This window comes from Artemia sp. Qi Xiang Cuo, chromosome 12 (genome assembly GCF_049724085.1).
Source record: "Artemia sp. Qi Xiang Cuo chromosome 12, ASM4972408v1, whole genome shotgun sequence".
NCBI classification, from domain to species: Eukaryota; Metazoa; Arthropoda; class Branchiopoda; order Anostraca; family Artemiidae; genus Artemia; species Artemia sp. Qi Xiang Cuo.
In genome coordinates, this window is record NC_142805.1 from 5,613,048 (window position 1) to 5,670,097 (window position 57,050).

General features: G+C 35.5%; 1 pseudogene across 1 annotated transcript; it reads right to left on the reverse strand.

Moving 5' to 3' along the window:
• Nucleotides 1–19,327: 19,327 nt before the first annotated feature.
• On the reverse strand, nucleotides 19,328–45,290 carry LOC148945691 (uncharacterized; annotated as a pseudogene). The gene is made up of 4 exons (XR_016142517.1): nucleotides 45,204–45,290; nucleotides 38,982–39,095; nucleotides 30,918–31,088; nucleotides 19,328–24,343 (listed from the first exon to the last, which is right to left on the reverse strand). The product of XR_016142517.1 is annotated as an uncharacterized LOC148945691 (transcript).
• Nucleotides 45,291–57,050: the final 11,760 nt, after the last annotated feature.

A 57,050-nucleotide genomic window follows, 5' to 3' on the forward strand; every position in this document is an offset into this window, starting at 1 on the left:
GATTTAATGTCCTGGGTAAAAGCCTGGACGCAATTTAATGTCCCAGGTAAAAGTCTGGACGAGATTTAATGTCCTTGGTAAAATTCTGGACGAAATTTAATATCCTTGGTATAAGCCTGGACGAGATTTAATGTCCTTGGTAAAAGCCTGGACGAGATTTAATGTCCTTGATAAAAACCTGGGAAGGAGATTTAATGTCCTTGGTGAAAGCCTGGGCGAGATTTAATGTCCTTGGTAAAAGCCTGGACGAGATCTAATGTCCTTGGTAAAACCCTGGACGAGATTGATGTCCTTGGTAAAAGCCTGGACGAGATGTAATGTCCTTGGTAAAAGTCTTGACGAGATTTAATGTTCTTGGTAAAAGCCTGGACGAGATTTAATGTCATTGGTAAAAGTCTGGACTAGATCTGATGTCCTTGATAAAATCGTGGACGAGATTTAATGTCCTTGGTAAAAGTCTTGAGGAGATTTAATGTCCTTGGTAAAAGCCTGGACGATATTTAATGTCCTTGGTAAAAGTCTGGACGAGATTTAATGTCCTTGGTAAAAGTCTGGACGACATTTAATGTCCTTGGTAAAAGTCGAGATGAGATTTATTGTCTTTGGTAAAAGTCTGGACGAGATTTAATGTCCTTGGTAAAAGCCTGGACGAGATTTAATGTCCTTGGTAAAAGCCTGGACGAATAAGCCTAAACTCATTAAAACACTAAATACAGTTACTAAATTTATCTGATCTTTTTCTTATCCCCCCCCCCCTATTTTCATGTTTTTGCAATCCATTTGTACTATACCTTGAATATTGTTATTTATTTACATGTTTTAAATGCAATTAATCAGGGTTTTAAGGTGCCGATATCTCAAATTATATCTCAGGTAGGGGCCGGGTATGATTTGAAAACAGCCAGAAGTTTTGTAAAAATAGATAGTAATTCTATTTATTTTAAGTTTTAAACTTGTTCCTTACTTTAGCTGAAAATGGCTTAAAGTTAACGAGTACAGCCGCAAGCATATTTCATGTCATTCGAAAAAAAGTTGGATGGTGGAGGGTAACCTAAAAGGCACCCCGAGGTAGCTTTTGTCCAAAGTTTTATGGTTTATCGAAATTACATAAGCAAGGTATTCCCTTAAGGTCAATTGTAGCATGTACGAAAGCCCCATGCTTTCCAATATTTGGAAAGTGTTTATGTACGGCCTTCAAACCTATGCTTTATTCCTAAAAATCGCACATATACCTAAAAAACCTCCAAGGAGCCCCCTCCCTTCCAACTTTTCTTGTCAAGCCCCTCTCCCACCCCCAATTCTCAATAAAGAGGCTCCATTAAGAGTTAAAAATGTGCAAGAAAAAAGTTATCAGAATGTCATTTCTGACCTAATCTTTCGGGACTTAGACAAGCTTATGCTTTGAACATCCAATTCTGATACTTTTTTCCTAACATTACCGAATATGTCGCTTAGAATGTTATTTTTTTTTTTAAGAAAGTCCCCCTGTGGCCTAAAATGTTTCCTCATTATGACTTCTCTATTTACTAACCTTAGCGCATCAGCTATTCATGCAAACATCCACCAACAAAAATCATACTAAAAGAAATTACTGCCCCTATAAAAATTAAGATATAACAAAAACATCTATTTTCATATACATTTTCTGATCGAGTATTTTAAAGGTGGATAGTTACAGTCTAAAAATCGTTCACGAAACATTGAATGTTTTTTGTCCCCTAATGTCTGTAATAAAATTTAGTTCATCTGTGATGTAAGAATCAGAGCAAATGTTTAGGGAACGATCGACAAGAGATGTAACAACACGTCCTTTAACTTGTGAGGGGGGGGGGGTGATTGGATTTAAAAGATAGATATCAATTATTTTGTGTGGGTTTTATGTAAATTTTAAAAACCAGTTTATCAATGTTACGAATAGATAATAAATCCAGAAACGGGGAAACAATTCATTCACTCAAAAACAAAACGAACCAGCAATTAAATAAGTTGGATAACTATGTCATCTGATTTCAGATTTTAATTATGTTTAAATCGGATTTAAATCATACTATTTTGTTTAATCAAGCTAGCCTAATTTCGTGTGACAAAGGTATTGTCCAGCACTACAGAGAAGCTGTTGAAATTTATAAATACCAACATTTAGGTCTAGCTTTAAACAGAGATTCCAGTGATTTAAGAATAAACGAGTCATATTTCGGTTTTCTCAAAAGAGAAGCCGATACTTTAGTAATCCCTGCAATAAACCTTGAACCACTTTCCCAGTCATATATTCAAAAACGTGAACAACCCCTAAGGTTTCAAAGGTTGTCTGCAAGAAATGCAATAAATAAAATCCGAAATCAGATGACATAGCTCTGCAACTTATTTAATTGCTGGTTTGTTTTGTTTTTGAGTGAATGAATTGTTTTCTTTTTTTTATTTCTCAGTTGTTCGCTAGTATCCGTCGATGGCAGTTCATAATTTTTTGGATTTTATGCGAATCGCGGATATTGGCAAATAACTCACTTTTATGGTTATAAGGTATTTGGTTTTAATTCTCATAATATTATTGAATTTTATTCATCTTCTAAGTTTTTGGTTTTTTCTTTGTTTTTTTGGGTCTTTTCACATTGACTTTCCGCGTTTTTTTTCTTCGGCACTTTCCTTGGATACATTATTTTGTTTCGCGCTGAAGAAGAGAGGCGTTTGTTCTCTAGAAATATTCGCTTTGTTGTGTTTTTTCCGAATTTTCATTTGGCCTTTGAAAACCCCATTTTTGCTCGTTATTCTTTCTTTAGGTGATGTCAGGCCAATGTGGTTTAAGAAATTATATTCGTCATGTTTATGGGGAGCATTCTACCAATGTTTTTACTACATTCATATCTCTTGTGTGAAAAAAAGCTAATTTGATTAATAAAGAGTATTTTCTTCATAATTGTAAAATAAACCGTATTTTACCCTTGTCAATACGACCTTCACTTCACTTAAATACACGTAACGAACGGCAATTTACAGAACGTATAGGGTTTGGTATTTTAAATCATGTTATTATTGATTGCAAAAGCAAGCGCCACCGGTTAAATCAGGATATTTTCAGGCTAGAGCGAGAAATATTATGTACGCTTTCTTGTGCTGATTTTCATCAAATTAAGGCTATTGCTGAAAAATCTTTTCAGCATGATTTTAGGATTTCCAGACAAAGACTTTCTGAGAAATTACACCGTTTAAAATTGGAAGAACTCTCTAATAGTCCACTTTTTGTCCCAAAAGTGTTTTCTGGTCCTGCTGTGATAAATCTCAGCTCCACGCCCCTTACAACAGAGCAAAATCAGGTTCTGTTGAAAGGACTGAAATTTTCGATATCCCCTTCGAAAATACCTTATAGTGAAATTATCGCGAACACAGAGGGATATTTCATGACTCTCGTGCAGAGACTGGAGAGATTGCTGAGGTTAGAGCACATTTTGTAGAAACCTTGTTGGATTCGCCTTCTGTTAATAATCCAAATTAAAAAAAAAATATGAACACTTGGTTTTAACGCACTGCATAAAGATCATTCCAGGATTATGACGAAATCTGATTAAGACAATACTATTGTTGTATTAGATTCAGATGATTACGGCAAAAAAGTCAGAGAAATTTTAAATGATTCGATACAGAGCAATATCATAACTAAAAAGTGTGTAAACACTGCATTAAAATGGTTTGCGAGCTTAGTACATGAGGCGAATCTTAGTTATTTTTTATTCTGGCCCAAAGTCCCCCCCAGTATCCCCAACCCTCCACCCCCTCCCTACACCCCCCTTTCGTCCTTTTACCACCCCCCCCACCACCACCCTCTCTATCTCCTTTTACCCCTCCCCCAAACTTTTTTTTACAGTTTTTTACAGTCAAACTTTTACCCAAACTTTTTTTTACAGTCTTAGAATGACATAAAACATACTTAAAACATAAAAATTCATATTTAATATTTTCCAAATTCAAAATGGGAATGATATAGATATGTAACATCCTTTTTTTTAATACCACCCCTTTTTTAAAATAACTGCAATCAAGTTAGGCTCATTTAGGTTCATTTAGGGGTGCCACGCTAAAACTTGTTGCATGTTGTTTTTTCTCTTCGTTAAAATTGTACATTGATTTTTTCCTCGTGAACGTAATTTTGATCATGGAACATGTTGAGTGCTGATTTTTTTTCTGGAACTTGCTGCCTGCTTAATTTCTGTCGTGAACTTGTTTCATGTTGTTTTTTCTCTTTGTGGAACTTTTACATTGGTATTTTTTTTTCTCCTCGCGAAGTCGATTTTGTTCATGGATCTTGTTCTGTGCGGATTTATGTTCGTCAAATTTTTTGAGTGCTGATTTTTTGTTCGTGAAACCTGCCGAGTGCTGATTTTTTGTTCGTGAAACTTGCTGCATGTTGATTTTGTTCTCTTCGCGAAACTTTTACACTGATTTTTCTCCTCGTGAAACTGATTTTGTTCAAGGAACTTGTTGTGTTCTGATTTTTGCTCATGGAACTTCTTGCGTAATGGTATTTTTTTGTTAAAATTTGTACATTAATTTCTTCCTCGTGAAACTGATTTCGTTAATGAACTTGTTGCGTGCTGTATGTTTGTTTGTTTATGGAACTTGTTGCATGCTATTTTTTACTCTTGAAACTTGTTGCATGTTGATTTTTTCTGTTTGTGAAACATGTGCATTGATTTTCTTTCTCCTCCTGAAACTAATTTTGTTCATGGAACATATTGAATGCATATTTTTTATCGTGGAATTTGTTGCGTTCTGATTTTTTTTTGTTCGTGAAACTTGTTGCATGTTGATTTTTTCTCATCGCGAAACTTCTACACTGATTTTTCTCCTCGTTAAACTGATTTTGTTCAAGGAACTTGTTACGTTCTGATTTTTGTTCATGGAACTATAGTTCCATGCATAATGGTTTTTTGTTGGTGAAATTTGTACATTGATTTCTTCCTCGTGAAACTGATTTCGTTAATGAACTTGTTGCGTGCTGTATGTTTGTTTGTTTGTGGAACTTGTTGCATGCTATTTCTTTTATTCGTGAAACTTGTTGCATGTTGATTTATTCTGTTTGTGAAACATGTGCATTGATTTTTTTCTCCTCCTGAAATTAATTTTGTCCATGGAACATACTGCATCCATATTTTTTATCGTGGAAATTGTTGTGTGCTGATTGTTTTTTTGTTCGTGAAACTTGGTTGCATGTTGATTTTTTTCTCATCCCGAAACTTCTACATTGATTTTTCTCCTCGTGAAACTGATTTTGTTGAAAGAACTTGTTGCGTGCTGATTTTCTCTTCGTGAAACTTCTTGCATGTTGATTTTTCTCTTCGTGAAATTTACTTTTAGCGTGCTGATGTTTTGCTCGTGAAACTTGTTTCATGTTGTTTTTTCTCTTCGTGAAACTTGTACATTGATTTTTTTTTCTCGTGAATATGATTTTAATCATGGAACATTTTGAGTGCTGATTTTTGTTTCTGAAACTTGTTGCCTGCTGATTTTTATTCGTAAGACTTGTTACATGTTGTTTTTTCTCTTCGTTGAACTTTTACATTGATTTTGTTTTTCATCCTTGCGAAGCCGATTTTGTTCATGGAACCTGTTCCGTACTGATATATGTTCGTGGAACTTGTTGAGTGCTGATTTTTTTTTGTGAAACTAGTTGTATGTTTATTTTTTCTCTTCGTGAAATATGTACATTGATTTTTTTTTCCACATAGTGAAATTAATTTTGTACATGAAACTTGTTGCATGCTGATTTATGTTTGTGGAACTTGTTGAGTGATGATATTTTTGTTTGTGAAACTTGTTACAGTCTGATTTTTTTTTTCTCTTCACGGAACTTGTTCATTGATTTTTTACCTCGTGAAACTGATTTTGTTCATGGAACTTGTTGTGTGCTGATTGTCTTTTAGTTCGTGGAACTTTTTGCATGCTGTTTTTTATTCGTGAAACTTGTTGCATGTTGAATTTTTTCTCTTCGTGAAACATGTACATTGATTTTTTTTCTCCCCCTAAAACTAATTTTGTCCATGGAACATACTGCATGCATATTTTTCAGATTTTGGAATTTGTTGCGTGCTGATTTTTGTTGTTCCTGAAACTTGTAGCATGTTGCTTTTTTTATCTCTTCACGAAACTTGTAGACTGATTTTTCTCCTCGTGAAACTGATTTTGTTCAAGGAACTTGTTACGTGCTGATTGTTGTTCATGGAACTTGCTGCATGATGGTTTTTTGTTCATGAAACTTGTTGCATGTTTATTTTTCTCTTCGTGAAACTTGCATATTGATTTTTTTCTTTTCTTGAAGCCAAATTTGTTCATGAAATTTGACCGTGCTGATTTATGTTTGTGGAACTTGTTTAGTGCTGATTTTTTTTCGTGAAACTTGTTGCTTGCTGATTTTTTATTCCTGAAACTTGTTGTATATATTTTTACTCTTCGTGAAACAAGTACATTGATTTTCTTCCACCTAGTGAAACTAATTTTGTTCATGGAACTTATTGCATGCATATTTCTTTGTTCCATGCATATTTCTTTGATCCATGTTAAATGTTGATTTTTCTCTTCATGAAACTTCTACAATGATTTTCCTCATTGAGAAAACTGGTTTTGTTCATGGAACTTTTTGCATACTGATTTATGTTCGTGGAACTTGTTGAGTGGTGATATTTTGTTCCTGAAACGTGTTGCAGTGTGATTTTGTTTATCCTCTTCTCGAAACTTGTACATTGATTTTTCTATTCGTGAAACTGATTTTGTTAATGGAAGTTTTTGCGTGCTGATTTTTTTGTTGTTCGTGGAACTTGTTGCATGCTGTTTTTTATTCGTGAAACTTGTTGCGGGTTGATTTTTCTCTTCGTGAAATATGTACATTGATTTTTTTCTCCTCCTGAAACTGATTTTGTTCATGGAACATACTGCATGCATATTTTTTGATCGTGTAACTTGTTCTGTGCTGACTTTTTTTGTTCGTGAAACTTGTTGCATGTTGATTTTTTCTCAACGCGAATCTTGTACACTGATTTTCTCCTCGTGAAACTGATTTAGTTCGAAGAACTTGTCGCGTGCTGATTTTGTTCATAGAACTTGTCGCATATTTTTTTTCGTGAATCTTGTTGCATGTTGACTTTTCTCATCGTGAAGCTTGCATATTGATTTTTCTCCCATATGAAGCTGATTTTCTCCATGCAACTTGTTGCGCGCTGAATTTTTTGTATGTGTAACCTGTTGCATGCTGGTTTTTCTTCATGAACCTTGTTACATGTTTATTTTTATCTTTGTGAAACTTATACATTGATTTTTTTTATAAATTGATTTTGTTCATGGAATTTGTTGCATGCTGATAAATTGGGTTTGTTCATGGAATTTTTTGCATGCTGATTTTTTTCTCTTCGTGAAACTTATTGCATGTTGACTTTTCTCATCGTGAAACTTGCACATTGATTTTTCTCTTCTTGAAGCTGATTTTCTCCATGGAACTTGTTGCACACTGATTTTTTGTATGTGTATCTTGTTGCATGCTAGTTTTTCTTCATGAATCTTGTAACATGCTGATTTTTATCTTTCTGAAACTAATACATTGATTTTTATTCAAATGAAACTGGTTTTGTTCATGGAACTTGTTGCATGCTATTTTTTTACTCGTGAAACTTATTGCATTTTGTTTTTCTTTCTTCGTGAAACCTGTACATTGATTTTTTTTCCTTGTGAAACTAATTTGTAGATGGAACATGTTGAGTGCTGATTTTTATTAATGGAACTTGTTGAGTGCTGATTTTTTGTTCATGAAACTTGTTACATGTTAATGTTTCTTATTGTGAAAATCGTACATTGATTTTTTCTCCTCGTGAAACGGATTTTTTTCATGGAACTTGTTGCGTTTTGTTTTATGTTTACAATACTTGCTTCGTGCTGTTTTTTTCTTTCGTGAAACGTGTTTCAAGTTGGTTTTTTCTCTTCGTGAAACATTTGGTGGTAAAAGGAGGAGGGTGGAGGGGTGTAGTGTTGGGAGATAGTGGGGGGTGATTTTGGGCCAGAAAAAAAATAAGTAAGATTTGCCTCATTTACTAAGCTCGCAAACCATTTAAATACAGTGTTTACGCACTTTTTAGTAATGATATTGTTCTTTACCGACCTCTGAAGATCCAGTTTCAAGAATATTTAAAAATACTGTAGGGGGACTGTATAAACCGTTCGATAAATTATATTAGAATTAATTTCTTTACCCGCCAAGAATACAAATAAATAACTTATTTCTTTCTTGTAGCTTTCATCAATATTCCTTTTGCTAGAATTCATGGTGTTATTTCAAATACCAATTTTTGAACTGAGAAAATAACTCGTCATCAGAGTTTTTAAACCCGTGTTCAAGGCGAAACATTAAAAAAAAAACACACCTAAAATTTTACTTAACAGACAGAATTTCGTAACCATCAACTTCATATAACCATACCAGGAAAAAAACCATCGGTGTATGAAAACAGCCATGACTTTAACAGAAACATGAAATTTAATACAGGTCAGATGCCAGGTCAGATGCCGGTAACTGGAGACCAATATCGATACTGCCTTTATTGTCAAAAATTTTGGAAAGTGATTCATCGCCGTTTATATGACCATCTCACGAAACGTAGTCTACTCAGTGATACTCAATTCGGGTTTCGAAATGGTCATTCCTCTAGTTATGCTGCCATTCATCTTGTAGATTTTGTAAATAATGGTTTAGTAAAAGGTGAAATCCCCCAAACAGTATTTTTTTGATTTTAGGAAAGCATTTGACACGGTAAATTTTAAAATTTTATTGCAAAGATTAGAATGCTTAGGTGTTAAAGGAGTGAGTTTGAAGTGGTTTGAAAGTTATTTGTGTGGGAGGTCTATTAAAGTGATGATTGATGATGCTTTTACTTCCCCTTATCAAGTGTCGTGTGGTGTGCCACAGGGATCGGTCCTTGGTCCACTTCTGTATCTGGTTTATGTGGATAGCATGAGGTTTTATCTTCCAGATTGTTGCTTAGCGTCAGTCACTGATGACACTGCAGTTACATTTTCTAGTCGCTGTTTGGATCGTCTTGTGTTGAAAGTGAATTGTGTTCTGAGAAATTTCCATGTTTTTACTAGTTTGAGTTTGTTATCAGTTAATGTTACTAAGACTAATTTTATTGTATATTCTAGAGTAGGCAAGCCCAGTGATATTGATGGTAGAATTCTGTTTAATATTAAGCCTGTAGTTCAACTTCAAGAAATCCGGTACTTTGGGTTTTACATTGATTGTAATTTTTCGTAGAAACGCCACAGTAATGTTGTTGCCGCAAAGGTTGCACGTGGCCTTGGAGCGATTCGTCGTTTTAAAAATTTCTTACCTCAGAGAGTTTTATTGCTTTTATACCATGCTTTGATCCACCCATATGCTTCGTATGGCTGTATGTTATGGGCAAGTAATTTTTATGTGAATTTTAAACGTTTTCAGACTCTTCAAAGAGAGCGATGCGTCTTATTGGTGGGTATGTTGAAGGTGTAAATAACACTTCAGCTTGCTTCAACAAGTTGCAAGTGTTGAATGTAGGACAGCTACGAGACTACCAAATAGGAATTTTCGCTTATCAATGCTGGAATGATGTTAGTCCAGAGGTTTTTCGTGATTATTTTAATGACAATAGGTCTTTGCACCATTATGAAACTCGTCATGCTAGTGATTTCATTGTTCCGAATAGAAGTGGAACCTGGGCCGGCTTCCATACTAGATTTTCAGGACCTAATGTGTGGAACTCTATTCCGGAGAGCATTCGGGCGGCTGAGCGCCTGGGGTTATTTAAAAATAAATTGAAAAAATATTTGTTAGGTCAAGGTTCATAGTTTTTTTTTTTGTTTTTTTTTCTTTATTATTATTATTTATCTTTATTATTATTATTATTAAATGAATTGATGAGAGATTAATTGATTTTTTTTTGTTTTGTAGTGTTTGTATGTAATTTGTGTGTGTTGTTTTTTAGTGTATGTACCCGCCCAGTCGCAAGTGCTTTTTGGTATCTTTCTTGGGGCGGGTATTGGCATATTTGTTAAATGTATTTTGATGTTAAATAAAATGAATTGAACTGAATTACAAAATCACTGTACTGTAAACACCACGGATTTTCATGGTATGTTGATTATAATAAAAACATAAAAAACCAACCGAAGATATGACGTTATAGGCGTGATGTTTTTTTTATATGATACATGTATAAAAGGTAATATGGATTTTTTAATGTCTAGAGTTTTATGGATGGAAAATTCCCCATAAGATTGACTATGTATCTGCTAGGAATGATTGCCCGCTTGTATGGTGGGAGTACTGTCCGCTCTCTTTCATTGACCCAATAAAGGGGTACCGCCCGCTCTCTTTCATTGACCCAATAAGGGGGTACTGCCCACTTGCATTTTGGGAGTACTGTCCGCTTCCTTAGATTGCATAATAAGAGAGTACTGTCCGCTCTCTTTCATTGACACAATTAAGGGGTATTGTCCGCTACCTTTCACTGACACAGTAATGTCGTACCTGCCTCGTACCTTAGATTGACACAGTAATTTCCTACATGCCCTCTTCCTTAGATTGACACAGTAGTTTCCTACCTACCCTCTTCCTTAGATTGATACAGTAATTTCCCACCTACCCTCTTCCTTTACTTGATACAGTAATGTCCCACCTGCCCTCTTTATTTAATTGATACAGTAATGTCCCACCTACCCTCTACCTTTAATTGATACAGAAATGTCCCACCTTCCCTCTTCCTTTAATTGACACAGTAATGTTCCACCTGCCCCGTACCTTTAATTGACACTGTAATGTCCCACCTGCCCTCCTTGAATGATTGACTACCTGCCCTCCTGGAGTGATTGGCTAACTGCCCCGTCGAAATGATTGGCTATCTGCCCCGTCGGAACTGTTACTACTACACTACTTAAAGACCCTGTCCCGATAGGTGAAAACTCCGATGTCTACAGTATTCCTTGTCCGTGTGGTCTTTGGTATATCGGAAGAAATGATCAGCGACTCACGGATAAATTAACTCAGCATTCTAATTCAATTAATAATACACTTAAAAAGCGCATAAAACCAGAAAAATTTGACTCTGCCCTTGCAGAGCACATTTTTGAAAAACCAGACCATACTATTTTGTTTAATCAAGCTAGCCTAGTTTCGCATGACAAAGATATTGTCCAGTACTACAGAGAAGCTGTTGAAATTTATATATACCAACATTTAGGTCTAGCCTTAAACAGAGATTCCGGTGATTTAAGAATAAACGAGTCATATTTCGGTTTTCTCAAAAGAGAAGCCGATACTTTAGTAATCCCTGAAATAAACCTTGAACCACTTTCCCAGTCATATAATCAAACACGTGAACAACACCTTAGGTCTCAAAGGGTGTCTGCAAGAAATACAATAATTAAAATCCGAAATCACATGACAGTTCTCCAGCTTATTTAATTGCTGGTTCGTTTTGTTTTTGAGTGATTGAATTGTTTTCTTTTCTTTTATTTCTCAGTTGTTCGGTAGTATCCGTCGATGGCAGTTCATAATTTTTTGGGGTTTGTGCAAATCGCAGATATTGGCGAATAACTCGTTTTTATGGTTGTTAGGTATTTGGTTTTAATTCTCATAATTTTTGGCTTTAATTGAATTTTATTCATCTTTTACGTTTTTGGTTTTTTCTTTGTTTTTTGGGTCTTTTCACATTGACTTTCCGCGTTTTTTTTCTTCGGCACTTTCCTTGGATACATTATTTTGTTTCGCACTGAAGAATAGAGGCGTCTGTCCTCTCTAAATATTGCTTTGTTGTGTTTTTTCAGTATTTTCATTTGGCCTTTAAAACCCAATTTTCGCTCGTTTTTCTTTCTTTATATGATGTCAGGCCAATGTGGTTTAAGAAATTATCTTCGTCATGCTTATGGAGAAAATTCTACCAATGTTGTTAATACATTCATATATTTTGTGAGAAAAAAAAATATAATTTGATTAATCAACAGTATTTTCTTCATAATTGTAAAATAAACCGTATTTTACCCATGTCAATGCGACCTTCACTTCATTTAAACACACGTAACGAACGGCAATTTACAGAACGTATAGGGTTTGGTATTTTAAATCATGTTCTTTGGTATATCGGAAGAACTGATCAGCGATTCAAGGATAGATTAATTCAGCATTCTAGTTCAATTAATAATATACTTAAAAAGCGGAAAAAGCAAGAAAATTTTGACTCTGCCCTGGCAGAGCACATTTTTGAAAATCCAAACCATACTATTTTGTTTAATCAAGCTAGCCCAATTTCGCATGAAAAAGGTATTGTCTAGCACTACAGAGAAGCTGTTGAAATTTATAAATACCAACATTTAGGTCTAGCTTTAAACAGAGATTCCGGTGATTTAAGAATAAACGAGTCATATTTCGGTTTTCTCAAAAGAGAGGCCTATACTTTAGTAATCCCTGAAATAAACCTTGGACCACTTTCCCTGTCATATAATCAAACACGTGAATAACCCCTTAGGTCTCAAAGGGTGTCTGCAAGAAATGTAATACTTAAAATCCAAAATCCGATGACATAGTTCAACTCATTTAATTCCTGGTTCGTTTTGTTTTTGAGTGAATGAATTGTTTTCTTTTCTTTTATTTCTCAGTTGTTCACTAACATCCGTCGATGTAGTTCCTAATTTTTTGGATTTTGTGCAAATCGCGGATATTGGCAAATAACTCCCTTTTATGGTTGTTAGGTATTTGGTTTTAATTCTTATAATTTTTGGCTTTTATTGAGTTTTATTCATGTTTTAAGTTTTTGGTTTTTTCTTTGTTTTTTTGGGTCTTTTCACATTGACTTTACGCGTTTTTTTTCTTCTGCACTTTCCTTGGATAAATTATTTCGTTTCGCGCTGAAAAAGAGAGGCGTTTGTCCTCTCGAAATACTCGCTTTGTTGTGTTTTTTCAGTATTTTTATTTGGGCTTTAAAATCCCCATTTTTGCTCGGTTTTCTTTCTTTATGTGATGTCAGGCCAATGTGATTTAAGAAATTATCTTCGTCATGCTTATGAGCATTCTACCAATGTTGTTAATACATTAATATCTCTTGTGAGAAAAAAAAGCTAATTTGATTAATCAATAGTATTTTCTTCATAATTGTAAAATAAACCATATTTTACCCAAGTCAATGCGACCTTCACTTCACTTAAACACACGTAACGAACGGCAATTTACAGAACGTATAGGGTTTGGTATTTTACATCATGGTTTTAGCGATTGCAAGAGCAAGCGCTACCGGTTAAATCAGGATATTTTCAGGCAAGAGCGAGAAATATTATGTACGCTTTCTTATGCTGATTTTCATCAAATTAAGGCTATTGCTGAAAATTCTTTTCAACATGGTTTTAAGATTTCTAGACAAAGACTTTCTGAGAAATTACACCGTTTAAAATTGGAAAAACTCTCTAATAGTCCACCTTCCTGGTCCTGGTCCTGAAGTGTTTCCTGGTCCTGCTGTGATAAATTTCAGCTCCACACCCCTTACAACAGAGCAAAATCAGGTTCTGTCGAAAGGATTTAAATTTTCAATAGTCCCTTCGAAAAAACCTTGTAGTGAAATTATCGCGAAAACACAGGGGGCATTTCATGACTCTCGTGTGGAGATTGGAGAGATTGCTGAGGTTAGAGCACATTTTGTTGAAACCTTGTAGGATTCGCCTTCTGTTAATAATCCAAATTAGAAAAAAAAAATTAGTAAAAATGAACACTTGGTCTTACACCAAGTAATTTAAATGAGTATTTTAAATGATTCTAACACATATGAACAATTAGCTACCGATCCCACAGAAAAATTTGTCCAGGAAGTTCGAAAAGAGCTTTCTTATCTAAAAGGAAAAGGTGACATCACAGATCAATTTTACAAAAGGTTTACCCTCGCGGGTGCACGTCTCCTCGCTTTTATAGTCTTCCTAAAGTTCATAAGCCCGGTAATCCACTTGGACCCATTGTTTCTTCTTTTAATTCTCCTACAGCAAAAATAGGGAAATTCTTATCAGTTGTATTTCACCCACTAATTCAGGCTCAAAAATCCTATAATAAATCCGCTGATTTTGTTTCCAAGGTAAACCAAGTTACGGTTAAACCAAATACAAGAATTGGCAGTTTTGATGCAGATTCAATGTACACCAATTGTGATCCTCAAAAGGCCGAACTGATTTTGGAGCATAAACTTGATTCTAATCCATCTATATCGGAAAAATCTACTCTTTCGATTAAGACACTTCTTTCACTTACAGCCCTTTGTAACAGAACTTCTTTTTACTTCCATTATAGAAGCATTTCTTATAGACAGAAATATGGGTTTTCCATGGGTGTCCCCCTTTCTCCAATACAGGCTGATATCTTCATGGAACACCTTGAAGAAGAGGCTATTTCGCAAAGTTTTGTAAACGTGAGCTTTGGGTTCGTTTTAAAGAGGATATTTTTTATTTGTGGGAGCATGGTGACGAGTCTGTGGGTTCTTTTCTACACTTTCTCAACTCCTTGGATCCAAAACTAAATTTACTCAGAAATCAGAGGTAGAGAGGCATCTTCCTTTCTTATATGTTCTGGTGCACCGAAATGATACATGTTTCGAGTTTGGTGTCTATAGGAAACCCTCACATAATGGCCGTTACTTAAATTATTCCTCTAATCATTTTCCTGCTGTGAAAAGAGGAAGTTGTCACTTCTCTAGTTGATAGAGCATTGAAAGTTTGTTCAACACGCTTCTTGGATTAGAGCTCAATCACCTTAGAGATATTTTATTTGGGAATGGTTATCCAATTAGTTTAATAAATTCTGTATTTGCAAAACGCATTAAAAGATTATCAGATAGTTACATAGAAAACACAAATCAAAGGGAAAATTCAGTTTATCTTGGTCTCCCATACGTTGAAGGGGTTTCAGACCATATTTCAAAAAATCTAAGAAAAAATACCATTTACACTTACTATAGACCTAGCAACACTATCAGGTCCCAAATTTATCAACGTAAAGACCCTGTCCCGATAGGTGAAAACTCCGGTGTCTACTGAATTCGTTGTTCGTGTGGTCTTTGGTATATCGGAAGAACTGATCAGCGACTCACGGATAGATTAACTCAGCACTCTAGTTCAATTATTAATACACTTAAAAGGCGGAAAAAACAGAAAATTTTGACTCTGCACATTTTTGAAAACTCAGACCATACTATTTTGTTTAATGGTATTGTCCATTACAAAGGTATTCTCCAGCACTACAGAGAAGCTGTTGAAATTTACAAATACCAACATTTAGGTCTAGCTTTAAACAGAGATTCCGGTGATTTAAGAATAAACGAGTCATATTTCGGTTTTCTCAAAAGAGAAGCCGATACTTTAGTAATCCCTGAAATAAACCTTGAACCACTTTCCCAGTCTTAAAATCAAACACTTGAACAACTCCTTCAGTCTCAAAGGGTGTCTGCAAGATATACTATAATTAGAATCTGAAATCAGATGACCCAGTTCTCCCACTTGTCTGATTGCCAGTTTGTTTTGTTTTTGAGTGAACGAATTGTTTTCCTTTATTTTATTCCTCAGTTGTTCACAAGTATCCGTCGATGGCAGTTGATAATTTTTTTAATTTTGTGCAAATCGCAGATATTGGCGAATAATTCGCTTTTATGGTTGTTAGGTATTTGGTTTTAATTCTCATAATTTTTGGCTTTTATTGAATTTTATTCATCTTTTAAGATTTTGGTTTTTTCTTTATTTTTTTGGGGTCTTCTCACATTGACTTTCCGCGTTTGTTATTTTTTCTTCTGCACTTTCCTTTGATACATTATTTCTTTTCGCGCTGAAGAAGAGAGGCGTTTGTCCTCTCGAAATATTCGCTTTGTAGTGTTTTTTCAGTAATTTCATCTGGCCTTTAAAAACCCCATTTTTGCTCGTTTTCTTTTTTTATGTGATGTCAGGCCAATGTGGTTTAAGAAATTATCTTTGAGTAAGTTACTACAATAAATGTTCAGCCCAACTCGAGAATCAACCATATTCTTTCTTAAACTCTGCATCAACAAATCAAACGTGATACAAACTTTCGAAAAAACATCATTGCACGTATTCTGGAAAAGATCCGGAGACGCCCTGTCCCAACCATTAGCATAAAATACAGATTGCTTTTTTGGAAGTCGGTTAGAAGAAGGGTCACAATCACTGACCAGAGCACTAAAAGACAAAGAAAAGGGATCTGACGTAAAATTGGAATCACTAAGAACAACGTCTGCGATGGTTACGGATGACGTATGAAAAACATGGTCAAGTTAGATGTACTACCCGAATTATGGACGCAAGTAAAACTCTGATTCTTCGGTGCAATTACATAATCATCATTAAATAGACCAAAAATAATACTCGGGTAATCTAGAATCACCACAAGAATTAAGTGGGTCGGTTAGGTCACAATTGAAGTCACCAGGCGCAATACAGTATAAGCCCTGTTCTTTTATTTTTAGCAAGCATTTAGATAAACGAGCGGCACTAATGGCAAAAAGTCTCTCGGATCGGTCGTCACAGTAGTTAGTGGGCAGATAAATGTTTAGCAAAACAAAATTATAGATTCCAATTGCCAAAGTCACTTTATGAATCAAAATTAGACGAAAGAAAACATAACTTCACAAAGGTTGCTAGACCACCACAAGGCCGGCCTTAAGACTGAGATCGGCGTTCAGCGACCGGGGAACACTTTATGATTGGTTGATAGTTCCAAAAGGCTCAGGTTCAAAGTAGTTGCGAGTGCTCCTGAATACACATTATGTCACATTTAGATAAAAAGTCCTTGAAAAAGACAGACCGATTTAGCAAATTTCCATTTAAATTCCATGACAAAGTCGCATAAGAGATGGAGGATCCTCGGTTCATTTCTTCATTGCACCTTGAGTGGGTGGGTTTTAGACTCATTTCGATAGGGGCTTAGTATTGTTTATCGCCTTATTAGCCGGATACTTTACACTGTAGCATGCATGGCCTTTCGTTTTTCCCAAAATGCAAAACTTATCTTTCGTGCACCTATTATCCTTCGAGGAGGTGTGGTCTGAAGCACCGCAACGACCACAAATAGGCGTCAGTACGCAGTCGGCCGCTATGTCACCATCTCAATGGCAGAAAAAACACTTCTTTGGGAGAAATTTGAATTCTTCCTCAGGCAGCTTTACATAGCCGACCCGAACTGATACCGCAAGAAAATCTTCAAGATCCTTCCTGGTCCCAAAAAACAGCCTAAACACGTTGGAATGCTCAAAGTTACCGATTTCTATTGCCCTTCATGCACTTTGAACAAGGGATTCTACATCAGTAGGAGTCATGTCAGGTGGAACCTGCTTCAGGACGGCAATAAACAGTTTCTCTTTGAGCATGGCCGCAACCTCAGGCTTACTAGCTTTCATTTTCTCAACAATTTTCTCAGCAGATAATTTAGATTTGACGTACAGCTTCTAGTCCTGTTTCAACTTCCTTAGCTCACATACTTCCGCTGAGTCGGGACAAACGCTGTCCAAAAACTGCTTACGAGCATCGGGGTTATGGAGAGATTTTGGCATTTTGAGAACAACGGCATAAGATGGCTGGGGATTGAAAGCTACGGGATGAGCAATGCCTGAGGCTCTGCTCGTCGAGGGACAGCATAGGCCCCACGCTTTAGCTGTAGACACAAAGTTCTTAAATTCTAGGCATAAATCATTTACCTTTCGGGTTAGCGTAGCGCTTGCCTCTTCAATAATTGTAGGGACTTCTTCTGGTTAATATATAACGTACTTTGATAGGGCCACTGAATTCCTATCACAATAGTCAAGAACTTTCAAAATGTCCGCAAAAGTGTCAGCAACTTTCTGCCTCTCGGTTTGCCGTGTAGCCTACCTTGCCATAGACCAAATAATTTTGTTGGCTTCGTTTACCATATCTTCTGCGAAAAATCGCAACCAGTTTTAATTATATCGGTATCGGTGTTGGCATTTCCTTTTGATTTCACCCTTACGACAAAATTCAGTACAGCATTCTGTACTGGTTCATCTGGTAGCATCCTGGGATGAACCTCATTAAACAAGGAAAGTGTCAGCCCCCGTTCCACCTGATCCCCGAAGTTTAAGGGATACTCTCCCGGCAGGTACTACAACACTTGCGACGGGGTACTGCCCCTCTTTTGCTTGTCAATTAGAGTTACGTAAAAAACGGCTTAGCACACTTCAATTGAAACCAGCACAAATCTATTTTTATAAAATATAAATAAATGTCCAGAAACTAGGTCAGTAGATAACAACATTTTTAATCCGTATAAAAATGTTTTGAAAGAATGGTCACACAATTAACACCATTAACTAAATTAATTTAAGATCCTACCGAGTTTCAAGTTGATGGTAAAACATTAGTCTCAAAACGTGCTTTTCTATTTCTTCTTTTGAAGTTTTCTGTTTCTTAGTGAGAAAGAAGTGGTACAGCCTTCGTCACTGTTTTTGTTGCTTTCTTGAGACAGCATTAACACGGAGGATTAGCCCCTCTTTTTGAAACTCCCTTGTTTCTGTTCTGCCAATAAATTGGGGATTTCTTCCACCATAAAAGTCAACTTTTCATTAAGGGAAGAAGGCCAAATTTATCTGACGGCTGGCATGTTTTAATCATCATGAGCATCATGAGAATGTCAAATAACTATAATTCCAGGTTTTATATATACCCCCCCCCCCCGCGTTAGGGATGGGGGTTATAAGTTATGCTAACTGCTCACTGTTAACATATAAGGTATTAAGTGTCACTAAAAAAGCTTAAGGCATTAAAGCAAAATTGTCAGGAAATGTTGAGAAGTATGTCGAACACAGTCAAAACAGTATATGAGCTTGATGTTTATCGAAAGGGAATTGAATATTTCAAGGTATGTTGAGGAGATGTTGAAGAAACATTTTAGGTCAATCAGACCCTCCCCCCTTTGCTCTTTTAGTTGCCTCCTCCCCTGTCAAACAGTGACCGAAGACGTTGTAGTGTCATTTTGTTAAAAATAATAAAAAGGTATTATATCTATACTTCCAGAAATTACAAGCCTCGTAGCCTCAGGGCAAGAATTTTAAACTACACCGTTTGTAAATGTTTTATATACAGGATTTATCATTAAGAAAAAAGACAATATCTGATTCGCATTGTATCCGTAAGGCTAATGACAATAAGGACAGAGGTCAGGACCCTCGGGGGAAAATTTATCCCTGGAGGCATAGTTACTAAACCTTTTGACCCAGGACCTGACCTACTTTACTTGATGATAAACAATTTACCAGAAGAATCCAAAAATTTAGAACTGACTTTATCTAACATATCTTTATAGAATTGACTTTATTTATTTAACACATAGTATGGTAGACAAACATTTAGTAGAAAAATAATGTAAGGAAAGTTATAATTAATTCTTGTATTATTATTGGAATCATTCATTGGTATTCATTCATTGTCCTTAGGATTTTTGACAGTACAATTAAGGGCACTATCATTTTTGCCTTCTAGAACCTTTGTAACCGGTAAGTCATCGTAATAAACTTATATCCTACTTGTTTATGTTGATATCTATATAGGATTATTGGCCCAAATTTCTATTTTTACCTCAAGGCCACAACCTACACTTAAGATAAACATAGCTTATACTTTTAGATTAACTGTTGTTACACACTTAACACATGAACAAACTAGGCTAAACAAAACCTAAGGTGAAATGTAACATGTAGCAAAGGCTAAGCATAACGCTCTTCTCTGCATTGTCCCTCTACAAATGAAACTTACAGATGCGGAAATTCAAAAAAATATGGAGGGGGTGTAATTTTCAAAATTTTGAGGCAATTTTTAACAATCCAATTTGGGATTATGAAAATACCAAAAAGCTTTTTTCAATGAAGACAAGTAATTTCTTGGGCCATACTGCTTTCCCATTTATAGAATTTAAGAGTCAAAAGTGATCAAAGGGCAACTAACCCCTCCCGCGACCTTTCTTTCACAAATGCATAAGATCAAAATTTTGAGATAGCCATTTTGTTAAAAGTCAAATAGCTATGCCTCCAGGGTAGCAAATCTCCCCCCAGAAGCCGTCCTTGCTAAGTGGTGGGCGCGCTGTGTTGGGAATCCTTTCTCCGAGGGGCACCAGTTTGATCCCTGGCGTGGCCGGTAATTTGGTTTGGGACGGGGGTCAGTGGTGTGACTCTGTAAGCTCAGCCAGAGTCGACCCAGCTCTAAATGGGTACCTGTAGAAATCTGGAGAAGATAAACAGGAAAGGTGTTCGAAAGAACTAGATGGCTGGCACTGTAGGCCTAATGCTTATTTTTTACTGCCATCTCCCCCCAGCCTCTAGGCAAGGGCTATAAGTTATGCCTTTGCCCATTGTTAACATATAAGGATATTTAGTAAGGAAAATGGCATGTTTGATCCTGGGTCTCTAAAATAGCTTAAGGTATTAAAGCGAAATTTTAAGGGAATGTTGAGAGGAATGTCGAAGACAATCAAAACACTATGCGCTTCCTGGTTGTGGAAAAGGGAATTTCAACAATATCTAAAGAGCGACTGAGGGCATTAAATTGAACATTTCAAGCTATATTGAAAAGATGTTGAAGAAAATTTTAGATGAACCAGACCCCCCCCCCCCCCTGCTCTTTTTATTTGCCATTTCTGCTAAACACTGATCGAAATCTTGGAATTAACATTTCGTCAAAACTAGTCAAAAGACCTTATAGGTATACTTCCAGGAATGCTATGCCTCATAGCCCCGGGCCAAGAATTGTAAATTATTAAATTTGCCCATTGTTTATATGCAGGATTTATCATTAGGAAAGGGGAAATGTTTGATTCTCGGTGTATTCGAAAAGGCTAAAGGCATTAAGGTGAAACCTTAGAGGATTTTAAGGGTATGTTATACTAAATCAAAAGGCATTAAGTGCAACCAGTTTATCTAGGATCTGCGACCAGTTTACAAGAGAATCTGCAATATTTTAAGAACCCCTGAAGGTATTGAGATGAAACTTTCAGTATATGCTGAAGGGGATAATGAATAATGGTTCGAGGCCCGCCAGCCTCCTTCCATGTTTTTTTTTTAATTGCAATCCTTTCAAAAATATTTTATACAAATTTTGAAAGACAATTTCTTCAAAATAGTCAAAAAATCGAATAACTATGTCGACGACATTGTCCCTTCAGCTTTGGGGAGGGATTCTGAGCATAATAAAATACACTGTGTGCATGTTGGAGGTCATAAAGACGTATCATCAATATCGAAGGGACGGCTGAGAGCATTAAGTTGAAAATTCCATGGGATGATGAAGAGGTATCGGAGAATAACTAGTCCCCCTTTCTCTTTTTAGATGCTTCCTTCTCTTACCACTGATTAAAAATTTAAAAAGAGAGGTACTTTCGCATTATCAGAGCCTCTTGGCTTAATTACTATAGAGAAGGCAATGATAAAACACGTTTTTGACATGATAACCGCTGTAGACTAGGCAATGATAGCTTGGTTTGCATTGCATATACGATATTAAACTGTGTTTTTTGAATTTTAGGGGGCGGGGGAGGTGGAGGCACCTAGGTTAGGTTACGTGTTTAATATATGCAATGCTTTGCCCCCACGCTCCCCCTCCCGCTAATGTGCAAATATATAGCCCAAATTTGTTTCTAAACTATTATATATTCATCCTATTTCATTTTGTTTCATTAGCATTAAACAAACTTGACTTTTCAGAGGCCCTGATAATGGGAAAGTACCAAAAGGGATTATGTTCAGTACATATGAAACTAAGAGAGGTCAGGAAATAATAAATGAAAAATAAAATAAAAAAAGGTGAGAAAACGAGGATTTCGCCAGCCAGTGGCAAAACACGAAGACGAAGAAAACAAGCAAATATTTCGACAAAGACTTCCGCCAAGTCGTCCTCAGTGCTAAACAAAAAGAAATCTAACCTTTCGAAGTTTACCCGACAAAATCAGAACAGACACTGAATAAAAACCAGGCAGGAATCAATGAAAAAAGATTTACCAAGATGATTGAGCAAGGATTTTTTGCCTTGCAATAATAGCTTTAGCTGGTCTATAATTTTGATTTTCATTAGATATGCAAATAGGTTCTCTTAAATTAGACTAGGCGAAAGTATTGATTGAGTCTTTTAATATTAAATTGTTATAAATTGGGCTTAATGAAATATCTCCTGTGTCTCTATTTATAGCTAAATTTCTGTTTATATATTTTTTTATCGCAATTACCTCTTTAAAAGATTGCGGTAGGCCATTTAAAGTAGATATTAAAGTTTCCTCCTCAAAAAGAACCAAATATGTAGGATTTTCAAAGATATGCAGTGCCAAGGTGGAATCAAAGTTGTCATTTTTATTTTCCAATCTCAGGGACTTATCTATTGAAATTTTGTGCTCATGCAAACGTTCACCAAGTTGTTGATGAGTCCTACCAATGTAAAATTTCCCACAAGAACACGGGTTTCTGTAGACACCACTACCCAGTACAGGGTCAGTTTTGTCTTTTCCTGAGTTGAAAAAATCTTCAACTTTTTGCTCAGTTTTGAAAGAAACAGAGAGATTCTGTTTTTATAAAATTTTCGAAGTTTATCGCTAAGTTCATGTGGGACATTTTACATTGGTAGGACCCAACAACAACTTTTCGGTGGCGAAAATAAGCTTTTCGCCACCAAAAAGAGAATCAGCATGGTTTCTGGGTCTACTGGTGAAGATTCAAGTCTCCAAAAGTCTTGCTTCCACAGCAAGACTCATGCTTCCACAGCAAGTTATTTGAATACTTTTCTACAGATTAGTTTAGTCCCATGTTTCATATTGTCCTGTTATTTAGATGTCGACCTTTTCTTCGTCACTGAAGAGACTTCCGAAAATCTATAATAAAGTAGGGACTATTATTTAGGAAAGCAAGCGTTCTCCATTTAAGCCCTTGCTTGATTTGGATCAATATATTTTCTGCTGCATGCTTCTTTCTATTTCTTTCAATTAAATGGCCGCCTTCATGCTTCATGCTTCAGAGAACATAGTTTATAGGCATGAGTGTTTGGACATCCTGTCAAATTCAATTCTTTGATGACGAGATAAATCGTAAATTAAGGACAAACCTGTCTTACATATATCATATTAGAAAGGTTTTTCTCTTGTATGCACTCTTATATGACGATTTAGATCATAACTTTAACCAGAGCACTTGTTATACATATCACAATCGAAAGATTTGCCACCAATATGAATTGTTTGATAATTACCTAAGCCGGATCTTGAAATAAAACATTTCCTGCATCGATCACATTCGAAAGGTTTTTTCCAGTGTTTTTTTTTATGATTGGAGAAATTTCCACTTGTAGTAAAAAGTTTCTTACAAATATCACATGCAAAAGGGTTTTATCCCGTACGAGTTCTTTGAAGAAAAGAAAAATCAGAACTTGAAGTAAAATGTTTCTTACAAATATCATATTCAAAAGCTTTTTCCTTTTGTATGAGTTCTCTGATGACGAGATAAACTAGCACTTGTAGTAAAACGTTTCACACATACATCACATTTGAAAGGTTTGTCTCCAGTATGAGTTATTTTATGATTAAATAAATTGGAACTTGTAGTAAAACGTTTCTTACAAATATTACATTCAAAAGGTTTTTCTCCAGTATGAGTTCTTTGATGAACAGATAAACTGCCATTTGAAATAAAACCTTTCTCACATATATCACATTTAAAAGGTTTTTCTCTAGTATGAGATCTCTGATGATAAGATAAACCGCTACTTGAAGTAAAACGTTTCTCACATACATCACATTTGAAAAGTGTTTCTCCAGTATGAGTTATTTTATGAACAGATAAACTGCCATTTGAAGCCAAACGTTTCTCACATACATCACATTTGAAAAGTTTTTCTCCTGTATGAGTTCTCTGATGAACAGATAAACTGCTATTTGAAACAAAACGTTTCTCACATATATCACATTTAAATGGTTTTTCTCCAGTATGAGTTCTCTGATGAATAAATAGATACTCTTTTCTTTTGAATGTTTTCTCACATACATCACATTCAAACGGTTTTTTTCCAGTATGAGTTCTTTGATGACGAGATAAACTAACACTTTTAGTAAATCGTTTATTACATATATCACCTTCGAAAGGTCTTTTTCCAGTATGAGATGCCTCCTTTTTTCCCGCATAATTTTCAGCAAATGCACAAATGTGACTTGGCATCTCATTTTGACATTTCAAATTCGTTTCTGTTTTTAGACATAAACTTGAAAGACCTGGCATACTAGGTAATCCACATTCTTGTTTGCTCATATCATTGCCAGAGGATGCTGCAAGAAAGAGAACTGAACTAATAAAAAAATCGCTAAAATTCCTAATACTTGTATTTTTTCTTTTACTTCTTCTTCAATTTAGCACACAAAATCAGCTTTTAACGTTTTTAGCCTAACACAGTTATCGTAAACATTACCTTTTTATTTATTTTATAAAAGTCAATTTGAGGCACTATTCTTATAACAGTTCGAAATTTTTATTTATCTCTTTATTCAATAATTCGGAACCGTTTGGTTCCATTAGTTGTTAGTTGTTAATTCGGTTGTTTATCAATTTATTTAATAGTGGGCTTGTCTAAAAAAAAACAAAATCAAAGTTGTACTGTAATATTCATGAACTACGTTGGCCCCCTACTTTTATAAATTAATGTAGGTTCTTCAAAATTAGGTTTTGATGGTCAACCAATTATTTTTTCGAAGCAAATAATAGAAAAAAAAGAAAGAAAGCTTAGAAAAAATGAACATAATGCCAAAATCCGTCATGAACAACCACAGAGTACGCAGATGAGTGGGATCTGGAAACCAGCTGGGTGCAGTTAAAATAATGGCAGAGCTGATGCAAAATTCAACAAAGGACATTTGTATATTTCAAGTAAGGAAAGGAGCACGACTCAAGAGCACAATTAATCAAATTGAGTCAGCAAAAAAAATATAATTAAATACCATTAGTCACAATCAACGTTGCAAATACAGCCTTGGAACTAATGTAGTAAATATTTCGAAGGTGGACATCATATGTAACATGTGGTAGATAAGAAAAGTGTGACTTCATCCCTCTGGTTACAAATGAATGAAATAGTTTTTTTTAAATAAAGGCGTTTCCGGTGGTCAAAAGGCAAACAAAATAAACTATACTTGTAGGTAAAAGAAAACATAAAGACGAATCAAGTCTCAATTTGCTTGATTGCTTGCTCAAATTGCTTCATTTGATTTTGCTTGACTTTTTACTTGAACACTCTATTAGAAAAGGCGTCCCCTAGGTAGCCATCCTTAGTCAACTTCTGTTTAATCTACATACCTCTGAGTTTCAATTACAACATGCATTATTCGGGTTTTAAGGTGGCTGAATTTTTTTACATCTTTTATAAAGCTTATTATTCTAAATAATTGACCTTTGTGTTTCAGGAGTCATTCTTAAATAATTGGAACGAAAAGTCCAACTTTAGCCTAAAAACCAAGGTACTGCAGAGGGAGCAACCTCCTCATATAATATAATATAATTTGAATTTTATAGATGATATAGATCTATATTTGAAACTAAAGATGATATAAATGTATAATTTAAAATAAAAGTGCTAAAAAAAGACAGAACTTTGATTAACTGTTTTACCGGGACTGTAAGTAACAAAACAATAAAACTATAAAATGTGAAAAGGCATTTTGATTCACCTTCAGTTATAGATTTGGAATATTTTTCAAGAACTGAAATCCCCGGCCCCACCGTATTCGAGGTGCCTTGGGCTCATATTTACGCTCCTGCTTCGAGTAACACAAGATTGTCATAATTTTGTTCAAATAACTTTGTATCTACTTTTAATGCTACTAAAGACTCGTTGCATTACCAAACCGGCTGTCTCTAGGGTGAGGATCAAGACGATTACTAAACCCCCATCCCAATTTCGGAATACAATTAAAAATTAGTACAATAATAGTTAGGCTAATGAACAATGCTAGAAAGATCAGCAAAACAATTTTGTTTTCCTGTTATACAGGGCCCAGTCCCAGTCCCAATCTCGCTGCCCCACCCCCGAAAAAAGGAGCAAAGCAGATACTTTTTTAGATATCTCGCTCATTTATTCACTTATGGCATACCACATGTAAGAACCTATATGTGATTTGGGATTTCATTAGAATATATGCAATAGAACATTGGATAAGCACTAGAATATTGTTCATTGGAATTCCATTAGAAAATAAAGACAGCTCTTTCAAAAGAACTGAAGTCTCTGCACTAATCTATGCAGCAGTTTTTTGCACCAGTTTGAATGTGACAGGCCCTCCGCATAAAAGAAGTTTAATAAATACATTAAGAAACACCTGAAAGGGGTTAAGCACTCTGAGAGGCGTGGGACCAATTAGTTTTTGGAGGAAAAATGAACAGTTTCTTGATGCTTTTGGGGGCTTTCTCGATATTACATTTGTGCTACCAGAGGGGACTCGGATAATCCATGTTAAATTCAAGGAATTGGAGGATATCGGAGCCATCAAAGGGATATCAAAGCTATTACTCGGAATAGATTTTAATATAATTTATTTTACCACCTTTCGATACATTACAAATGTGAATATTTTCCTACATCGGATTTAAAAAAGAGCCGATAGTCTTAACAAATATATCGAAAACATGGTATTTTTTTCCTAGTGTTTGAGTCCCAAAACCGGCTTACTGGCAAAATTTGTTACCAATTTGTGCTTTCTCAGTTATATAAAGCAGATTTCAAAACAAAATTACAAAAATATGCAGAAACGTATCTTTGCCAACCTAGTCTATATTTGTCAAATTACCCTTTAATTTTTGTGAGGTTACCATATTACCTCATTAGTAAAAATAACACTAGTTGCTTTGTTGCACATGTCACATTTTTAATGTTTTCACTTTAACTTTAATAAATAAAAAATTATTAAGACTAAAGAATAAATATCAGCAGATGTATATTATATGACAATGCAAATTCATTCTTTTTTTTTCTTTAGTAAGTGCAAATTATGTTCTGGCCTTTACAAGGCATAGGGGTTGTGGGCCTTACTCACGTTAATTTTTGCTGGTTTTGATTTTGACTCGGTTATTTATTGTAATAACTGTTCGTTTTGGATTTGCTTTAATTATTCATACAGATTTGTGATAGTTTTTCGCATAGTAAATTATTTTATTTTGCTCTTTCTGGTTTAATGGAATTCTTTACTTTAATCTGAAAAACTTATTTTGCGGAAAGTTTTTTAAATTAATTTTTGTTCGTTTTATATTGACATAGTTTTCTTCGTGAAAAAGAAAATATTAGTTTAAATCTTTTTTTTCTGTAAGCATTTATAGTTTAGCTTGCTATTTGTATGTTGGAGAAACCTTTTCAACAATTTTTAACAACATGCACCCTTTTGAAAGTCTTGACACAAATAGTATTGTTTTATTTTTATACCTCCTCTAGTTGACCTGAAAAATAGAACTTAAAACCATCCCCCCCCCAAAAAAAAAACTTTCCATGGTCTTCAGCAGCCTGGATACATTTACAATCATGTGATTTAGTTAAATTTTAAGAACAGAAACAGTAATAGAAGTAACCCAGAGAGTTTAAACTTAACACACTCAGTTGTTCTTGGGATATCACTGAGATGTCTTATTGGGAACCAGCACAAATACAGTGCGTTTTCATTTAATTTTAAAGCAAAATTTAGTTTTTTTTAAGCATAATGGGATTAGTTCGTTTGAAATTTCAACGATTTCTAGCAATGAAAGAGCAGTGCTGGCTATAAAATTGCTAAAATGCCCTTATAATACCTGCATTCATATAGTTGAGATATGAATTTGTAACCCTTTTGACAATCTACATGATCATAGTTTGTTTTCAAACATCGTTGCTGATACGTCTACTTGACAACCTATGGTGGTATAGTGTGTTTCGATTTAGTTTAATTCAGTTGCAATATTGCAAAAAATTTTCGCCTTTATACCCTTAGTTTTAGTAGCAGTGGTAGTAGTAGTAGCACAAGTAGTTAGTATTAGCAGTAGAATTTATAGTATTAGCCTTAGCTTTAGTAGTAGCAGTAATAATAATAGCAGCAGTAGTTGAAAGAGTAGAAGCAGGAGCATTATGATGCAAATATTTTCTTTTGGTTAGTTCAATATCCCCCAAAACAAACCTTGAAAAATTTAGCTTTACACATTACTGTTTCTCAGATCTTGCTGATGTACCGTTTTACAACCTTCATTCGCATGGCATATCGTACATCAGTTTACCCCCCCCCCTTCTAAATTCCCTGAAAACTTTACCTTCATACCCTTAGACATAGTTGTAATAGAGGGCACAGAAGTAGCATTAGTACTCAACTTAATATAATTAGCCATTGCTATGACATTGTCGATATGTCCTTTTGAAAACCTGTATATTCATATACTTCTTGAAATTTTTATCTTAATACTAATAGCCTAACAAGTCGTTCTCTTAAAAGTAGTAGCCTTACAAGCTTGATTTTAGCCCTTCTGGTAAATTTATAAGAATAACCGGGACAGAAAAAGATAGTTAGAGGAGCAGAAGGCCAATGAGGTGGGGCAGAAGGAATAGTGCTTGGAGTTTCTTGCTTTTCCACAAGATAGTTTAGCATTCCAACAGTGTCATTCAAAGGCTATTATAGTATTTGACTTATTAGGTATTAACAGCAAATCAGATTGATTAAGAATAGGAAATTTTGGCAAGCTTTCAAAGGTTCTTAATCAAATTAACTAAAAAAAACAAGTTTTTTTTAACTGAAAGTAAGGAGCGACATTAAAACTTAAAACGAAAAGAAATTATTTCGCATATGAAAGGGGCTGTCCCCTCCTCAACGCCTCGCTCTTTACGCAAAAGTTTTTTATTGTCTTAAAAAATAAAGTTGTGAGACAGAGTCAAACTTTAGCGTAAAGAGCGAGGCGTTGAGGAGGGGACAGCCCCTTTCATATACGGAATAATTTCTGTTCGTTTTAAGTTTTAATATCGCTCCTTACTTTCAGTTAAAAAAAACTACTTTTTTAGTTAATTTCTGAACGTTTTTGAATTAATGCAGCTTTGATTTTGGCTCACCGTACATGAATAATTAAAACGAAATTCGCCTATTAATTTTCCTTTTTTTGGCTAATTGGCTTTCTCGAAATTTTGTTCTGACGTAACTTACGAATTAGCTTACGTAACGAATTTCTATATTCGTATGTCTTTATTACGTATATTAGGGAGTTCGCTCCCTAGTGAATACCTTGCTCTTTAAGCTAAAGTTCGAATTTTGTTAAAATCACAAACCCCTGAATCACAAATGCCGGTTAATTAGAATAGATAGCTCTTTTGAAAGTACTAAAAAAACTTTAGCATAAAGAGCAAGGTATTGACAAGGGGGTGAACCCCCTCATATACGTAATAATTTCTGTTCGTTTTAAGTTTTAACTTTGCTCCTTACTTTCAGTTGAAAAAAACCTTGTTTTTTTACTTATTTTCTGATTGTTTTTTTAAATAATGAAATGTCCCTTCTCCCAAGGAAATATCCTCCATGGAAAGATCCTCCCCCGTAGCCCCTACTTTGACCCCGACACCCCACTAGAAAAAAATTCCACATGAAAACGGCTGTATACTTCCCAATAACCAATACTATTTGTAAACAATGGGCAAATTTTATAACTTGCAGCCCTCCCCCCGGGAACAGGGGGGGGGGAATAAGCCATCCTCAAAGACATATTAATTAGATTTTCGACTATGTTGAACAAAATGGCTATCTTAAAATTTTGATTGGGTAACATCGGGAAAAAAATGAGCGTGGAAGGGGGCCAAGTTACCCTCCAATTTTTTTGGTCACTTAAAAGGGGCACTAGAACTTTTAATTTCCGTTCCAAAGAGCCCTCTTACGATGTTCAAGTACTACTAGATGGATATGATCACCCCTGGGAAAATAAAAAATAAAACAAACAAATAAACACGCATCCATGATCTTTCTTCTGGCAAAAAATACAAAATTCCACAGTTTTGCACAGAAGAGCTTGAAACCCGAACAGTTGGGTTCTCAGATACGCTGAAACTGATGGTGTGATTTTCATTAAAGTTCTATGTTTCCTTTTTCAGGCGCGTAAATTCTGATGGGCAAGGTTAAACTTGATAAAACTTATATATTTGAAATCAGCATTATAAACTGATTCTTCTGATGTATCTATTGGTATCAAAATTCCGTTTTTTATGGTACTAAAAAGACACCATTATTACTAGAATAATGTTGATTGTTATCAGCTTACAGATATTTTTGGAAAATAGTTCAGATCCATCCAATAGTCATTGAAAATACCCCAGGAAATTCAAAGAGCTGAACGGATCCTTTTTTGGAATCTACAAACCTCGGGAACATAAAGAATAAGAAGATTTTGAAGTCAATCCTGAAGATTGAGCCCTATGTAAATTAACCACTTTTTCGGATACAATGTTACATTAAAATCAGGTGAAACTGAGGCGTTTCTAGATGAGAATGATTAAACTACAGAGTTTTTACAGTGGCATATTATTAAAGCATATATGCCATAAAAGACATATTATTTTTATTATGTATAGCTAAATCCACACTTTAAAAACTGTAAAAGACTTCTAATGAGTTCCAAAAGCCAGAAAAAAGTTTAAAATTAAATTAAATTTGTTTGTATCATTAATGAGTTTAACTGGGTTACAACATGTTATGCTTTAATAATCAAAACAATCTGGGATTATTATTTACTAAACATTTTTTTCGAAACTACTAAGATGCAATAAAGACCTATCTCTCACACACAACCCTAATTTCAATGGAAGTTTAAAATACACCTTCATATTTTGGACGCACAAAAATACAGAATATCCACATATCTGAAGCATACCTTCGTCCTCGTCAATGTTCGACTCCAGTTTAACATGGTCAGCATTATGTTGACAATCTCCAGAGATACCAGAAGAAACAGCAAAAAGTTTGGCTTCATGTTTCATTAATAGCGTAGGATGTGTGCTTCCAAAAATATCTTCATCCTCACTTGAAGATGTGTCTTCAGTTTCTACGAAATTTAGAGTAAAAATTAAATAGAATACTCAATAAAGAACAAGTTGATTAGTAATCAAATATTTAAAATGCCACAAATTTTTTATATAGCAACTCGTGGAGGAGTAAAGGTAAATTGATCTTCCTAGCATCTAGACACTTCGTAAATATATACAAAAGATAAACAGCAATGGATTTGGAAACAAAGCAATTATTACAAGAACAGTGCCCAACTATCTTAGGTTCTGTCAAAAAAAAATTTTCATGAAGGTTGAAGTCATAGCTGCTTCCTAGTAAGGAGCCAACTATCTCTAGTAACAGAAAGCTTAAGACTAATTTAGAGAGAAAAAAATTACTCCAATCAAACAAATATGTACTTCATACTGATTAGTGACTCAACACTCAGGTGACGATCATTGAGTGGAAAGAAAGTTGAAAATTATTGTGGGTTATGTTAATAGCAAAAGTTGATTAAGAAAATGAACTTACGGGAATTTTAAAACAGAGCTAGAATACCCAACAAATTGTCACTGAATGGGAAGAGCAACATTGTTATACAAACTGTCCCATTACTATCTATAAGGTTTGAAATCCTAAGGCCGAGGTTTACAATCTCCAGTCTTGAATATCAGATTCTTGTAGATGGTGAAAACTAAAATATGCGTTTTGAGAAAAACAGTCAGATAACAAAAATAGTAGTCCCAAAAAGGTGTTCCCATTGAAACAATCAATCTTGTGACAAGTCTGTTGCTTTAACTTAAACCAAACTGAAAAGATATTTATATCATTAGACTCATTAGTTTCAAATCCATCCATTCACTGAGGCGGAATATTACATAGCCGGTTCCTTGGGCAGGTTCTAGACTTTCTTTACTTCGAAGATCGGTAGATTTAAATATTAACCAGAAGATTATACCAGATTGTCATCTCACATTAAAATATTTAACAATAAGACAGCTATAAACGAACTTGTCGTTTGCATTCCGCCTTGATTTATCCCTCTCCCAGAAGCCTCAGTAGGCAACAACAAAACTATTTTTAAAAAAATCTGCCACAAAAAAAAAAAAATTATTCAAAGCTTTTCAAAAACAATATTTCCTATTATTCTATTTTTGTATATATAAATATTTCTTAGAAATTTCGAAAGAGGGCCTGAAACAGTGATAAGTCTTCTGTTTCTTTTCCAGTATAAAAAAGTGCACTGCAATTTTCTGGTACAAAAAGTGCAGTTCACTGAAAAATAAATAAACAGGTCAGTTATACTTTTACATGTAATCTAATTCATAGTGGATAGTTCAAGTTCAGTGGATACATGAAAGTATCAATTCACTGGCTATTGAAAGTTTTAAAGGAAAGTTGCAGTCATATGACCTAAGGTCCCTTTACAGGTCAAATTATTCAGACTATTAAGCATCGTCCACTGTATCACATAGTCGAAGAAAAGGTGGAAAAATCAAGTTCTTTTTTTTTTACCTCAGAGTAATCTTTACCCCAAAATTACTTAAGTATCAATCTGACAGTACTCCCTTTTCCTTTTAATATCATTGCAATAGCTGTCTTCCATTACTCGCTAATACAATATATTGATGCAAAACAGATTAATGCAGGAATTATAGGTAAGTGCTGATTTTGTAATCTCTAGGTATACCAATGCAGAAAATTTTTTCATTTGGCAATAGGAGTAACTTTTCAGGGTACTGGGTAACTTGGTAATAGGTAACTCTTCAATCCCCTGTAATGCTGGATTGTTTTTTTTAACAAAACTGTTACTTTTTACCAGTCGTAACTAGAGCAAATATCTTATATACTGAGAAAAATTTAGCTGTTTTGTTGTTCAAATTTTGGAAATAACAATAACAGTTCGTCAAATTTAGATGCAGAGTGATTTTTAAGGATTGAATTTAATTTGTTAAAAATTTTAAGAAGAGCCTAAAAAAAATTAACATCAAATAGAAATAAAACTACACAATTGAAATCATCATTGTCAAAAATCATATCCTAGAGACTTGCCGTCCCTCCCCTTCCCCCTTTAACAATGAGACAATCATTTGTATCTTGTCATTGATTGTCTCTTTTCATAACGATTTATTAGCTTTTGCTCCCAGTATATTTGTTATGTTTAATTTAGAACTGAAATCTCTTTTAAGGAGCTAGACTTCTTTTATAGACTCCTTTTTCATCTGATAAACGGCTTAGATGATGTATCCTCTTTTCCATTTCATAATTGGACCTATAGCTGAAACCAAGTAAAGAGCGAACTAGATGATATATCCTCTTTTACATTTTATAATTTGACCTATAGCTGAAACCAAGTAAAGAGCAAACCTCAGCAAATAGCATGCACAATCTTAATGTGCATTTTCAAAATTTCTGCATTTTCAAATTTTTTTGGGACGATTGTGTGAAAACTACACGTTTTCACAAAACCAAGTAAAGAGCAAACCTAAGCAAATAGCATGCACAATCTTAACGTGCATTTTCAAAATTTCTGCATTTTCAAATTTTTTCGGGACGATTGTGTGAAAACTACACGTTTGAAGTGTAGGGAGAAAATTTATTTGAATGGCAATGGCGATCTTTAATGCCCTTATTAAGTACAGTAAATACTGTGCCACAGCTAAAAGGTTTGTAAATCAAAATCCTAAGATATCCAATCTATAATTACAGAAACCATATGTAAAGAGCCAGGGAAAATAAGTCTGTCACTATTGTTTATTTTATTTGAAAAAGGAGTAATTTTATTTTCAATGTAATACCTTAAAATAGGTATTTTTTTATATAAAAAAGTATGTTATTAGGAGTATTTGTATAAGTAAGTTACAGAATGTCTTTAAACTAAAACAAACTATTCTTGCATGGGAGGGATTTTAAACCCCACCTCTCTCTCATATAGAGAAAATTTATAGTAAAACGCAGCATATGCGTTATCAAAAGTATAATTAGTATCAATAATACCTTGATTCTTCAAAATAAAAAGTGAGAGAGCTTGGGGAAGATGTGACTGTTCTTAAACACAAGCTTGGTAATGACGAGATAGAAAAGGTTTGATAAAAGCTGAGGTGTTAGACATACTTTCAGACATGTATCCTCTTTTTATTTGCTTCTAAAATTTCTACCTTTTCTCAACAGCCCAATCTTCATGTTAAAGTTATAAAAAATAAAGCTCTTTAAAACTCTAGGTTGAAAAAACTGGGTTAAATACTTATTTTAAGGTTAATGGTTAATCAAATCGCATAAAGAACTTGATTAGCAAGATTTAACTTTGGAAAATTTCTTTGCAAAGATTTTGTTTTTATTAATAACAGTAATGTTTTATAGATAGATAGATAATTTTATTCACCCACTCGATACAAAACCACAAATGGCACGAATGGAGTATAAAGAAGAAAAAAACAAAAAAAAACACTTAACTGCAAAAACAAAAACAAACGTTACGATACACCGCCAATAAATAAAGACATTATTACAAAAACTCACTAAGGACGAATTGCAATTGCCAGACTACTAGGCCCAAGCGACCCCAAAAATTCAGAACGACGTTTCGTCACAGCAGCAATCGGATCTGTGATACCGAACCTTGCAGACATCTTGGAATTTTTAACCCACGGTGGGGTATTTAAAAGAAATTTTGCATATTTGTAAAAAAGTGATCGAAGGTTTCTTTTATCACTAACACTAAATATATGCCAAAACGGTGATAAAGCCAGAAAGTGTGGGATCACCAGTGCATTATATAGCCTAGCTCGAATTTGTCGATTATATTTCGCGTTAGTTGAAGATAGCGCCCCGTAAGCCTTACGTGCCTTTTCTGCGAAATTACTTATTTGGCGAGCACGTGTAGATGCCATGTTATGACCTATAGGCATTCCTAAGTACATTATGGAGTCAGACAGTGGAACCTCTTGAGCACCAAATTTGACAGCAAGATCTATACAATCTGCATTTCTCCTATTGAAAGCAACAATCTCGCTTTTACTTGCATTAAAAGATAGGCCTATCTCTCTATAAGCATCATCTAGAATCTGAAAATTTTCATCAATACGAGACAAACATCTACTTAAATTAAAAATATCATCTGCGTAATTAAGTAATGTTACATCCAAACCTCGGAAAATGCAGCTCATTTGCACTAACTTTTGGGCCTCGAGAACACTATTATTATACAACCGGGGTGACGAAATTGCACCCTGCCTAATGCCCTTTCTAACCGGAATAGCTTTTGGTAATACAATCGGCCCGTTAGGAGACGGGACTTTAACTTGGACTCGAAGCTTCTTATACATATCCCGAAAAGGCAAAATAACCGATCGGTCCACACCACGTTTATGAGCAGACACTAATAACTGGGGATGTATCCCAGAATCAAAAGCACGTCTAACATCGTGACTCGCTAGAATAAGGGATTCATTCAGTTCATCAGCTTCTATTAATATATTAGCAAGAATATAATGGACTTGCTCGCGACCAACACCTTTTTTAAATCCGAACTGATTATCGGGGGTAGAACATTGAAAAGCAATATGATCTATAACTAGCAATTCCATAAGCTTACATAAAACCGGCGAAATAGTTATAGGGCGGTAAGATACGCATTCAAACGGATTTTTCCCTTTTTTCAAAATAGGTGTAATTACTCCAGTACCAAAAACGTCGGGAACGAGACCAGAATTAAAGATAATTTGGAATAGAAGCTCTAAATGACTCAGGAGACCAGCAGTACCATGTACAAGATGCAACCCACACAACTTGTCGACACCTTTCGATTGTTTCTTTTTTAATTTTGAAATTGCACGAATCAGATTAGGAATAGTTACTATGTAGCCAACACCAGAACTAGGCAATTCCATGAACTTATCAAGTTCGACTTCATATTTATCTTCAAGATCTTGTTCGGGTGGAGAGAACTCAGAAGTAAAGTGGGACACCCAATCTTGCTCAGAGATCACAGGTTCGACACTATTCTGATCACCCTTACGTTTAAGAAATCTCCACACAGCATTTGGATCATTACTTATCAATTGACTATGTTGATCGATCACTTCACATTTATGCTTGGACAAAATCTTAGCAAATCTGCGTTTGCTGAACAGCCGAACTTCATTTACAACACCTGATTTCGGACGACCACACTCGTTCCAGAGCCTAAGCCAAAATTTTGCACGACCACATGCTTCACTTAGAGCAGGGTTTTCGGACCACTTTGGAATTTCCGTTCCCACTCGGACTTTACGAATGGGGACCGCAGCGGCCTCGGCAGATAACATTGCGTGAGATATTTCACTACAGTAGATGTTTAGTAGCAGCTGTTTCTCTTCATCTTGAATACATACACTCTGCTGTAGTAATTGGAACGGCACTTTAATCTTTGTGAGAATCTCATCCAATACGTAATGATAAGTAGCCAGGTCAATTTTACTCCAATTAGTTTTGATTTTCCACTTCTTTTCATTAGTTGGGGGGTTAGGAGAGGCAGGAATTACTCGAAAAGTGTTTATAATTGGAAAGTGATCAGACGCGCTTACGCTCAGATCTACGTGCGAATTGCCGCAAGCTGGAGATTGGATGGAACTTAACATGAAGTCGAGAGATGAAGTCGAGCCTGAGTTATGGATATAAGTAAAACACAGATCATTATTAGCAAGACGAAGACCGTCACAGGAAGATAGGAGGATCTGTGCTCGAGCGTTAGACTCATCAGTCAAGTCACAGTTCACGTCACCAGCGACTATACATACAAGGCCCTGGCTAGAACAGCTGCCCACCGAACTCGATAGCTTACTGCAGGCTTCACTAAATTTTTTTTCTGATTTACTGTCTCTGTAGTCTGTTGGCATGTACACAGAGTGGATAACAGTTTTGTGCACCTTAACAGCAACAAAAAAGTCTGAAGATTTATAAAGAATGGGATTTAACCTGCTGCTAACAAGAATGGCGATTCCACCGGACGGCCTTCCCCTGCCCGATGACTTTGCAGGAGTAGCAAATACTTTGACGCCATCGTTTAGCTCAAGCAGACTAACGGCTTGATTCGAGAGGAAGTGTTCCTGCACACAGAGTACATCATTATAACATAACAATCCTTCTAACAGTGGCATTTTATCAACCACTCCACCATTTAAGTTCCATGAAACAACCCGTATAGAATCACCGATCATTGTTTAGAAATTAGCTTCTGAGCTACTGGACATTGGAAGCTGTAGCACGGGTGTCGAGAAGAACCACACAGAGCGCATTTGGGGGCATTTTGGCATGGATTGTCCCGAGAGCTGGAATGATCTCCACCGCACTTTGAACATTTCGGGGGATCTACACAAGATTTTGCTGCATGTCCGTAGGACTGACAGTTGTAGCACTGCATCGGTAAGAATTTAAATTCTGTAATGGGTAGTCGCTCGTAACCAAAAATGGGCGGAGAGTTCATTGCGATAAAGAGATGAGCTTTGCTTTCAAACTGTAATTTGAATGACCGAGTACTACCAATTTGTACGGCCTTAACACAGTTCGGTACAACTGAGCGCAGTTCGTCATCTGAAGTTTCAGTGGGAACGTGGCGGATTATTCCGAAGAAAGCGGGAGTTTTTACTTTAACACTTATAGTTGAGTCACTTTTACCCACTGCCTCAGCCAGGGACTCGGCAGCATTCTTGTTGTTCAAGACTACTCTCCATTCAGATTTCCTAGGTTTCAGCTCCACAATGTTCGAACTAGTATCACCACATACTCTGTCCAAATAGGATTTCCGAGCGCTAGGGTTCGAAAGATCTTTCGGGGGATTCTTCAAAACAACCGCATATGACAGTTTCGACATGATCGTGTTGGTTTCTGCCGCAGGCATAGCAGAGACAGAAGGAGAGGGATTAGAATCCACGTAACTATCGAACTTAGCACACAATTCGTTTACTTTCCGGGTTAGGGTAGCCGTCACTTCTCCCGGGATTATCGGAACTTCATCAGGTTCGAAAATCACAAACCGCGGCAACGAGATATTTTTATCTTCACAAACCCGAAATACTTTTAATATGTCCAGGATATCATCGGTGTTCTTCGATCGCGCAGTAACACGTGTGGTAATTCCTGCTAGGGGCCACAATAACTCCTTCGCCATTGCAATTGCTTCCTCTGAGAAAAACTCGACTGCTTTTTTCGCAATATCCTCCGAGCGATTACCAGCTTTTATCGCACGGAAAGCATAATTCAGTAACGCATTCCAAACCAATTTCTCATTACTCCCCATCGCAACAGCCACGTCACAATCCGTAATGCAAAATCAAAGTCCGAGGGGAGGAGCCAGTTCAATAAACTACGACGTAATACAGAGCTATTTAAGCTAATAAGCGAGGGAAGCGTAGTCTCTTGCTACCTGATCCTCACAGTTTAAGGGAGACACCTCTCCCGGCATGTACAACGGTCCTTGCGACAAAAAACTCCCTCTTCTGCTCGCGTATTAGTAAAATTTAATAATATGAACGCACTCTAGAATCCGCTATTAAGAATTATTATTAGTATTTCAAACTAAGTCACTGAATTAAATTCAAGCCCAAGCAGTGAATGAATGAATATCAATAATCTAGGTCAAGTTCAGGTCAATTCACCAAAAGTCGACTGTTATTTATTCCAAACTAAGTCACTGAATTAAATTCAAGTTCAAGCAGTGAATTAATGAACATCAAGAAACTAGGTCAAGTTCAAAGCAAATGAATTAATCCTGGTTGAGAGCACGCTTTAAAGTTCAAGAAATCCAAAAAAGATGTTTTCACTTGGGAGACTGAATCAAGACTAGTTTGTTTTATTTTATTCTCTAAGTTAAAGTAGCAGGAGCAACTGAGGAATGGTTATAATTCCCCTACTTTTGAGTAAAAGAAGCACAAATAAGTAGCAAATTGGCTCAACCACACATAGTACCAATTACCTTGCTTAACAGCAGCAATACCCAGCAGCATGGGTGTTTCCGTAGTTTGCCAATTGAGCCAGATACACAGTCAGTCTCTCTAGGCTGTTCCAAGCATTTAGATATCTCCAGAATCTAAATAATCAATTATTTATCATATGGTACTATATAAAATAATTACATGGTATGGTATTTACCCTAATTATATGGTATCGTCTTCAAAAGGAGATGAAGGAGAACAAAACATAGAAAATAGTTGGGAGATAAAAGCATAATAAGTGTAGAAATTCCACACTCAAGGCCAATTTATTGACATTCTCATTTTCATAGTAAACAACTTCAATAGAATAGTCTTATTGTAAATGGTCTCATACTAGAGTGGGAGGACATCTACGCAGCAGCACATTTGAGGGAAGATTGGAGGCTAGTCACTGACGTGTGTATGCCTGGGAGGAACTTGTGTCCAAAGTATTATAAATGTGTTTGATTTCCTTTTTGCCCCAGGGACAATCTTTAATTTTAAGTTTCTGAAAGATTTTGCAGCTTCCAAATGAAAAAGTTAAAAGGAAAAGAATTTTTTGAAAAGATCTTATGCTAGTAAAGAGTATTTACTGTTTAAAACATTTTTCACCTATTTCAATGCTAGCTGGTACAATTAGACCATTTTTTTTTAAGTCACTTGGCTGTTTTTAGAGCATTTTGGCAATATGTTGGCCTGTTACAAGCAAGCCAGTCTAAGCCCCCTTAATCTCACGACTTCCAACTGGCATATATTCATAGGTGCCAGTAGGGAAGGGAGGCAGGACCTTCCTCATATGTAAAGGTAAGAGTAAATACTTCACACATTAGTTTCTAAGCTGTTGTGTATTTGCCCAACTTTGCTTTGGGTTTAAAAAGAATGAAGTCATTTTCAAAATGTTACTGATGTGCTGGCAAAGATTTATTTTAAAACGAAAATTCATTTCAAAATTGTTAAGCAGCCTACAAACACCAGATAACTAGCATAGTTTAATCCTCTTGAACCATTTATTGAATACTGGGTCAAAAAATACGTCAACCAGGAATATTGGTCCAGAATAAGAGAAAAAGTCACAAGTCATAACAAGTTCCAGTTAAACTATCCATTGATGATTTTTTTTTTCTGATTTTCTTTTTTTGTTTCCAATTTGGCATTATTTGCCAGTTTTAGTTATTTTCTATGAGATTTTTTACTCTGAAAAACGAATCTGTGCCTTTGGGGCTTGTGATGTTGATTTCGTAAAATAAATATCTTATCTTAAGTTAAAAACTAAAAAATAAACAAAACTAGTGATATTAATATAGGAATCAAAAAGTTAATACAAACACAAAAATTGAAAACCAAGGAGAACAAAAGAACTACAATGGATAATAAAATGAAAACCACTGGAATGTTTTAAAAATTATTACAGTTATGAATAGGACAAGAACAGAAAATGGCATGTAAGATAAGGCAATAGCTCACAAACTGGATTTGAAAAAAAGAGAATAAATGTAAAGCTTATACACTCCATTTTTTTTCAGTGTGCATCATTAGATGGAAATTTTGTAGGTCAAAATAGTCAGATAGTTTAACGTATATGCCTCTAAGGATAGTAGGAGGCCTAGAGCCCCTAGTTTGGAGGCTGGATATAATACAAATTCTTGAGAAGAATAGATTGGTTTTATCAGAGGCAACCATATACGGTTCCCTACACTAAAGAGTCACTAGGCTTCAACATATTCTTGTTTATCTTTTTTTTCAGAGTTACTTGATATAGAAGGAGTCGTTGAACAAAGTTTGAAGAGTGTTTGTGCCATTGGAAAGTTGAAGTACCCTTCCTAAGAGATAATGGTGATTGGAAGGTCATCAGTCCCTTTCCCATGCTCTTTTCCCAAAAGATATCTGATCAAAATTTTGGGGCAAATATTTTCTTCAAAACAGTCCAATGGTTAAATTACCATGCATCTAAAGTTGAGTTTGTCAGCTACTGCCCTCGGGCAAGGGTAACATAATCAGATAGGTCCAACTGCTTAATTGTGTTAATTGATGCACAATTTGACTGAAGTAGCCATAGTTTTAAAAGAACAGAAATTGCACTTATCATGTTTTTCTGTGAGATAATGGAGAGCCTGAAATTGGTTGAGGATACTAATACTATTGCTCTCTGTTTCTTCAACAAATGGTATTGAGAAATAATGTACATTTGAATAACCAAACAAGACCACAAATGGAGTAAATAAATAAACAGGAATGAACCAAACTTAGGTACTACATAAACAAAAACTGACACTTAAGAACATATCATAATGCCAATGCTACTTGACTCAACTACTACTACTAACAACTCACCAAGCCACCTTAAGCCAACACAGCTATGCATGCTCCTCCTCCATCCCAATCTATTCGAAGCCTCTCTTTTTACACCCTCCCACAAAGTTCCCATTTCCTTTAAATCTTTCTTTATGACATCCTCCCACTCCAGACGAGGACAACCTTCTTTCCGTTTAGCCCTAGACGGTTGGTTAAAAAGAACAATCTTTGGCAATCTGTCATCCTTCATCTGCACAACATGCTCTAGCCATCTCAACCTTTCTTTCATTATAGCCCTAGAGAGTGGTATTGAACCACATTTTTTGTACAGCCTATTGTTTGAAATATGGTCAGTCAGCCAAGTACCCAGAACAATCCTTAAGCAATTTCTCTGGAAAACATCTAGCACTTTTCAAAGTGCCCATGCTTCAGAGCCATATTCAACTATTGTCATCACTGTAGCTTCTAATATTCTAATCTTGGCTTGCAGACATATCTTCCTATTCTTCTAAACCTTTTTTAATTGTGAAAAAACACCTGAGCCCTGACTATTCTACTTTTAACATCTTCACTGCTTCCACCATCTTTACCAATAATATTACCAAGGTAAATGAAGCTGCCCACTTGATCAATCTTTTCATTATGCAGCGTCACCTTTCACCTTCCCTTATTCTTAGCCATAGCAACTTCGTATCCTGAAAATTAATTTCCAAACCTAATCCAGCACCCAGAACTCACAAATCTTCTAACAATTTAATCATTTTGCTCACACTTTCCTCTAGGATGCTTAAATCATCAGCATACTGACTAGAAGAATTCTGTCTGCCACTTCATGAAAGCCACAATGGGGTCAACAATGCCAAACTGACTCAACACCAATACATTCACTGGCCATGGTTGTAAATTCAGTTGAAATTTTGCATATTAATACTAATTTGAACACAACTGTCATTAATCACTTTCAGAAAAAATATTCGAAAATGGACACATAGCTAAAAAAATAGGGTATAAACAAAACATTGTACAGCTGGGCTCACATCAGCCAGTTATATTTCTTTTTTTGTTGGTGATAGATTGCCATACATTTTTCTACCCTTTTCTCCTAAAGATTTATCTGTAGGGCATATGTAAAAGCCATACTTGACCCAATAGGCATTCCTAAATAAACAATAGAATCAAATAAAACAAAATCATCCATAACCAAACTTGATTATACAGTCTGCTAAATATGCTCCTCTTCTCCAAAATGCAACAACTTCATTTTAGTTGGTATAAAACATGTCTCACTGATCATTTGCAAAACAGCAACCCGGATCTAAACAGATTCAAGCAGTTTATATATTTATTAGAAATATTATTGCTTTTGGAGGAACACCTAAAGCATCAGCCTTTCATCAAGTATTTTTTTTTAATTATTTAAAAGGTTTAGTGCCTTTTAGATTCTTTGAGTGTCTGTGACTGATGCCCAAAACTAGATCCACCTGACTTCTTAATGGATGGGAATCAGGCTATTCCCTGGAGTGATACAGCTATTTCTCCTTCTCATGCCCCTCATCCTACAAACATTCAGAATAGAAAAATTGAAACAGCCACCTCTGGACTGCCATCAAGACCATCTACTTCTAGTGATGGCAAAATGATTTCTTTTGATCCAGCCCAGCTAAGTGACCCTTATTATCAACCAACAGGTAGTGAAAACCATCTGGCATGGGATGACTTCAAAGCTGTTGCATCAAACTAACCATAAATTCAGATGTCATCAGCCCCAACCCCTGTCATGAAATATCTGTCCAAATGTTTGCTGTGGTGATCTGACCAGCTCAGACAAATACTAATACCCCACTCCCAAACTTTGAACCCAAAAAACACATCCAATTTTTTAGAATGAATATTTGAAGGGAATAAACACATTTATTCTGTTATTTGTCATTTGTTCAAATAGCACCTAGACAGTAATTTGGATATTTTTGGCTGCCCTTGCAAGCATTTACTACACAGAACCACTTTTATTTCAAAAACAAGTTTGGTAAAAGTATACTTTAGCTACTTTTGGCTATCTTGGTAAGCAGTTTGGTTAGGAAAATGAAATTTTCAGGGATGTCTACAGGCTAAAGTATGTCATGGGAAGGTATTTTGAAGTACCTACCTCTGCTCCTTCTCTCTCTAATGGGTCCTGAAATTTGCCTACATGACAGGTCTAGGCCCTATACCTATTAAAATTTAGACAAAATAACATTTTACCTTAATTTTCAGTTATCAGTTTCTTTTTCTCTAGCTTTAGTTCTGAAAATGCAATTTGTGTTATTTGAGTAGAATTTTAAGCCATATAAATGTTTTTTTTTCAAAATTTTGGAAATTTATTTGCATATCTTTAAAACCATATAAATTGGTATTAAGCAAAGGGTAAAATTCTACTTTAAGTACTTTTGGCTATCTTGGAATGGGTTAGGTTAGGAAAATGAAACTTTCAGGGATGGGTCTACAGTCTCAAGTATGTCCCGGGAAGGTATTTTGAAGTACCTACCTCCACTCCTTCTCCCTCTAGAGGATCCTAAAATTTTGCCTACATGACAGGTCTATACCCATTGAAATTTTGACAAAACAACATTTTACATTAATTTTCAGTTATCAGTTTCTTTTTCCCTGGCTTTAGCTCTGAAAATGCAATTTCAGTTATTTGAGCAGAATTTTAAGCCATATAAATAGTTTATTTCAAAAATTTAGGAAATGTATTTGCATATCTTTAAAACCATATAAATTAGGATTGAGCAAAGTTGTGAAGCTGAAAAAATTTTTGTTGTACTTCATTTAAGCAGAAGATCTATCTTGCAAGGTTTCACTTTTATAACTCACATATTTTTAAAGGTCATCAAAGGTCAGGACCCTCTAGAGGGAGAAGGAGTGGAGGTGGGTACTTCAAAATATCTTCCCGGGACATACTTTAGCCTGTAGAACCATCCCTGAAAGTTTCATTTTCTTAACCTAACCCCTTTCCAAGATAGTCAAAAGTAGCTAAAGTAGAATTTTACCAAGCAAAGTTGTGAAGCTAAAAACAATTTTGTTGCACTTCATTTAAGCAGAAGATCTATTTTACAAGGTTTCACTTTGATAACACAGATTTTTAAAGGTCATGAAAGGTCAGGACCCTCTAGAGGGAGAAAGAGTTGAGGAAGGTTCAAAATACCATCCTGGGACACATTTTAGCCTGTAGCCCCATCCCAGTGAAAGTTTTATTTTCCTAACCTAACCCTTTTCCAAGATAGCCAAAAGTAGCTAGGCCTAGTCATGGGCACAGGGGAGGTGGCAGCTGCCCCCCCCCGAACTCTTCAAATTTACATTAGATATGGCTGAAAAAGCAGATGGTTTGGAAAAAGCAGTTGATGAAACTCCATCACACTATCAACTGCCCTCCCCCCAGACAATATGCTGCCTACACCCATGGCTAAAGTATAATTTTACAAGTTTAAAGGAATTTTTAAAAAGAGCCTAATACCCATTGAAAATGACTTCACAGCAAAACTACAAAAGACTCATTTTCATACTAAAATTTAACAATATTAAGAATAAGGAAAATATAAATTATGCTATTAACTACTCAAGGCTGCAAATTTACCCTAAAAACAAGCCTATAGGCTAATGTGTTGTTGTGGTCCCTGTCAATGACTCAAAATGGAACTAGGCTAGTTGCTATATTGGAAAGGAGCAAGAAAACAACATTAAGTAATGTGATCAATTTTTCCTGGCAAAACTGTATGAAAAAGTAGGCCTATAAATTTATCAAAATACTCCCAGAGGATTGCTAAGACCTTTACTTCATTCTTCAGTGTCATTTAGCCTATCTTTCTCAACTAGGCTATTTGTCAAGAATATCAAAAGCCTCTCAGGTACAATTTACAAATATGCTATAGTCTATGTCAAAGCATCTAGGCTACCTGGGTTATGGTTAGCACCACCAACGATACTTTAAAGCCCAGCGCCCAAAGAACCCAACTTCATTAATACTTTAGCGCCCAGCGCCCAGAACCCACAGCTCCCAACTTGAAAAATAAATACTAGCATTACCTTTAGCACAGCAAATTTATAGTCCATTTCTTCTTTAAATAGCGATTTAAAAAAGTATCATATCTAAAGTTAGCAAATCACAGATGTTGCGGGCATACACAAAAGAATTCTACTACTCACAAAGACAATTAAAATTATATTTATAAAAACAAGTTTTTTCAACTGAAAGTAAGGAGCAACATTAAACATTAAAACGAACAGAAATCAGCACGCATATGAGGGGGGTCGCACATTAAAAAGAAAAGCCTAGAAGGACTGAATTTTCTATATATGGATTACAGTGCATCCATAATAAGCAAATATTATTTTTAATTTTTAGAATTTCTTCTTTTACTATATGACAACAAATATCATAGGCAGCGCAATAGCGCGGCCTAAGTAAAGAACGATGTTGGACAATGTATTATTTATTTATTTATTTTTTTATCCATACCCGGGCACTTCGTATCGAAGGAGTTGTCGTATAAACTTCGAAAAGGGCTCATTCGATTGGAAATTGGAATGGCTAGTGCCCTTTTTAATAGTCAAAAGTGTTGGAGGGCAACTAGCCCCCCCCCACGATCATCATTCCCCCAAACACATCCATTATAAATTTTGAGATAGCCATTTTGTTGAGTGTAGTTGATTTCCAGACAGAAAATATGTTTTTGAGGAGGATACTCCCCCACAACCCTCGGGGCAAGGGTTTTAAGTTATGCCCTGAGGGCATATATTTTTTCCTGTAAAGCAGAGCACTTCGCATCGGAGAAGTTGTCGTAGAAACTTCGAAAAGGGCTCATTCAATTGGAAATTGGAGTGGCTTCTACTCTTTTTAATAGTCAAAAGTGATTGGAAGGCAACTAACACCCCTTCCACGCCCACCATTTCCCGAAACACATACAACCAAAATTTTGAGATAGCCGTTTTGTTCAGCATAGTTGATTTCCAGACAGAAATTCTGTTTTTGAGGAGGAAACTCCCCCACAGCCTTCAGGGCAAGGGTTGTAAGTTATGACCTGGGGGAATAAGGTTTTTATAGAAGGAGTTGTCATAGAAACTTCAAAAAAGGCTCAATCGATTGGAAATTCAAAGGAATAGTGCCTTTTTTAATAGTCAAAAGTGATTGGAGGGCACCTAACCCCCAACCCCCACGCCCATCATTCCCCCAAACACATCCAATCGAAATTTAGAGATAGCTATTTTGTTCAGGCTAGTTGATTTCCAGATATAAAATATATTTTTGAGGAGGACACTCCCCCGAAACCCTCGGGGCAAGGGGTTTAAGTCATGCCCTGAGGGCATTTAAGAACAATGTTGGCACAATGTATTATTTATTGTTTTTTCCTTTAGAGCAGGGCACTTCGTATCGAAGAAGTTGTCGCAGAAACTTCGAAAAAGGCTCATTCAATTGAAAATTAGAGTGGCTTGTTCCCTTTTGAATAGTCGAAAGTGATTGGAAGGCAGCAAACACCCCTTCCACGCCCACCATTTCCCGAAACACATCCAATCAAAATTTTGAGATAACCATTTTGTTCAACGTAGTTTTAAGTTCTGGAAATTAGGTCTTTGAGGATGACAACCCCCCCCCACTGCCCTCAGGGTGAGGGTTGTATGTTATGCCCTGGGGCCATATATGGTTTTTAGAGAACGCGTTGTCGTAAATGATTCAAATAGGACTCATTCGATTGGAAATTGAAATGGCCAGTGCCCTTTTTAATAGTCGAAAGTAATTAGAGGGCAACTAACACCCCTTCCACGCCCACCATTTCCCCAAACACATCCAATAAAAATTTTGAGATATCCATTTTGTTCAACGCAGTTTAAAGTTCAGGAAATTATACCTTTGAGCAGGACACTCACCCCAAAGTCTTCAGGGCAAGGGTTATAAGTTATGCCCTGGGGTATATAAGTTTTTTTTGAAATTTTTGTCGTAGATACTTGAAAAAGAGCTCTTTCGATTGGAAATTCAAAGGGCTAGTGCCCATTTTAATAGTCGAAAGTTATTTGAGGGCAACTAACCCCCCTGTCACACCCACCTTTTCCCCAGACACATCCAATCAAAATTCTTAGATACCCATTTTATTCAACGTAGTTGAAAGTTTTGGAAATTACGTCTTTAAGGATGACAACCCCTTCCCCCACCCCCACGACCCTCATGGCAAGGGTTGTAAGTTATGCACTGGGGGCATGAAAGGATTGTATAGAAAGCGATGTTGTAAAAATATAAAAAAGGGCTCTTTCAATTGGAAATTGAAAGGACTAGTGCCCTTTTAATAGTCGAAAGTGATTGAAGGGCAACTAGCCCCCCTCTCACGCTCACCGTTTCTCCAAACACATCCAATCAAAATTTTGAGATACCCATTTTGCTCAACGTAATCGAAAATTCTGGAAATTAGGTCTTATAGGATGATAACCCCCTCAGAGATCTCAGTGCAAGGGTTTTAAGTTATGCCCTGGGGGCATATAAGGTTTATATAGAACGTTGTTGTAGAAATTTCAAAAAGGGCTTATTTGTTTGGAAATTGAAATTGCCCTTTTTAATAGTTGAAAGTGAGTGGAGAGTAATTGATCCCCTCTCACGCCCACCATTTCCCCAAACACACCCAATCAAAGTTTAGAGATAGCCATTTTCTTCAACGTAGTTGAAAGTTCTGGAAATTATGTATTTAAGGATGACAAACCCCCAAGAGCCCCCAGGGCAAAGGTTGTAAGTTATACCCTGGGGGCATATAACGTTTTTATAGTCAGAGTTTTTGTAAAAACTTCGAATGGGGCTCATTCAATTTGGAATAGAGAGGGCTAGTGCCTTTTTTAGTAGTCTAAAGTGATTGGAGGTTAACTAGCCACCCTCTCACGCGCACCAACTCCTTAAACACATCCAATGAAAATTTTCAGATAGCCATTGTGCTCAACGTAGTAGAAAGTTCTAGTAAATAGGTGTTTGAGGGTGACAACCCCCCCCCTCCACGCTCCAGGGCAAGGGTTGTAAGTTATGCCCTGGGGGTATATAAGGTTTTTATTGAAAGCTTTGTCGTAAAAACTTCAAAAGGGCTCATTTGATTGGAAATTGAAAGGGCTAGTGCCTTTTTTAATAGTTGAAAGTGATTGGAGAATGACTAACGCCCCTGTAATGCCCACCGTAGTCCAAAACACATCCAATCAAAATTTTGAGATAGCTTTTTTTTAACGTAGCTAAAATTTCTGGAAATTATGTCTTAGAGGATGACAACTACTCTCACAGCCCTTAGGGTAAGGGTTGTAATTTATGCCCCGGGGGTATATAAGGTGTTTATAGAAAGCGTTGTTGTAGAAACTCAAAATGGCTCATTTGATTGGAAATCGAAAGGCCTGGTGCCCTTTTTAATATTCGAAAGTGATTGGAAGGCTTGAAGTTTTTGTAGTAAAGATCGATGATGGTATAATCTATGATTTTTATTTTGTTGTTGTTGTTTAGACCAGGGCACTTCATATCGAAGGAGTTGTCGTAGGAACTTCGAAAAGAGCTTATTTGATTGAAAATAGAAAGGGCTGATGCCCTTTTTAATCGTCGAAAGTGATTAGAAGGCAACTAATCCCCCTCCCACGCCCACCCTCCAATTTCCCTTTATTTTTAAAAATTAAATGTTGCCTTAAGATTAAATCAAAATGCACTGTGTTAATGGTAATTCCTAATAAGGCATCTCTGCAGTATCCCAAGAACGACTTAGGGTACAAAAAATACAAATGAATGTACATTGTCAGTTTAATATACTTATATTGATATTTATGATTCAAAATGTTAATATTATTTGATTTATTAAAGTTATAAAAGTAAGAACATTTATATCTTCTTCAGTAAAGTGCTAATTATGCTCTGGCCTTGGGAAGGCATAGGGGGTTATGAGCCCAACTTATGTTAATTTCTGCTCGTTTTAAGTTTGACTTGCTTATTTATTGTAATTTCTGTTCGTTTTGGGTTTCATTAATTTATCGATGCTGATTTGCGGTAGTTTCACGCTTCGTAGATTATTTGATTTTATTTTTGCTCATTTTTGTTTAATGGAATTCTTTACTTTTCATTGAAAAACTTATTTTGTGGAAAAAGTTTTTTTAATTAATTACAGTTAATTAAAAAAACGAGTGTTTTTTCCACTGAAAGTAAGAAGCAGCATCAAATAATAAAATGAAAAGTATAATTGAGGAGGGCAACCCCCTTCTTTTACAGAGGGGGTTCCATCCCTCTCATATGCTTCGATTTTTATACTAAATTTTGACTTTTTGTTCCAATCACTTTAGAACGACTCCTGAAACAATCAATTAATGCCACAAAATCCATCTCTCCTGTCATGAAAAATTACGTTTTCCCACGAAAAACTCGTCTATACCAAGTTTCTCCCACATCACCCTCTTTCATTACCCCCCCCCCCCCCCCCCCCCAAAAAACAAAAACACAAAAACAAAACACATCTGTATACTTCCCAATAGCCGATATTATATGTAAACAATGGACTAACTTGATAGCTTACAGCCCTTCCCCTGGTGGCCTTGGGGGGTCAAATCATTATCAAAGACAAGGTTATTACATATTTCAACCATGCGCAACAAAAAGAGTCGAATTCGGAAAAAAAGGACGTTGGAGGGGCTTGGCTGCGCTCTAATATTTCTTATCATTTAGATAGGGTGCTTGAACTTTTGATTTCCAAACAAATGAGCCCTCTTCTGATCTTCTAGGTTCATGAGTTCGAAACAATTACCCCTGAGAAAAAAAACATATGTCCTTGATCTTACCTCTGGCCAGAAATGCAAAAGAGGGTTCTCGGATATACTGAATCTGGTGGTCTAATTTGCATTAAGATGATGTGATAATAATTGGTATGGGTTCGATCTCTGTCGTAGCCAATTATTTGATTTGGGACGATGGTCAGTGGTGTGACTCTGTAAGCTCAACCAGAGTCAACCCAGCTCTAAACGGGTACCTGGAGAAATCTGGGGAAGGTAAGCAGGAAGGGTGTGGGAAAGGACAGGATCGTCCCCATTGCATTTCTTGGCTGAAGGGCCATGAAACGGAGGTCAGCACCTCCGGTTTGGACGTTAAGGGTCTAGTTCTGTGATACTTACTTACTTACTCACCTTTACATATGATGTTCTGGGTATTTAATCCTCTTTTTCAAAATATGGGAAGTTTTCTGAGGCTCGTAACTTTTGGTAGGTAATATTAAACACGATGAACTTTATATAATTTGAATGGGCGTATAATCAAAATTTTTTATTTATGCAATGATATCGAAACTCCGTTTATTAGTTTTGGTTACTATTGAACCACTTGGCTCCTTTCTTCCAATTCGTTACCATGAATTGTTTGATAAAATAAATATTCATCAAAGAGCTGGGACAGAATAGTCTCCTTCACAGTAGATGCAGTAACTGCAATTTTAGAGGAGAAAAAGCAAAGTACAAAAATTAACATCAGGCGATTATTTCTGTTTAAAAAGATGGTATGGGCAGCAGTTAAGCCCCAATTAAATGATCAAAAAATGTTTGTGCTATTTATTTTCAAATGTTTAACTCAACCCCTCCTCCTTTTTTTTTAGCTAAGAGAGTCAAAATCAGAACGTCAATGGTGAGTGAGACCTGTCCCTCAGAAAAAAGAGAATTCTGGGACATATGTTATTTTTCTTAAGAATATAAGGCAGCAGGAATCTCAGTGGTATTTTGATTATATGTGAATGATGCCAAATCAGTTTCAGTATATATTCCAGCTTGTTAGATATAAAATATTAAAAAAGGACGCAAGAAGGAGAAGAAGCATTGGTGAAGAAGAACGATTGGCGCTTACACTTAGATATTTAGTCACTGGATATAGCAAACATTTTTGCTATCTTTTTAGTATTTTTTTGGTAGGTCCACTGTTACTAAAATAATAGCCGAAACTGTGAAGCTATATGGGAAACCTTGCAACCCATTGTGATGAAGGCCCCTAGTATTGAAGACTTTCAACAAATTTCAAGAGATTTTGAAGAAAGGTGGAACTTACCGAATTGCACGGGTTCCATAGATGACGAACATATAAGAATTAAATGTCCAACAAACTTGGGCTCAGTCTTCTACAAATATAAAAGTTTCTTCAGTATTGTTCTTCTAGCTGTTGCTGATGCAACATACAAATTTAGAGTTGTGGATATTATTGCAGAAGGAAGTGCCACCGATTCTGAGGTGTTTTCAAACTGTTCTTTTGGAAAAAGCCTTCTAGAAAGTACAATAAAATTACCACCACAAAAATTCATTGGAACCCGTAGTTTACCATCTGTATTGGTTGGGGATCAGGCTTTTCCATTAAGAGATAATTTAATGAGACCTTTCCCAAGAAATGAACACGATTTATCACGCTCTAAGAGAATTATTAACTACAGATTATCAAGGGTTAGACTGAGTGTTGAGAATAGATTTGGAGTGCTAGCTGCTCGCTAGTGAACATTTTACAGGCCAATAGATAGTAAGTTAGAGACGGTCAACAACGTAACCACTATACGTGTATGCCATCATAGCTATCTAGTAGCCGAGAGCTGCAGTTACTATAATTCAAGCCTTACTGACACTATTCGAGGAAACGGAGAAATTATACCTGGTCAATGGAGGCTATCAGAGACTTCTTTTTGGAGTAGCCATTTGAACCAACAAGGGTCCAATAATCACACACTCCCAGCCAATGAGACGTGAACAAAATTTCAAGAATATTTTAATTCACATGATGGACGGCTATCTTGGCAAAGTGGCCATCTCTTTGGAAGTTCCAGATTACCAAAGCACAAGAGAAATAACAGTACTTATAACTATATTTTCATCAATTTGTTAAAAAATTAAAAGGACTCACTGTCTATGGTCTTCTCTGAAAATAGTTTTCTCAGTGAATGTTCTACTGACTACCTTTCATCAAACAAGAAAAGAAAATTAAAAACTTGTCTCTTTATTAAATCAAAGTGAAAAATATTTTTGAAAAAACAATCAGGTCTGCACCTCATCAGTTGTTGCCAGGTCATATAACGCCTGTTGAATTTTTAATTTTGCAGGGAGTTTTTTTCTCTGTCTAGGTGCTTCAGTTTATTACTGACATACATGTCAAATGCATAATCAAGAGTTAGGGCATCTTTTGTTTGCTCCAAGAGCAGTTTTTCTAAGGGATTTTGTAAAACCTCCATTTTTTCTTTTTGTAACTCGGTTCTTTGGTTCTGCATATGCTGAAGAACTTGAACCACTGTAACAAAAGATTGTTTTAATTATTTATACTGAGGTACTTATTTGTACAGGTCAATGAAAAGAAAACAATTATGATTATCATCCTTAAATAACCTCCAGACCTTAAAAGACCAGAACACAATCTGAAGTTAGCTGAAAGGTTGGGGTGGATTAAATGTTGGGTTGGGGTGGATTAACTACGTGACAAAAAAAATATTCTGTTTTTTTTGGAACACCTATTTTTGAACATTTAATTTGGCATCCAACGTCATTACCTTAAAAAAAGGCTATTTCTATTGAATGCAACAAATTTTTTTGTCAGGTGTAAATTTTATTGAATACTGGGGATATACAAAAATATGTTTTCTTTTTAATTCCCACAATGTGACAAAAATTAAAACGCAAAAATATTGACTAAATTGCTTTGTTTCAACCTATGATTCCTAATCTGAATGTGTTCCAAAAAAGTATTTATATTTGAAAAATAACCCTTATAGATGGCATCTTTTACAAAGCATGAAACCAACCTATTTCATTGAACGAATTTACTTTTGTTAAGATGAACAATATATTTGTTTTGAACCTATAATTTCCTAATTTGATTGTCTGTTTTGAAAGTTAAACTTTAACAAATTAAAATCAAGACTTAAATAGATATTTACACATAATAAAAAAGCCAAAAAAACGCAGTCGATTCTTTATAGTTTTTTGTTAAGTAAAGGACATTATCAAAAAAAGGTGCAATTAATAAAATTTCAGGTAGTAAAATTTCACTAATTTCCTTGAAAACCTTCAGCCATAATTATGCATTATTTCGTTCTTCATTCATTCTTTCCAGTAATTATCTAGGATATTTATGAATCCCTATGTCCTGAAAATATTGTTATTAATTAATTAATCGCTTCAATAGTATAAGAAACTAAATTTAGCATAAGGTAAAAGTCTGAATGCAATATAACGAAGTGGATTTTTAAATGAAATAAACAACGGTCATCAAAACATAAATGAACAGGGATTGTTCTGCAAATGAAAAGGGTCATGGTTACAAACCTCTAACCTCTTTATGGTAGTTTGTTTTTTCCAATAGGACTTTTTGTTATTCCTATGTTTTAAACAATAAAATGTGTGGTTCGTTTTGAAGGAGAATCAATTACCAGAACATTTGTAATCATAATTATTCTCAAATTTTCTATTGCTCTTTAGCCCAAGCAACAAATCTATAACTATCTCAAAAAAATTAACTACTGATGTTTTCATATACTTGTACTTAAACAAAGACGGGAGCTTTAATAGAAACCAAAACTCTCTCTCCCCAAAATATACATTTTATTTTGCAGAATGTTTCTGAAGTAACCCATAGACAACAAAGACTAAATAGTAAACTGGCGATCTAAAAGGGTTCTGTTTATTGTTTTTTTTTCTACTAAGATGTATTTTGGCATAAGGGCGTATAGACACAAATTCTCATAATCCAGATTATCATTTTATTTCTTTTTAACGTAAAATAAAACTAATTTGAAATTTAAGAAAGTAAAATCTAGGAGAAGCAGCAAGAACTGTCGCATTCTGAGATGATATAATGTCATAAAAAAATTAAATACTCTAACTAATGAGCAAAATAAAACATTTTTTTCTTATCGCTATTTATTTCTATCTTTCTATCGAAGTTCCTAAATCAAAAATGTTTTAATACTGTGTCATATGTTTCCATAATAGTATACGGATTTCATTGAGGGGGATAACGCAAAAGTACACTGAGGTCTTGTGCCATTGACAGGGAAAGTTAGAGTAACTCAAAAACCGTTTTGTAGCCGCTTCTCTCTGTTGTAAAATTGTGTTTAATCTCATTGCCTCTGTTTCACATTTTCATACCAAAAAAATGTATTCCTTAATGTTTAACATTATAAGAGTGTGGATGACTATGTCTGAACCAAAGGGCTATATCTGATCTAATCTTAAAGTACAAAGGACATCAAACTTAAAGCTTTTTGTAATCCCCGGGTCCATCTTAGGTCTAATCAGTAGTTTCCTTGGGCGGTTCCATGGGTCTGAGGCAGCTTCCCTGGATGTATTATAATTGTTTTTACAGTTTGCTTTGGGTTGTTATAACATTATCAAGGTTAGAATTCCTGCTTAAAGCTTCACCAAACAAAGTATTTTTAAGTAAATTAAGTCTTTTTCAAATGAAAGCATTATTAGGACAATTTTTCAAGGGGAATCGTCCACAAATATTTTAAGGGGGGGGGGGATTTTCAGAAAGGATATAATTGTCCGGAGGGAATTTTACGGGGGGGGGGGGTGGTAGTTTACATGAGACAACTTTTCAAGAACAAGTTTCCCGTGAATGAAGTGAATTTTTCATGAAGAGAAAACCAGATTTAACTGCATTATTTGAAAAATGATCAGAAACTTAATAAAAAAAGTAAGGAGCAGCCCTAAACTGAAAACAACGGGAAATTATTTCATATATAAGTGAGTTTGACTATTTGTCCCAACTTTTTAAGAGCGACTCCTGAAACCCACAAGGTCACGTAAGTTAAGATAAATAATGCGGCGTTAGATCCTTAAGCTCCATCCCGGCACTGCTGATCTCCGTCTCAACGCCTTTCAGCCAGAAAATGCAAGGGGGGATGAAAGCCAGCCACCCTAGGCTTTCGCACACCTTTCCTGTTTACCTTCCCCAGATTTCTCCAGGTACCCATTTGGAGCTTGGTCAACTCTGACTGAGCTTACTGAATCACGCCACACTAAACCCCATCCAAAACCAAATAATTGGATACACTAGGATTTGAACCCTCACCCTTTCTGACAAGGGATCCTAAATCTAGCGCACCAATCCACTCGGCTAGGAACCCAAAGCGTATGTAATCAGGATAAAAAGCTCTTATAAAAGGACCAAAAACAACTATCATAAATAGCAAGGTATCGAGGAGCAAGGTAAAGAGCAAAGTTTCACCCCCCTTATTCATGGAATAATTCCTGTTCTGTTTTAGTTTTAATCCTGGTTCTAATTTTCAATTGAAAAAACTTTTTTTTAAATTTAATTTACACAAAAAAGAATGGACAGTTCATTGAATAAAAATAAGCACAAACTAGAAATTGAATCTTTGAATATGGCCATGTATTGTACTTGTTTGACAACCAACTTTTAGAACTAGGGCAATTATGTGAACAATTTAGAGAGTATTAACTTGAATAAGTAAGTATCCTTACAGCTAGTATTGAATCTGAATGAGTTCTTGACCTATCAGATATATTTGGCAGCGAAAAAATTGTATTTATAAGAGCCCCAAAGTAAATATTAACTTTGTTTTGGGGACGGGGCGACTTAAAATTTACAATTGCTGCAAATGTTAACCATAATTGAATATACCTTGCAATACATTTAGGCTGTATTGTTTGACGTCAATAAGCCACTTACTGTTGACCTACTACAAAAAACATATACAATATTGGTTTTTGACTCTTTGGAAGACGATAACAGTTGACAAAATAGATGGCTCTTATAGAATTGCTATATAATCAATAGAAAAATTCGTGAATCTAAAAAAAGGCAATTTTCCTATGCCCGTAGATGCTTTCATCAACATTAATTAAATCTAATCAAATTGGGTTGAGTGTCTCGCTTTATTTGCTATGTTTTATGGCACAAATAAGGGAATAGTGTTACTAGCATTACAACTACCGCTTGGTACATTATAAATCCTTCATTTACAAAGAAACTGAAGCTTACACAGTAGTAAAACAGTGGAACTTAAATAATAAAGAAATTGGAGCGAAGAAACAGCAATATTATAAAGTTGATATATATCTATTATAGTCAAATTTCATAGGAGATAAAACATACGCATTTTTATATGTTAATAAATAACTCTTAATGTGGCACCATTAATTAAATCTGCTTATTCCAAAAAGTTCATTAAGTGGACACACGCTTTTGAAAGCATTGTGGGATCTATTGTTTCATTGCTAAAGTTAATTATGGAGAAAAGAACTGGATAAATAATGCTTAAAGTAAGCTGCTTAGAATATATTACTTCTTAAAATATAATCCTGACACGGTAAAAAAACGAACAAAGATAGGACTAAGCCTGAAAACAAACAAAAATAAGATGTACATGGTTTTTCCCTTAGAATTGATAGTAGAAAGTTAAGATGACATCAACTCATTGATCTGGAAATTTGAAGGATTTTCTATTTTTAGGACTTAGGAAAATGCGGTCCCCTGGTATTGGAGAATTAACATACGGGGTTCACCACTTTTAATGGCAAAAATGGTGTAAAGGGGTTGCTATATCACTTACTGGAGGAGGAATCTCTTGTTGGCCCAAAATAGTGGGATGTCCACGGGTACTACAACGGTTCCATATATTTTAGCTTGATCGGATGGTCTAGGCCCACTTTTAAAAGCCAAGGTTTACCGATAAGATTTCTAACTATCTCTTTAGACTCAACCTAGGCTGAAAAGTTAAAAGAGTACATAGTATAAAAAAAGTCTTACTGTATTCACTTCACTTTAACAGCTT